Source organism: Gossypium raimondii, chromosome 6 (assembly GCF_025698545.1).
Source record: "Gossypium raimondii isolate GPD5lz chromosome 6, ASM2569854v1, whole genome shotgun sequence".
NCBI classification, from domain to species: Eukaryota; Viridiplantae; Streptophyta; class Magnoliopsida; order Malvales; family Malvaceae; genus Gossypium; species Gossypium raimondii.
Window position 1 is genome coordinate 3060417 of NC_068570.1, and position 69144 is coordinate 3129560.

At 31.9% G+C, this 69144-nt stretch overlaps 4 protein-coding genes across 9 annotated transcripts; 1 reads left to right on the forward strand and 3 right to left on the reverse strand.

The window, feature by feature from the left end:
• Positions 1 to 3862: 3862 nt before the first annotated feature.
• LOC105774017 (GATA transcription factor 25) lies at positions 3863 to 7999 on the reverse strand. Its single transcript, XM_012596310.2, has 7 exons — positions 7544 to 7999; positions 7282 to 7365; positions 7075 to 7205; positions 5468 to 5563; positions 5159 to 5264; positions 4287 to 4346; positions 3863 to 4212 (listed from the first exon to the last, which is right to left on the reverse strand). The coding sequence occupies exons 1-7, from the start codon at positions 7841 to 7843 to the stop codon at positions 4099 to 4101; spliced, it is 891 nt and encodes a 296-aa protein (XP_012451764.1). The 5' UTR covers positions 7844 to 7999; the 3' UTR covers positions 3863 to 4098.
• Positions 8000 to 11618: 3619 nt separating this feature from the next.
• On the forward strand, positions 11619 to 13375 carry LOC105774756 (UDP-glycosyltransferase 91C1). The gene has a single exon (XM_052632227.1). The coding sequence runs from the start codon at positions 11814 to 11816 to the stop codon at positions 13263 to 13265; it is 1452 nt and encodes a 483-aa protein (XP_052488187.1). The 5' UTR covers positions 11619 to 11813; the 3' UTR covers positions 13266 to 13375.
• A 1039-nt stretch (positions 13376 to 14414) lies between these two features.
• LOC105773530 (BEACH domain-containing protein B) lies at positions 14415 to 28364 on the reverse strand. Of its 6 annotated transcripts, none has more exons than XM_052632348.1 (28): positions 28260 to 28364; positions 28101 to 28142; positions 27617 to 27961; positions 27316 to 27489; positions 26933 to 27093; positions 26501 to 26813; positions 25961 to 26393; positions 25523 to 25859; positions 25227 to 25415; positions 24586 to 24847; positions 24309 to 24500; positions 24006 to 24224; positions 23722 to 23898; positions 23486 to 23601; positions 22619 to 23083; positions 22286 to 22499; positions 21957 to 22178; positions 21347 to 21799; positions 20929 to 21249; positions 20390 to 20842; positions 20262 to 20308; positions 20065 to 20158; positions 19190 to 19396; positions 18084 to 18209; positions 17626 to 17997; positions 17302 to 17533; positions 15621 to 16357; positions 14415 to 14832 (listed from the first exon to the last, which is right to left on the reverse strand). In XM_052632348.1, exons 3-27 carry the CDS (start codon positions 27866 to 27868, stop codon positions 15681 to 15683), a joined length of 6708 nt encoding a protein of 2235 aa, XP_052488308.1. In that variant the 5' UTR covers positions 27869 to 27961; positions 28101 to 28142; positions 28260 to 28364; the 3' UTR covers positions 14415 to 14832; positions 15621 to 15680. The 6 variants fall into 6 exon arrangements, with proteins under 6 accessions (XP_052488308.1, XP_052488309.1, XP_052488307.1 ...); XM_052632349.1 differs by having other exon boundaries at positions 27617 to 27956; positions 28260 to 28323; XM_052632347.1 differs by lacking the exon at positions 28260 to 28364 and having other exon boundaries at positions 28101 to 28238.
• A 10200-nt stretch (positions 28365 to 38564) lies between these two features.
• LOC128041849 (uncharacterized) lies at positions 38565 to 49496 on the reverse strand. The gene is made up of 7 exons (XM_052632353.1): positions 49336 to 49496; positions 48678 to 48891; positions 42392 to 42455; positions 41519 to 41750; positions 40730 to 40906; positions 40006 to 40329; positions 38565 to 39120 (listed from the first exon to the last, which is right to left on the reverse strand). Exons 2-7 carry the CDS (start codon positions 48794 to 48796, stop codon positions 38846 to 38848), a joined length of 1191 nt encoding a protein of 396 aa, XP_052488313.1. The 5' UTR covers positions 48797 to 48891; positions 49336 to 49496; the 3' UTR covers positions 38565 to 38845.
• Between the last annotated feature and the right edge of the window lie 19648 nt (positions 49497 to 69144).

The following is a 69144-nucleotide window of genomic DNA, read 5'->3' on the forward strand; positions in this document are numbered from 1 at the left end:
GCGGTCAAATTTTTGACCGTTAGAAGTCTTATTCACGCGCGGAGGACATTGCGCGTGATTTCCTTCCACGTCAGCAGGTCGCGGTGACGTGGACGCGATGTCCTGACACGTACCCTGACATCGCGCTGACGTGGACGCGATTTCCCGGAAAATGGACCATTCCGGTAAATAATAAAAAAATCGGCCCATTTCGGTAAATTTTGAAAAAACGGCTTTTCTTGGTAATTTCCCCGATAATTTGTTTTATGTGATTAAGGGGTTTTTTTTTTATCATTTAGTGTTTTGCTTAAGTTACTATAGTTACTCAATTTATAGTATTTTGTTTATTGATAAATTATAACATTACTTATAATATGGTCACTGAATTATGCAAAAGTTTTTATTTAAGTTACCGGACTGTTAACATCGATATTATATGGCTTTCTCTGTTCACATTGTCTACACCAATCGAAAGCTCTTTTTTCCCTTCATTTCTACAGTTCAGTTTTTTTCATGAAATGGCTTTGGACGTTTCAAATCTGCAAACCAAAATTCAAACTATTTTTTCTTTGATGTCCAACATTAATCGTCAGATTAACCTGGATCTAAGGTATGTTCTTCTACTCATTGATGGGTACTGATCTACCATCCGATCGTCAAATTGTTGATTGGAGCTCACTATCGGAACTTAAAAAAAAAAAAACAGCCTAGTGACTTAAATAAAAACATTTGAATAGTTTAGTGACCAAATTGTAATTTTTTTAGTTAACTGATGAAAACGAAAATTTACCCATATTATTTCACGTTGTTCTCACATGATTATTAATTTTATATTTGCATAATTTATTATAATAATTTTACTTTAATTACGAATTTATCTGGTTAAAATTAAATAATTGCATGTGTGATGAGTAATGTAAATACTAATGTTTTTTAAATCGAATTGGTGTCAAATTGACCAGGCCACTAATTTGTTAGTCTAATTGGTTTAATTGGTTTGATTTAAAAAATATTAAAAATTTAAAAATATTCAAAAAAAGAGTTAAAAAATTGATACGAAAATTTTTTACTCGGTTTATATCGATTCTCTATTTAACCAGTTCAAAAGCACTTTTCAAACTGATATCTCAACCCATTCAAACCACACTAGTCATTAGTCTCATTGGTTTAACAAAAAAGTAAATTGATTTAATTACCTGTCATAAAAAAGAAAAGAAAAGAAAAGAAGAAGCCATTGCTTTGTTATCTTGTAGTTAAGGTTAACTCTAAGTCGTGGCCTATTAATCGGATATTCATCTGTCTCATAAATAGTTTAGATTCGAATCATTGTTGCACCACAAAAATTATTGTTGTTAAGGTAGTAACTATAATGTTAAGAACCAAAATAATTTCACCATTTTTAAGCAATATATTTATAAATAGATAAAATATTTGGTAAATTGTGAATGAAGTTTTAAACTCTACAAGTAGGGTTGGGGGTTGATAAATGTCTTATATGAACTCCCAACCATTTATGCGCTGGAGAGACCGTTTCTTATTTTGTGTCGAAGCAATTTATAAATCACAGGATGAAACAGGTGAAATCAAAGGGCATTACTTGAATGCTACTGCAGATACAATGAAGAAATGATCAAAAGGGCAGTGTGTGCTAGAGAATTGAGAGTTCCTATCATAATGCATGGGATATAGTAAATTATTAAAAATACATATTAAAAAAAAGACAAATGTAAAAAATTTGAGATTATTTGTAGAATAAAAAAGTGCACCGTCAATCTATCAAATACTTACCCTTGTAAATATCATCAAATAAATAGTAAACAACAATATTTTTACACTAGGAAGAGTAAAAAATGTGTTGCAACTTACTTTTTTTTTTTTGTTTGAAAGCAAATATTTGAATTAATTTAAAATTAAAAGCAACAATTTCATATAAATAAATAAAGGTATAAGCACCTAAATTATACATGAACTTTTATCTAATGTACAATGTTATACATGAATTTTAATTTTATATAATTTTATACATGAAAATTTTGATTTGATTCAATTTTCATAAATCACGACAATATTATCAAATTAACACCATTTTACGTTTGATATATTGTATACACAAACAATTATATTTATCTAATATAGAAATAAATATATGTATTCATTTATTTAAATGTGCACATGTGAATTAAAATCAAAGTTTCATGTATATATATGAACCATAATTCAAGTTTCATGCATATAATTGCACGAATCAAAGTTCATATTATCAAATTACACATTGGACCAAATTTCATGTATAATTTAGAATAATTTGTATAACATTTGACAAGCTTAGGTACCAAATTAGAAAAAAAAGTGCTAAATTCAAATATCCAAATTTGTACAACCCCATGACTCAAATTTTATTATTATTATTTTTAAATTATGACTTAATCTAATTGAGTTATTTGATTTATTCAACTTTATTAAAAAATTAATTTTTGAGTTCAAGTTAATTTGAATTTTACAACTCAAATAATAAGTGGGCGTAAGCACTTAGACAAGTTAAATTTGAAAATAAGAAAATTGATCTCTTTCGGTAAAAAGATATAAAAATAAAAAATCATAAAAGAATTAAAAAGAACAATTAAAAGTTAGATATAACATTATATAAAACTCTAAAAATATATAAAATGAAAATTTTAAAAAAATTAAAATGATAAATAATTATCAAATTAAGTTTATGATACTAAAGTATCTTGTTTTTCTTTTCTCTTATTTTGCCTTGAAACAGCTTTGCAAATATATATGATTTCAAATTTATGTGCTCTAAATTAAAGTTAACCATATTGTTAACAAAATTTTAATTTGACATGTTTAATTTTTTAAAAATTAAACTGAAACAATTTCACTCGACTCAATTTAAAAATAAATTAAAATTAAATTAAAATAATAAAATAAAACTCATCAACTCATCTAACTCAAAAATTTTCACTTAATTCGAATAATCTTTCTAACCTTACTTTGAATGTGAATAGCTAAATGGAGGTTAGACACGCTCCCCATGTAATTAGCGCGAATAAAATAGACTGAAGTTGCAGCAAAGTCAACTCATAGGAGAACGAGGAAATTCGATAAGTAAAAAGGTAGGTCGGTCGGTCATGACAAGGACACTACTAGGCCTACTACTAATCCTACAAATGGAAGCTAATGGTCAACGAATAATAATCAAAATAATAAAAATGGAATAAAACAACTGCCATGCTATTGCTACCACATTCACATCAAGACATTCCATAGTTGATATTCTTTTGTATTTTCAGCTTGGCTCAAATGACCATAAAGAAAACGATGGATCACGACAAGGATCTGACAAAGAAGGAATACTATATATAAGAACTCCAATTGACTCTTCATATAAGTGATTATTCATACTTTACGTGAACTAAATACGCATTTGATTATTTATTATATATATTCAGGGAGAGTATCTAACTTACAAATCTCTCAATATCTCTCCCTCAATGGTGAAGATATGGATCTTAAGATGCATTTGATTATTTATTATATATATTCAGGGAGAGTATCTGCTTTACAATCTTTCTCCCTCAATGGTGAAGATATGCTCAATTTTAACCTTGGATTTTATCTCCAAAGCCAAAAAGGAATTCACGAAATTTCAACAAGAGGCCTAGATTCACCAAGAAAATATTTCATCATTTGAGCTCTCCTTGGACTAGAGAAACAAAAGCATAACTACAACCGAATATAAACATCCCAAAAACAATATCTCCACCGTTAGGGAGTGAAAAACTCCAAAGCAGATCCTCGCCCTCAACAATATATATATATATATGTATTCATATATGAAAAGAGGCTTAGATAGTCGAGGGGTAAAGATGCTGGAAGCTTATGGCATATGAAAAAGGATAGTTGTTGAAGCTTCAAGTGATACATCTCAAGTAGCTTTTCTCTTAAAAAAGAGTTTTAATTAATGCAAAAGGTACTCACTCAAGGAATAGGAGGAGAAACCTCGTATATTTGATCAAGGCAACTATGATATCTGTACACGTAGGACAAGTTTTAAAGAAATTACTAATGAAAGATCTAGCTGACTGACACATTGGCAAATATTGGCATGGATGATTAGTGCTCGGCAATGCCGATTAGAGCCGAGTCATCCCCGTTTGAGAAAGGTACTACGTTGCTTTCTGTAGGAATAGCAGTTGCAGAATCCGAGTCATTTGGTTCGCTTTCTCCCTATGTCAGAAAAAAAAGTTTATGTTAGCAGGGGGTCCAGACGTTGAACAACTTCACAATCTTATGAATCATACCTGCTCAACTGGAGTCGGGGAATGTTCATGAGTTTTCTTGGGAATATCTCTCAAAGTACCCTGCATGAAGTTACAATAGTTAAGAACTCAAAGCACGTTGAATATTATGAAGAGGGGAAAACATTAATCTACATGCAAAACTAGAAGTAAATTTAAAACAATGTCCGTAAAGAGACGGTGGATAACACTTGTAAGCAAAAAAAAAATCAATATCGAAAAGGTAAAAATGGGGAGGGAATACAAATGTCCGTAAAAGTACATTTCCTTTCCTTGATGTAGAATCTTGTGGGCTAGCGCACATGCAAGGAGAGAAATATGGGGGATGGGTGTTGGGATAAAGAAGGCAGAGAAAAGTGTAGAAGAAAAATCTTGGAAACTTAAAATATAGCTACAAACAAAATCTTCAACTTCTATGCACACAAAAAGAGATAAATATTACATACTAAATAATTGCATAATGTACAGTCGGCAAGGACACAAATCACATTCCCCGTCCCCATCACTCTGGATATTTGTTTTTTCATGTAGAACAGAGATAGGGAGAAGTGCGGGAGTTACTTGGCTCATACTGAAGGCTAAAGCAACTATGTAAATCTTATTCCTTGACAATAGCTTTATAGAGTGAGTCAATGAGATGTCACTGAAAATTTTTAATTGGAATCTTAATTATAACCAATCCAATTTAATAAATCTTCAACAAGCAGTTAAAAACTTAAAAGTGACTTAAATACATCTAAAACTACCCAATATATGAGCAGAACTACAGTGACAATGCTGCAAAGAATCATGGAACAGCAACATTCTCAATTGTAAATGAGAAACGTGGAGAAAGTGAAGAAATATGAACTATCAATCACAGTAGAGACACCAACCTTGTTTGCCCAGAAAAGTCCACAAGCATTGCATAGGGACCTTGGACCAGATGGGCCACGTCGCATCATAGGGGTGGCCTTTGAGCTAATGCCACAGTGCGTGCAACTGGAAAGATTGAGAAAATGACATTATATAGTAACTTCAATTATTGGATCTTATCTTGAGATTTCACCTGGAAATCTTATAAATGAGAGAAATGATAAATATATTGGCAGTATGCCTGAAGGTAAAACAGAAAATACATTAGCCAGATCTTCATTGAAAGAAAATGCAAAGAACAGCACAGTTGAAGATGGTATAAAACTCACACAGTATCTGCTAGGTTATCATCATCCTGACTACAACTGCCATAATCACCATCAGATTTTCTGGAAGATGTAAATTGACCCTTATTACGCTGCATCCTGATGCAATCACAGAGATAAGAAATTACCAAATATCGAACAATAAAAGTTGCCAATAAGTACAGACAGTCCCTAATGAGCTTTCTAGACTCCTGTTCAGTAAATAAAACATCCAAGATATTAAGATTTCAGTTTCCAAGAACTCAATAGTGTGTGTATATATATTTTCTTTCTAAATTATTCTGTTACTTAATCATTAATAGAGATGAAAATTCCCTAAAAGATTAAAAGGGTATGCTCTCCCATTTGTTTGTGTGGTTCTTCTATTGCTCCTAGAGCAGACAATTAAACATTGAAGGAAAATACTTTTTGCCATTGTTTGAATTCTTTAAATTCCTTTCCCGTTTGTGAGACCATTTATTTATCACACTTGACCTATATAAGACACATGTCAGACTGAAAACAATTTAAAGAGACAACATCGATCATGAAATTAGGTGTTTTCAGTGAATATAAATCCCCTAAATCATCAATATTAGGTGTTTTCAGTGAATTCAAATTGAATTTTTACACAACATTGATCATGGAATTAGAAATATGAGCTTATAGTGATTCTTAAATGAAACTTTTATTGAAAAGCAGTTCTTTTCAGTAATGACTTCTTCATTAAATAAGCACTGTATTAACTTATAATAAGTTTTAAGGACATGAATAGATATGCCAGATCCCAGCTTATTCCCAGTAGATATCCTGCTCTAAAATTTTGTTGATTGAGTTTGATAATTTTGTAGCAAAATGAACAATGCTGAGGTCAGTGAAAAGCAACAAGAGCATCCATGAATTAATAATTAAATTTGATGATAGTGAAACTAAACAGGTGGAAAAATGTTATCCTAGTACAGTCTGATGTTCTAAGAAATATTACCTTGTAACTCCTGATTTGTTAATCTATCAGCACTACATATACTCCCTAGATCCTAATAATTTTGTTAAATTCTAACTGTTTTACAGAAAATTAGACCCATAGAAGACTAGACGACACTGCAATATCTTGTTAACAAGATTCCTCAACATAGAACACAACTTTAATAAAAGCTTATCTATCTGGGCTACATGAGCCTGCGAAAATGATTATTTATTGCTCTTTAGAATTGGACGGTAATTTATTAAACACATATTTATAAAGATCGTCAGATTCTAACATTAATGAATAGCATGCATAAAAACAGTGAACTAATCTTAACATTATTGATGCATGTGATGATCATGCTCATATAATGTATGAAAAGGAGAAACATAATTTGCATAAATATAAAATTTGCAATAAAGATAATTTACATTGGCAATCCGGTAACACCAAACATATCTCCTGTCGTATATAAACCATAACCTCCTTTAAGTATTAATGCTCATGTAATTCCTCAAACCTCAAAAGGGCCATTGTTACTAAAACTATACTAGTTCCCAGGCAAATTTGTTAGCATCAACTGCAAGATCAATAAAAACAACTTTCCTAGTTCAAAATTTGATGAAAACGTTCACAAGGCACTTCAGGGAAGGAAAATGCAAACCTAAGAGCAACTTCCTGGCGAACACCATATCTAACTTTCTTATCAAAGCATCGTTCTTTTCTCTTCTTGCGAAACCTGTCTAGCGACGCTGCTCTGTGCGGTTGATTAGATCTCGGAAAGTCCATTCCAACCTAAGCAAAAAGGGGGAAAAGGTAATTAAAAATCATAGCAAGAAAAGAGAAAACAAAACAAATTTAAGAGTACTACCCTTAGGTTCTGAGATGACATTTCAACACCATGGGGGCCTGAAGTCAGTTCACATCCACCCAACAGTAACAACACTGCATGAAACTGCAAAAATTCGATTCAAAAGGAAAATCTTTACAATGTGCAATTTTATTTTATAACTTAAAATAAGTTGTAACTAAGTCACATCACTCTCCAGTTTAAGGTATCTATTTGGTACTTCAAAAACAAAAAATCTAAGCAAACCCTAACTGGGCATAATTGAAACAAAAAAAAAACAGACCTTCTCAGGAGTAATAGCATCAAACACATAGACCTGACCACGAAACGATAGAGTGAGTTGGCTGGCACAATCGCCTCGTGGAACAACATCCAAGCCAGAGGCGGAAGTAGCGGCGGCAGTGGCGTAGAAAGGATTGGTGGCTACGTCGTCTACTCCACCACCGTCGTCGAGGGAGGGAGCCTCGTAAGTAACGATGTGGTGGTTATCGACGGATACGGAGGCTGAAACATCGTCGTCGACGTCAGCGCCGGAGCCGGCGATCTGAGGTGGAATGTTCATAGGCTGAGATTGTCCGTACATTGAGGAAGCATTTACAGGCAACGAAATCGAAAGCGCAAAAAACCCTAAAGAATGAATCGAATAGGGAAAAAAAAAGTTAAAAAGACGCGAGGAATGTGTGTGGAATAGTATAGAGCGCTACACTTTCAATTTTAGTTGCAGTGAAGTGAACAGAGTTCTGTTAAGTGTTAACCTTAATGAATAATAATAATAATAATAATAATATAATTAAAATTAAATTAAATTAAAAGAGAGAGGAGAGAGAGTAAAATACAGCTAAGCTGTGGTGGAGACGATATGGGTGAGATTATATTAATACTTTTTAAAAAAATTTTGAAATCATTTCATTTTTAATTTTAAGATAATGTACAATACTATTTTTTATATAATAAATTATCGAAAATCAATCCGATCAACCTAATTGAAATTATTTGGAATTGGACTGGTGGCTAATTTGGTGCAAATCACCAATTTTAATTCCATCTGATTGATTTCAACGGTTAAAAGTAAATAAATTATTAAATTTTAAAAATAAAATTATTTTAAAAATTTTAAAATTAATTCAATTAATATTTATCGATTTGTGAGTTAACTAATTTTATACTTCTCACCAAATTGATATCTTATTAATTTTTGAGACCCTCATCTCATTAAGGCGTTATTGCGATTTTGTACTTAATAATATTGTGATTGAGTATCATTGCTTTGACTCAATCAAAAATTGATGTGTTTAAATTTAGTATTCTTGTTTAGGACCGTATTTATCTCTGATTTATCTTTCCATTGGACTAGAAGGGAGACTAATAAGATGGCTCATAACTTGACTAGGGTGGTCATTATGTTACACCTCTTTTAATGAGTTTTAAAATTCCTTTAAATACTCTTTTACCTTTCCTTAAAGCAACATTGTATTGAGTGCTTATGAGGACGAGACACATACGAGATAAGTTTATTGGCTTAGGTTTTAGTTGTGTCTCTTATGTGTGTTTTTCTTGTTCTCATTTTTATTATATGAAATGAGTTTCACCTTCAAAAAAGAAAAGAAAAAACTCGCCTCTCAACTAAGGACGATAATGAAATGGTGCGAGACAAATGTTATTGAATCCATCATCTCCCTCATGGTGTGCTTTGCCACACTTCCTGTCCCACTTCACTATAAATGTATAATTTTAAAAATCATTATGATTGCCATCTTCATAAATATTGGATACGTCTATCCCTTTCTCATCATGCACATAAATTACATTTTTTTCTTTTTTAATAATTCTATTCAATGATAATAAAATAATAAATTTATATAGTAAAATAAGATCGAGCAAGCAATTACTACAACCGCTTTATATTCATCTTTTCCCCTAAAGATTCGCTCAACCCAATTCCTCTTTGCCTCAATTTGATATTTAGTTAGTTACTACTAATATTTTTTTTCTTTCTTTTTAAAGGTAACCAAATATTTAAATATAATTATTTAAAATATTTAAATATAAAATATAAATAATCCTTCATATTTGTCTAACTATAGAACATCATATAAACTAAAACACATATTTAAATAATAAAAAATCTCATATAATTAATAAGGTTTTAGTTTGTTGGTTAAGGTAAGGGCCTTAAATTTTTTAGACTTGAGTTTTACTGTACACAATTGTGATTGTGAGTTTTTGTCTATGTGTAGGTTTTATCCGGTTATTTTAAACATTAGAGAATAATCTACATCCTCGAACTTTGGAGATATTCTAAGAGGTTTATCGAAAATTTCAACACTGTTATGAGTTTTATTAAGGTGAGATGGTTAAAGTTTTGATGACGGAAGCGCCGATTCTTACACTTCCAAATTTTGAAAAGTTGTTTGTCATTGAATGTGTGCATCTCAAGTAGGAGTTGGGGCTATTCTCAGCCAAGAAGGAAAGCCTGTTGATTTTTTTAGTGAGAAGCTATCCGATGCTAAACGACGCTATTCCATTTACAACATTGAGTTTTATGCTTTGTCAAGGACCGTTCAACATTGAGAGCACTACTTGTCTTATTGAGAGTTTGTGGTTTATTCAGATCATCGATCATTAGAGTTTTTGAGTTCAAGAAAGAAACTTAAGGATCGACATGCTAAGTGCCTACCTTAATGAGTTCAATTTTTCAGTGAAGTACAAAACCGATGAGACGAATGTCGTGGCACTCACTTAGTAGATGTTCTTCACTACTAGAGACAATGAGTGCGGAGGTGATGAGTTTTGAAGAACTGAGGAATCAATACAAAAGTGACCCATATTTTGGCCCCATAATTTCTAAATTGGAAGAATCAAATAAACACGAACATTTGCCTATCGATTACATGATGTATATTTATTTAGAGGAAATCGTTTGTGCATTTCAGAAAGTTCTTTACGAGAAAAGGTTATGAGGGAACTACATGGAAATTGCTTGGGAGGTCACTTTGGAAAAGACAAGACCATGCAATTAGTGGCGGATCAATATTTTTGGCTAAGAAAGTACAAAGATGTGGACAGGTTGGTGAAAATGTGTCTTATCAATTTGGCAAAGGTAATTCGCAAAATACAATGTTATACACTCCGTTACCTATGTTGGAGGTGCCATGGACTCATTTAAGAATGAATTTTGTCTTTGGATTACCAAAGACAACAAAGGGTTATGATTCAATCTTAGTTGCTGTGGATTGTTTCTCGAAGATGACACATTTCATTCATTGTTTGAAAACTTCTGATGCTACTCATATTGCTGAATTTTTTTTTCAAGGAAGTGGTAAGACTACATGGCATTCCTACATCTGTAATTTCAGAAAGAGATGTTAAGTTTGTAGGACACTTTTGGAGGACTTTGTGGAAGAAAATGGGAACCCAATTGAATTTTTCCAGCATTTGTCATCCACAAACAGATGGGCAAACAACGGTTGTTAATTGAAGTTTAGGAAATTTGCTTAGGTGTCTTGCTGGGAATCATTTGAAGAGCTGGGATTTGGTTATTCCTCAACAATTTTGTGAATAGAACAACTAGAAAGACACCTTCTGCCTATGGAGTCAAACCTCAACATGTTCTTGATTTAGTTCCTTCGCCACTAGGAACTAGAGTGAGTAACGATGGAGAAGCTTTTGCTGATCATATAAGACAAGTTCATCAAGAGGTGATGGCTGCCTTAAAAACAAGCAATGAGGGTTACGCTAATGAAGCTAATCTACATCGTCGGATTAAGGAGTTGAAGAGGGAGACTTAATTCCGGTACATTTGAGGCGACAAGGTTTCTAAAGGGTACTTATCACAAGTTGAAATAAAAAAAGTTTGGGCCATGTAAGGTGTTGAAGAAAATAGAATTCTAATGCTAATGTGATTGAGCTGCCACCAGATTTGCACATCCAGTTTGTAATGTGTCTTAACTTATACTCTTTGGAGGGTTTTGATGGAAATGCCGCTGAAATTTCAAACCAAGTGCAGAAGATGTGTTGGATGTGAAAGAAGTGAGGTCTAGAAGGGGTAACAAATATAGGAGGTTTCTGGTGAAATGGTTAGGGAAACCAGCTAGCGAGAGTGCATGGATTGGTTTTCTCAAGCCCTTTATTTGCAAGGAAGTCCCTTATATATATTCTGTATGGAATTTACAGCAGCAGATTTTTATTTGCAAGAAAGTCCCCTGCATGTGCATTTTATTGCAAATTATTAGCTTCAATTTTAAATTATAAGAGGTAGCAAATTCCAACTTGACATCTTATACCACAGTTGGCATTATATTATTAGTAAAAAAAATGATTATAATATCATGAAAACCCTACATTACATTTCATGCCAAGAAAGATTTCAAATGGTTTGAAGTTAAAAACAACCCACCTTTGCCTTGTTGACTTATTCTTAGCCTCTATCCATATAGCCCTTCTTCATCATCAAAAAAATCTCAAATCTATAACATCATGTTTTTCCTTTCAAATCATTAATTTGGTGTAAGTAACTAGTGCTAGTTCAAGTTTTATATCCAGTGCTCAATTCAATGGAGAAGAGCAAATCTCTGCACATAGTGATCAATTCAATGGAGAAGAGCAAATCTCTGCACATAGTGATGTTCCCATGGCTTGCAATGGGCCATTTCATCCCATTCTTTCGTCTCTCCAAGCTTTTAGCTCTAAAGGGTCATAAAATCTCTTTCATTTCAACCCCAAGAAACCTCTCTAAACTTCCCAAAATCCCACCAAATCTATCTTCTCAAATTACCCTAATCTCTTTCTCTTTGCCTACGGTTCCCAACTTACCATCCCTCGCAGAGTCTTCCATGGACATTACTCATAACCAGCAACAACCACTTAAACACGCCCTTGATCTGCTACAGCCACAACTAGCTTCCTTCCTTCAATCCTCGAAACCTGATTGGATCATTTACGACTACGCTTCTCATTGGCTTCCCTCGGTTGCAGCTCAGCTAGGTATCTCACGGGCTTTCTTTGCTGTTTTTACAGCTGCTTGCTTATCTTTCATGGGTTCACCGTCGACCTTGATCGGCGGTGGTGATGACGGTGATAATGCAAGATCAACGGCTGAGGATTTCACGAAAATCCCCAACTGGGTTCCTTTTGAATCTAACTTAGCTTATCGTTTGCATGAAATCACTAAATATATTGAACGAACGGACGAGGATAACTTTGGACCGCCCGACACGGTCCGGTTCGGTGTTACTATTCAACAGAGTGATGTTGTTATCGTTAGAAGTTCTACCGAGTTTGAACCGGACTGGTTCAATCTTTTAGGCGAGTTATATGAAAAACCGGTGATACCGGTCGGGTTTTTACCGCCAATACTGGAAGAATCCGATGAAATCCAAGATGATGAAAAATGGGTTGCTGTTAAAACGTGGTTAAATAAACAGAGAGTCAACTCAGTGGTTTACGTAGCGATGGGGACTGAAGTTCATTTAAGTAAAGAAGAACTCAGTGAGTTGGCTATTGGGTTAGAGAAATCAGGTTTACCTTTCATTTGGGTATTGAAGAACTCACCGGGGACAGGTGAGTCAGAGTTGGAGATGTTACCTAATGGGTTTAAGGAGCGAGTCAAAGGACGTGGGTTTCTTTACTTGGGATGGGTTCCACAAGTGAAGATACTGAGTCAAGAATCAATAGGGGGATTCTTGACTCACTGTGGTTGGAACTCAGTTATAGAGGCATTAGGCTTAGGGCGAGTTTTGATAATGCTTCCAATGTTGAATGACCAAGGATTGAATGCAAGGCTGTTGAATGAAAAAAAAGTGGGGTTAGAGATACCGAGAAACGAGTTGGATGGGTGGTTTACGAGCGAGGCGGTGGCTGAGTCGGTTAGGTTGGCGGTGGTGGAGGAATCGGGGAAGGTGTTGAGAGAAACAGCAAAAGCCATGGAGGGGTATTTTGGGGATTTTGGGAAGAACGATGGGTATGTGGATAAATTTGTTAGTCAACTTGTGGATTATAGGAAATGAGCAGGTGACAGCAACTGCTAGCTTTTTATATTTGAAAAAATATGAGAATATGTACCAAATTAATAAAATCTAAAAAAAAAAGGGGATTTCCGTCTTGATTGCCTTCTTAAGACTTGTAAATTCTGAAACTCACAGCATTCTAATTTTCAGGAGATTGGCTGCTGAAAAACAATCATTTTGCAGTCGAATCTGGTGAAATTAATTATATTTCAACCTATTTAAATTAAATAAATTATTAAAATTTTTATAAAATAAAAATATTAAAAAATTATAAATTTCAATTCAATAAAAATTTCAATCACATTCAATTGATCCATATCTATACGCAATGTGAACTAATATATTGACCGATTTTTAATTTAATCGACCGCTAGAATTTTAAAACTTTTATAACACTTTATAAAATATTTTTTCTATAACTTTTAATTAATTTTTAAAACTTTCTTTTATAATTTATAATTTATTTAATCTTGTAAAAATTAGTATAGTATAAAAATCATGTAATGTTTTACTTCAAAAAGAATTGAAGTCACATCATCTTTCTTTTTCTGGAGTTGAATTCAAATGTTAAAAATTTCAAATAAATCAAATTTAAAGAAGGGTTAAAAGTCAAGTCGAGTTTCGGACAAGTAAAAATCGACCTATTTTACCCATTGTCATCCCTAGCAAGGAGAGACTATAAAAAATAGATTTAGACTTTGTTTACCATTGAGGTTGAAAAACATTTTTCAATTCAACCCGTGATTTCAAATAAAAAATATAGTAAACATGTAGCTTTTTAAATTAAATCTTGATTTTAAATTGGTTTCAAAATTTTTTGGTTTTGGAAAAGTGTTTATCAATGAAATTATTTTTTTCATTCCTTCATTAATTTTCTACTCTATATCATGTCTAAAATAGACATTTTATATTTCAAAAATAATGGTATACACTGTCAAATTTTCGAAAACACTTTGTAACATTTTTCAACATCAATGTAAACTAACCTTACTTAATAGACTCCAAGTAAACCTGATGGGGAAAGCGAAAAATCAATGTTTTCCTTAAAAGAACTGGTATTTACTTGCTCAATTACCAGTAGTGAAGATCAGCCAATGTGAATCAACTTGCCAGCACAATCAGAGCACTTGAATATCTTGCCAATGGTGATGCTTGAAAAGAATAGGGTATTTTTTTTTCATTCAATTTAGAATCAGGCATGGTAAGCCCATCTATACAATGCTAGGGGGTTGATAGTTCTTGACATTTTGTTGTTTTTGAGAAAACAAAAACAATGAGCTGAGAAAGATGCTGGTATTGATAATACAAATGAATTGAAAACCTAGGCTTGTAGAACCAAAAATTATTTTACATTATGTGTTAAATATCCCAATTTCTGTCTCAGCTCATCATGTTATAAACTAAAAGTAAACCTACCTGCCTATCTCTGTAGTGTTACAAAAATGGTTATAAGAAGGCTGTATGTATGTTGGATGGATCATGCAGAAAGAATCATCAGAAGTATTCATCTTCATGCACTATAAAATATATGGTTGAAACTATGAGCCTATAGTTTTCATAGCATTTCCTGTCAAAAAGTGAAAAAAGAAAATGATGAAAACGGAATACAAAATGCAAGATATTTGTTGAAATAAAGTTGAGCAAATCCCTTCTTCTATTTCCTAAATTTTTGCTAAGCACAACTAACTCTTTCGAAAAAATCCTACATGCTTTAAAATTCCTTGAAATATTTTCAGAAAACTGGGTCTTGAATGCATGGAATGATATGGCTAAAATATGTCATAAGTTAAAATAGGTTAAAATATGTCATAAGTCTCTGTATTCTTCGTAAATTTAAAATTTGGTCCCTATACTTTTATTTTTAGGATTTTAGTAGTCCCTCTACTTTTTAAATTTTAAAATTCAGGTCTAACAGTTAACACTGGTAAAATTATTTTGTTAAATTCTTACAGTGTTAACAACTTGAATTTATCAAAATAATTTTAACAATGTTAACAATTAGACCTGAATTTTGAAATCCGAAAAGTAGAGAGAGAGGCTAAATTCCAAATTTGTTAATTGTACAGGGACCTATGACATATATTTAACCTTTGACATATTATATGTATAAAACCGAGTTAAACCAACGTGATATTTTATATGCCAAAAAAAATGGCAGTAGAGACCTTTCAAACAGCTATGCAACATACTTGATCAACATAGGCCACAACAACCACATTAAGCAGGCTTTTATTTTACATGCTGGAGATCAGCTTAACTAAATGCATGCAGTGGAAATAGAAGTTATGAACTGAATTAACTTAATTAAGTTAAATGAATGAAATGATTAAAAATAAACACCAGTGAGCATAATACCTGAGATCATTTTCACCAAGCAGAGCCTAATTGTCAGCCATTGCCATCCTGAATCATAGCTTAACTTGGTATCATAACTCTGGTTCTTGGATTCCGAAGAACAATTGCTTTGCGTTGAGGATTTTCTATAGAATATACAAGAAGGTTTCCATCTTTTGTCCCAGCCAAGAAGCATTCTTCTGGAGTCACTGTTAGGGATGTTATTACCTTTCCAACCCCATTATATCTTTTCACAACCTCGAGTGCGTTCATAGAGCGAACCACAACCTGTCCTTGGTCACCAGCACAAACCAAAAACTCACCACATCCACTGAGTTCAACACAGTTAAGGCGCCCATAGGATTCAGAAGAGGCAAGGTGTTTTCCATTAATAGAATAGAGGTTTAAACTGAGATCACCATCGGCATAAAGTACGATCCGTCCATGCTGAGAAGCTGCAAGTTTTGACAATGCACTGCCAGATGGGTGTTTTAAAGATCTTACATATCTTCCATCTCTCAGGGTATGGAAAACACAAGTTCCGTCTTTTGACCCACTAATAACTATGTCAAGCTCCACACTGACATACAAGCATGTAATTATATCATCATGACCACAAAGAATATGAAAGGGAGTTTCAGCAATGATACAGTCCTTACGAGGAGCTCTCTTTTCTGGGGATCTGACACGAAGAACCTCCCGCACCATCACCGTAGTGTCATAACTTCCAGTAGCAAGAATGCTTCCATCAGCTGTAACTGCAGCAGATTATCAATTTTCATTAAGACAAGAAAGACTACAAGAAGCACCACTTATAACACAGGCAGATAATTTCTAACAAAAGTTACAAAACATTTATTAAATACAGATTGCTACATCCCAACCACTCGAACAGAGCAATAGGCTCACGAACGGTAAGAACAAACCCCTCGGAGGAACCCTACAAGTCAACAGCCGAGCAAGCCCCACTCATTATCTGCCATGCCAGACTTCTATCACTACATCATACATCCTGTCCGAAGTGACACAAAGCACATTATAGTGCCACCCTACCTAGACCTATGCCATCATACCACTTGGCCACTTGACTCTAACCCACCAATAATGGTAGGACACATAACACCTCGGGACAAGTAGCTAATGGTATATAAGGCCCAGAACGCATAGATAGAAGAGATATCCCTTTCGACTCCCACTCTCTTACCCTCCTTCACCTATCATCTCCAGCCACCCAATCCGATGGCTCTCCGCCCTATATTAAACAGGGTGAACTGTACATCTCTGCTACAATCTCTGCCTTGCACCAATCCATCATCAACACAGATCATCTTTAATCAGACTCAAGACAAGATACAATTCATATCCAAGTATATTCTCTTCCTTTCCTACTTTGAAGTACAACACTCCTTACCATCAGTACTTGAATTTATTCATTTCTCGTATTGCTAACACGAACCACTTCTATGAAGAAAGGTTGACAGTGAAAGAAGAAACTGGCAAGTTTGAGCAGATTATAACTACCATTAGGAAGTTGAGGTCATATTTTCAAAGAACTTTAACATAAGTTATTCACGTAAAATGCAACTTCAGAAAAAGGTTCCAGATGACTAGGGATACTAGCTGAGATTTGTATAAAACTAAAATCAAGCTTCACATTTCTTTTTTTCGGCAAATTCAGAGTGTTCCCTAAAAGAAAAATTACCTGCAACACAGCTGACAACATCTTTGTGCTGTCGAATGCTTTGAACCATTCTTCCATCACTCAAAGATATGACCTGGAAGCTGTTTTCCCAATTACCACATGAAATTAAAAAGTTCTCGGATGGTGTTTGCATTGTTGCAAAGCATTGTGCACCAAGTTCAACATTTTCTGCTAGAGGACTCCCAATTTTACGAGGAGAAAGAATATCAGAACCAACTCCAAAGAAAGGATCCTGAGAAGTTTGAACAAAAATATATCTAAGGCAAGTTCAAGACATCCTAAAGATTCAACTTAAAAAAAGAAACAATATGGTAAAGATCTAACCTGAGAACCTGAGAAGGTGAAATTTCCACCGAATTGGAGTTGGGTTGTCAACCACATCTTAACAGATAAAGTAAGCCCCTGGTTCACAATGACAATGTTCGAGTCCAGTAATCCAACGTACAAAACAGCTGATGGTGGATTACTCATACAAGAAAGAATAGATGTCAAACTAATAGAAGCAGGTGCAAAAGATAGAGGATGAGCAATTGGAATTGGAGGCCCTCTTCTAGGGTGTCTTTTACAGAAAATCTGGATAGGCGTCTGACCAAAATTTGCAATCTGATCTTCAATTGCTGATCTCTGGAGATCATCATCCATGGTGTCCAGATCTACAGCACCTTCATAAGTTAAATAATAGAAGATATTTGCAGCCTGCAAAATCCATTAATTTTAACTGAGATCAGTTTGGATACAAAAGATAAAAGAAGAAAATTAAGATATAGTTGTTCACAGGATACCTCTACTGCTGGTTTACCACGCTGCTTGTAACCAAATATCAAATCAATCCAGTGGTGGAGATTTGAGCTAACATACTCACTTTCTAGGGCTTCTCTATTTTTACTTACGAACAATTCAGGTGAACCCTACAACAAAGCGAAAATAAGTTTTTCATCAGGACAAATTTACCTCAAATTAACAAGGATTCTTTAGCTCAACAAGTGAAGGACTCAAGGGGAGCTTAATTTGCAGAGAAAGCAAGTCTTAAACAATACAATTATGTACTTGCAGAGAATCAGATTGAGGATAAAACAAATTTGCTATGATAAGAACTATCATACAAAGCATGTAAATATATTATAAACAGAAACTGTTAGGAATAGGTTATAGAAGTCTCTATCACCTTGCCACAATTTAGATACATTATATACCTTGTAGCACAACCATCATATTTATTCCTCGGTTAAAATATGCCATAGGTCCCTCTACTCTTAACAAATTTGGAATCTAGTTTCTATAATTTTATTTTAAGGAATTTAGTCCATTTACTTTTCAGATTTCAAAATTCAGGTTCAATTGTTAACACTGCTAAAATTATTTTGTTAAATTGTTTATGTGACAATTTGAAAAAAAAACAAAAAAACTCACTTGCTAAAAATGTAACTACAAATATGACGTAATGAACTTGGATTTAACAAAATAATTTTAACAGTGTTAACATTTAGACCTGAATTTTGAAATTTGAAAAGTAGAGAGACTAAATTCCTAGAAATAAAAGTATAGGGACTAAACTTCAAATTTATGAAGAGTATAGGGACTTATGGCATGTTTTAACTTTATTCCTCCTATACAAATCCAACAACATTTCTGGCTACAAGATGATTCGCAGATTGACCAAGTAGTTTCATAAGGAAGGTCCCAACAACATAACACAATACAAAATTTCTGACTACCAGATAATCCTCAGGTTGAACAATTAGTTTCTGAAGGAGGATCCCATCATCATATAAACAATAGGACAACCATAAACTCTGAAATGTTCTTGAATCAGAAACAACCTTTTGAGAAATCAAACAGACGCTTGACAATGTCTGAAACGTGACATTCTCGAGGGGAATTCACATACCTTAGCCCAGGAAGGAAGAGAAACATCACTTATGAGTTCACCATCTTGTTTCACCCCAAGATGATAAGAGTTTGAATTGATCAGAAACTCAGGCATGTAAAAGAACTCGGGAATCAACTCCTTCACGTCACTTGTATTAGAAAGGCAATTCTTATATGTTCCTTCGATGCATTGAAAAAGACGATCTGCATGGTCAAATTTACCACCCTGATGAAAAATTGATGAATTAGTGAGGCTTGCATGCTATGAATTGACACACCAGTTAACTGATAAACAAGAAAAGGTTAGAAAACCAAATTGCATACAAGACATAATAAATGAAAATGAATATTCTTCATATGTCAGTATTTGAACCATATTTAAAGCAATCATACCTATGAAAAATACATAATCATCAGACTTTGTATGACTACTGCAATCACTTTTACTCCCTACATTTTTTGTTGGTAGAATATAGGTGAAAGAATTAATTACTGGGTTCACACAAAACTCCAGCATTTACATGCCCTTTACAAGCTAAATGCTAATAACCATTTCATAACCTTTATTCATAAATGCAATTGTTATATATATATTGAAAAACCTAAGTATGAAGTTCCATTAGCAATGGACTTTTCAAGTAATAATTTCAGATGTACTTGACTTTCCTCCATATGGAGGGAGTACTTTTCTGCTTGCTACCAGTAAAAAAAAAGGCGCATTTTACAAAGATCAAACCAAAATAAGTGCTTTTAAAACTGTTTTAGTGAGTACTCAGAACATCACTGCAACAAAGAAACAACAGATCACCGCATACTTTTGTTACCCTTTTATATTATTACTATTAGATTAGACAAGGTGCTGCTTACAGGCTTTGCATGATTAAAAAAAGATACCTGAAAATTACGGTGAAGAGATGAGAAAGGTTCCATTCGAAGGAGGTAATAAAGCACAATCCCAATGCTTGAGTAATGAGACCCATAATGGAAACTGCATTAGGAAGTAGATGCAGAGCAACACATTAGACAAATTACCTAAAGCAAAATCTATAGAAAGAAATGACAAATGTCCTCAAACTATGATTGGAGGTTACCTGGGTATATCGGGATCACAGAAGTTTTGATATCTGTCTTCAAACACCTGAATCATGAAGCAACATGTTGAGATATGTGGAATGAGAAGAGAAAGGTGATATAGAGGAATGAGCCAGAGAGAAGTGACCTCAAACCGTTTTGAGTCCAGTGCTCCAACAGGCTTGGAGAGATCCCGAAAAGTTGCTGACTTGTTAAAATCAAGAACCTCAGATGAGTAATCAGCCAAAACCCAAGGAAAGACAGGATACTGACTCAAATCATTATAAGATCTTCCTGAAAGTGTGTTGAGAATCATCAAATAGTCAAAGTTCGTTATATCCCTTCTCTTCCATCTCTCTCTAGCAGTTTCTGCCATTTCCACTGCCACACGTCTATCAACAAATGAAATAATGCCACTCTTGTCCCTACTACTTCCTCTGGGAAACAACAGCTCATTTCTGGTAGAAACTATCAGGGTTCCAATCTCTTTTGCATTCTTTTGTGAAGCAAAGTTTATAAATATGGGAGCCATAGAATCACTGAAGAAAATCTCAACTGCATTGTATCTAAGCAAATACCGAGTCCAATGAACAGCTTTTATCTATGGCCAGCAAAGCAAACAAGAAGATATCAAAATGGAGTAAGCATACAAACAATACAGCTAAAGAAAAATTAATGGTTCCCTACCTTGCTAATATTCCATCTCCGATGACGCTTAACTGTTCGTAATTCCTTCTTATGCAAATCTTCTGCCTCCATATTGTCAGGAGAAGTCCCCTTCTCAGAAAACATACCAAGATGGAAGGACCAATGAAAAGACTTTGGCTTGTGATCAGCCCTTGCGGACTCGGAAAGGCTTGACTCATTCAAGTTCTTGAAAACTGAAGACCCCACAGTACCTTCAACCAAAAATTCACCAAAGAAATGCAAAACATCTTTCATGACTGCCAATCGACCTGCCAGTTTTCTTTTTGGGGCTACAAGCACACATGGAACTGACCTAAGAACCTGCACATCAAACCACAAATTACCAATGAAGTAACTTCAGATGTTTTAATGAGAAGAAACATAGCTTGCTTGTTCCGGTGATACAGATAACATATACCTCACTAGTTTCTGTTTCTTGAGAAGGTGATGAAAGCTCTTTTCTATCTGGCACAATGTCAATCTGATCACTACTGCTTTTAATAATTTCTGCACTGTGAATGTCAGAAGGATCATCAGGTCCAGCACCACTCTCAGCAGGTTCTGAGCTGCCGTCATCAGTTATCCTGTGTACTCCTTTGAGCAGAAACTTCTTCATTTGTTCAGGAATATGCCCCACAAAACTTGGCTTGCTCTCGCTATTTGGCAGAGTAGCTTCATTACAAGGAGAAGTGGAAGGAGGATGACACAACTTTTCATCAAAATGATAATTCCGCCTTAACTTTGGTCTACGCCGCCGTATATCTTCGGTCTTATCAAGTTTCCAATGTATCACAGCACCATTAGGAAATGGATTAGCAGACCACGGGCCCCTTTCATCGATTAAAGTACGAAACATGTGCATCCATTTTTCCTGTCCAAAAAAAAAATATTATTTACATACATATGAGCACAAAATCCAATATAATTAATTCATGGAAGAACAGCAAAAGAAACAAAGACAGAGACAATTAAAGAAGTGAAGGACCAAAAGAAAGGCAAGTTCTACAACAGAAAAACTTTTAGCATACAGCAACATTTTGCTGCTCCTCCTCATGGGCAAGAAGGAATGCAGCCCTTCTGCTCTCATCTGAAGCAAGAATACTGCGTAAGCTACTTTGTATCTCGTCTTCAAATGTCTTCTGGGTATTAATTTCTAAAGAGGAATTTTCATCCATTTTAGCACGAAGCTCCTGCAAGTGTCTGCTGCGGTCAGATTCCAACATCTTCACATACTTGGACTCATCAGTAACCTGAAATGAGAAAGTAGAGGACTGAATGGTGGATAACCAGCAAAACATTCATGGAAGTTCCTAAGCCCTAAGCCCAGGAGATGACAAGTTTGAAATTTAGAACAAACCGCAGAAAGCACTCGATCCTTCTGAATTAGATTGTGCAAGGAGCCCGTTTCTCTTGAGAGGCTGCTTGTATTGAATAAGTCATCCCTACCAATCATGCTAGTAGCAAGCATTGACTTCCCAGAGTTTACAGTTTCTCGAATCACATGTGCTATAACATGAAAACGAGCACCATCATCCAACTTTCCATACCGGGATCGTACAAGAAGCAAAGACCTGAGCACAATGTTATAAGGCAAGAAAAAATTACTAATCTATATCCTTCCCCAAAACTAATATAACCAGTTGTATAACAAAAAATTTGGAGACTTGGGGCATATGGTAAACACTAATACCAGATGAAGAGTTGCAGTCTACTCTTGCTTTGCTCATCATCAGTGCCCAAAAAGGAAGGCAGAAGTGAGATGAACTGTTGGACACAGCGTGATGCTCTTTCTAGGGAAGCTCTGCAGAGATATATGATTAATAGTCGAAATACAATTCTTGGACACCTTTCCCCCCTCAAAGCCATGGCTTTATCAGCAACTTTGTTTTGTTTTCCACTCAATGCATTGCCAAAGCCCCCGGATATAACAACAGCAGCCATTTCTGTGGCAGGGATATTAAGAGATTCTACCAAGTCACGTGCTCTTTGGCCAAAAGATGGACCAACTGATACTGTAATTCTAGGCAGCATCTTGCTTGGACCCTTCCCATTCATCTCACTAATAACAATCCATAAGTTGTCAAATAAGTTCCACCACTTATCATTAATTATATCATCTTCACTTGTTATTGATTCCTCAGAAGCCAATGCGTTTCTGACAATGAAAAAGATTCACACAAAATACTAAGTTATTTATCACTGGACATCTTATATACCCACATGATGATGTATTCAATTCTCAGGCTCACAGAAAAAAATAATTCAAACACAATTTTTTGATGGTGCAACTTAAAGATAAGCAGCAACTGCTTTGCCAATAATCGATACATGTGAAATCATGAATTCTACATCTTAGCATGAAATATGAATATTCAACTTTAATGAAACTGAGGCCAACTTGATATTCCTTATTCTGTTTGAGATATTGTAGATGCCATTTGTGCAAAAGAACAAAATGCCAAGTGATAGCACCCTAGATCATCTCAACTAAAGCACAAACAAATGATATAAAATATATCAGTTCCAGGGGCAAAGAATGAAACCAAGCTAGCAGTACCCAGACACTTTGTCATCAAATTCTCCTCGCAAGACCTCATGCAACAAAGTGGTATAATCTTTCTGGCCTTCTACCATTAAAGAATCCAGAAAAGACTCCGAACTAATAGCTGGAAACTGTAAGAAATAGAGATATCAAATTAACGTCATACTTAAGTGGACTAGCAAACTTCTCTAGCCTAAAATATTTATATAAGAATAGATGTAATGCAGTCAAATTCTTGAGTAAAATAATACCAGAAGTTTAATTCCAGCTTCAGATATAAGCATCTCATCAACCAGTCGCAGAAAGTATAATGTGTTGTCACGACAAGGCTGTGAACTAAAAATATTCTCCTCAGAAGATAAATCTACTAGCCTTTGAATCAAGTTGTCATATATGTCATAAAGCAAGTCTTGGCATGATATGCCACCCTAACAATGACAGAAATCAAAGTAAATTATCCATCAATGGCTAAAAAAAATCATTAAGTAGATTAAAAGAAATACACTTTGTAGCATGGCAAGAAAATTTGACATACTTGCTCACAATGAACAAGAAGAAAATTTACAGTTTCCTCTAATCTTTGCCAGCCACTTTTTACAAATTGTATGTAATGACAAAGCACAACAGAGAAAACCTTCATCACAAGATTTTTCTCATTTGCCTCATAGTCACCACAATATCTTGAATCAGGCCTATAGGGTTTTACAATGTCAAGTGTCACAGAAGCTGTTAACCAAGCATTCCAACCATATTCCTATCGCGAAGTTTGAATAATTAGAAACACTTTTAAAAGAAGATACTGAACAGAAAAGTATGAATAATTAATTGTATGCAGTACCATTAATGCCTCTATATTCAAAGTATTTGAATCAAGAAGTTCAAGTAGATCACTAATTATTTTCATTCTTGCAGAAGCATCTTTGCAACCAGATAGGAATCTGAAAATCAGAACCAACATCTGAGGAAGGAAAAAATGAGAATTTTTGCCTCTGCTTCTCTGCTTGTCCGTTGTACTATTTTTCTGTAACACCTGTAAACAAACAATTTCAAGGAATAGCTAGAACATACTCAACTAATAGAAAAATGAGGAGAAATTTCCATGATTGGTCTATCACCTCTTTGAGGCTAGCACCACCTAGAAGAACATCAAACAAGGTTGCACACAAATTATCCGTCTGTGGGAATTTAAACAACCTGTCAGATATAACTGAGAAGAGTGGTTGCAACCTTGAGCTGACTTTCTTGTTGTTTTCTGAAAGAGGTTTTGTTCTTCCAACTGCAAGATTGAAAAACCTTGTCGCCTTTTTCTCCGATGGGAAACCAACCAAAAGTCTTCCTATAAATTGCAAGCTGAGCAACCTGATAGGTTCATATTCCCTATATGAAACAAAATTGGAGGGTCACTATAAGACTTTAATTCTTAGCCATTGATTTAAAACAGACCATGTTTACTGTTTCACATCAAAGCAATTCCAGCCATTCAGAAGAAGGAAACACGTTAATTAATGAAACTATAAGCTTAGCTATCAGAATACAAAATACTTAATCAAGCACTTGCCCAGAAACTTGAACATTTTCTGCAACTGCATACTCTTCTAATCAGCAGTAGGAACAAACAAAAATAGTTAAAATTTTTCAACAAAATTGCAGTACACAATAGCGTCACCACATAGTGGAAAAACAGAAACATATCAAACAGGACATTGTCTCTCATGCCAAAAGTTTGCACATTTAACTCTTAATGCTGAAGGCATACCTCTGTAGCAGATTGACAAAAATGCGACAGCCACCTATCAGATTTACTTGTTCAAGGAAGGACATAAGTAATGGTTTTTGAGAAACAGCACGTATAACCATATTTAAAATATCCTCAATGCACGTCATATCATGGCTTGTTTCAAAAAAAGCTATAAGAGCTTTTATATCAGCTGGTGCAATGCTTTGCCTGCATACAACAGTTTTGTACCCAGTAAAAATAATGTCTTATATGTGTCGATTAAATTACCGTACATCAGGCAACACCAGATGCTCTCACCCAGTTGAGACATATACCTGAGGCTCATTTCACCAAGACTTAATAAAAGAAGACGAATTTTTTGTATTTCTTCTCTACTAGGTCTTTCTCCAATAACTTGTTTAGTAATAGGATGTAAAAGAGGTTGGCCTCCAATTGCAAACCGAGATTTCACATTATCCCAATAGCACTGCCGTATTATGTCAATAACACGAGGGAACTGGCACAAACTTTTAAGCAGCCTCGGATCATTATCAAACTGTTCAATGAGAAACATGTACAGTTCACGTTGCACCTTGTAAACTGTGTACATCCAGGTAAGGGGATTAAGAAAAATAGAAGATATGATTTCTTCTATGAGCAGCTCTGCCAATCCTAAAGAGGAAACTGGAAACATCAAAAGATGTATGATACATTCTTAAATGGTTGTGAAAAGAACTACAAAATCATAAAACTATAGGGTTCATCATGCATACCACAGGAAGATAAAACATTAAACAAATTCTTCAATGCAGAGAGAGTTTCCATATTGAGTTGCTGAGGTGGAACTGATTGCAATAAAAATCCCAGTATTGAAAATCCAGAAAGAAGATGCATCTGTTGTTGATTTGCTAAGTTCTCATCTAAGACAGAAGCAACAAGCTCAATAACTTCAGCGGTCAAACGCTCTTTTGCAACTGGGAGGACTAGAGTGCTTTCTAAAACTTGAATTTCATCATTTTCATATCTATCAGACTGAGATATAAGAGGGAAAAACACAGAAACACCTCCAACACAGTAAATTATCTCTTTGAACAAGCGCCGGGAACATAACTGTGTACCAACCTTTATAGTTGCTTCAAATAAATTCTTATCCAATGCATGATCCAATACAGGTGAAACATTAAACAATTTCTTGCCATCACTTGCCTGAAAACAGAAGTCGATATTTAGGGTTCTGCTATATACAAAAGCAGATTACCTTTAAGACAAATGTGTGTATGCATGCATGTGCCCAAAAGGTAGAGATAAAGAACCTGTGCATTGAGCCCAAACACAATTTTTGATGCAAGACCATCTTTTGCTTCAAGAATTCCACTAGGCAATGGGTTACCCCCAAATGCAGTAGCTTCATTATCCAGGAAGGAATACATGTAGCTCGGTCCAAGGGAATGTACAGCCTTAACTTGCTCAGAGGAAATGACATCAGCAAACAAATAAAGTGGACCGATCTGACCAAAAAAAGGCAAAAAATCCGGGTTGGAGTTCCGTGTATTATCTTCACTTTGAGGCCATACCATTTTTGTACCAATGGAGCAGTTAGTCAATAATTCACTGACTTTTGCATATCTGAGGCATGAATATGATGGTCAGGGAACTTACCGGGTTGACTAACTATGTACACTTGAAAAATGTTTTAATGATAAAAAAAGAATACGAACTGAGAATGATTAAAGGTGGCATGTTACCTGCATCTTTCAGAAGATACAAGATTGCCATCAAGATAACATCTAAATAGGCTACCCCCAGAAAATGCTCTTCCAATGGTATGAGTAATACAAAGAAAGTGCCATTTCCTCTTGACTAGATTAACATGTGTCTGAATAGAATATTGTTTCAGATTGATAGACTGTGAAGGACATGAGAAGTACATCAGTAATAATAATAATAATACTCACTTGATAACCATGTAACTAAAAAAATGATGTAGTAATGAACTTGAATTTAACAAAAATAATTTTAACAGTGTTAACAGTTAGGCCTAGAGGGACATATGGCATATTTCAACCGAGAATATGAATTAAGCTTTGGAAGAACCTTTCTAGAAACAAACATATAACACATCTTTTACCTTATATATAAGCTTATCTTTTGCTACTGCTGCTAAGAACCCTCTTCTATTTTCAGTGAAGAACTTGAAAAGCCCCATTGTTCCATTCTTGGGTAAGTCCTCCACCCTAAGCCAACATGAAAAAGAAAAACCCTTGTACAGAGGCCAATGCACAGGTGTTTTAATTATGATTCCCTACAAATATATATATAGGAATGTAAATATCAGTTACAAATTAGTCAAGTGACACAATAATTGAATGCAAAAGGTTCCAAAAGGACTTGTAACAATATGAATATCAGAAGAAATCGTAAGGGCTTACAGAGTCATTTCCATTGAGATCAAAGAAGCTAGTTGGTCCTTTCTCATTTAACATTGATAAAACAGTAGTCAACAATAATGAGCAGTATTGCAGTTGAGTCCCCACTTTCTCACTTCGAAGGAGAGCGAAAATCTTGCGAATATCCTTCCCGGATATGCTATAACCACCGATAACCTGAATCAATTGCGCAATTTTCAAAATGATACTGTCATCACCTTCTTGGACAAACCAGTCAAGAAGAAAATTAAGCATTCCTGCCACGACACACGAAGCTCGATTGGAAAGGGAATCCCTAACCAGCTGTTGAAACACACCGAGACCATAATGCCGCAAAGATTCACTGCTCTGGGCAATCACAAAATAGCAAGTAATGACATCAAATTTAAACAAACTACAGCTTATATATAGTAAGAATCATCTATAAATAGGAAATTTAGTAACTATCACATACAGAAGAAACAAGCAAGAAAAATGAGTTACTAACCTTCTGTAGGACACTCAAATACAGTATGATCACATCTTCATTCTGAATTGAAGGACCAAAGAAACACATGTGAGAAGAAAAAACAGTGGCACCATGAGGAAAATGACAAAAAAGACTACAAAATTAGTTCACATGGTCAGACAATAGGGATGTAACTACCTGTTAATGCTATGAGCTATCTGCTAAAGCCAAAAGACCAGCAGGAGGATTGGACAAAAATATTAAATTCAAAAAATAGATGAGTCCGAACTTGAACATCCAAGACCTGAACTTGGTACGGTGCTTTTAATAAAATTTATAGTGTTTTATATTATATTATTTAATTTATAATATATATAAAAATAAAATTTATAGTAATATATAATACTACTTCAAATTAAACACTAAAAATGTTCAAGATGATTATATATAAAAATTTAATAAATATATCTTTATTAAACATTAAATTAAAAATAATTTAATTTTTTTTAAAAAATAATGAGTGGGCTTAAAAAATTTAGGTTGAGTCGGACTTGAACAAATATAAAATGTGTTAATATTATGCTGAAGCTTGACGTGAAACTAGCTCGACCCATAAACATCTTTAGATCTAAGAATGTATCAAAGAAACATTCCAGACAAATAAAATCACACCTTTATATGAGGGTTGTCTTTTATATCAAAATTTCCATCAACTAGCATATCAAGAAGTGCATTCAAAAGTGCTTCACTTGGATGCCATTGACAAAAGTCTAATAGCAAACTTTGCAATGTCTGATAACCCTTGCCAACAAGAGCTCTAAAAGCTTCCTGTAAAGATAAATAAATATAAAAATGCACCATAAAATGAGAATAATAGAAGAATTCCAAATGCATCATTACATATGGTAAAGCAAACTAGACCTTGTGAATGGATAAGCATAAATAAAAGTCCTTTACCAAGAAAGATCACTTTCTTTGCACCCTTAAGGAAAAGCATAGATAAAGGATTGGTTAAATTTTGCTATTAGTCCTTGTATTTTGCAAAAATTCTGGATTTAGCTCATGTACTTTAATTTAGTCATTTTACTCTTTAAATTTTAAAATTTCACTTCTCACCAAATTATAACTATCAAATTTATAAAATTAAGTTCTACTATTTTCAAAATCGATGCAATAAATATATTATTATACATGAAATGTCATGCCCGCTTATAATTTCCATATATTACTCATTACTAATCTAGTTAATGGATCAACGATTGTCATTTGTGTCAAGATTGGAATTTCAAATTTTGAAAAGTATAAGGACTTAGAATGATCCAATTGAAAATATGAACTAAATCTACAAGCATATACATAGTACATAACTAATAATTAAATAACGAATTTAACTACTACTATTTAGGTCATGACTAAAATTTCAAAATTCAAAAGGTACATACACTAAAATTGATCACTTCAAAAGTACAAAGACTAAATCTGCAACTTTCACTAAGTACAATGACTAATAACAGAATTTAACCTAAAGCATTCAATTATTCCAAAAAAAAAAAAACTAACCAACACGGAAACAAATAAAACAAAAAAATGAAAAGAAAATTACCTTTGAGACATCATTCCTTGCAAGCAAAGAGGTAAGAGTTTGTAAGACAACCAAAACCAACATCTCTCCACGTGCTTCATCAAGAGTGCCATTCAATAAAGAGACAACATGCAAAAAGCATCCTCCATCTCTAAATAAAGCTTGGTAATGCTGATACAAACATCAAATTTGTAAGACAAATTCAATTGCCAAGATGCCAAAGGGACACGCGACTTTTAGGGTATGCTTGGTTGGATGAAAAAGTGAAGTTATGGAAAGAAAAAATGAAAAAGCGAAAAGGAACTAAATCTTAAAGTATGTTTGATAGGGAAGAAAAGTAAGAGGAAAGAAAATAGGAAAAATTATCATTTTTCATCCTAATGCATAAAAACCAATCATTCCAAATTAGAATGATGAGAAGGGGGAAAATGAAAGAACTGTATCTTAGTTCAAAATTATATATTTTTCAAATGTTTTATTTTTTTCTTTTATTTTTTAACCCTACCAAGCAATGAATGAAAAGAAAATTAGTTTCTTTCAAATTACCAAGTACTATAGAAAGAAAAATTATATTTTTCATTTTTCTATTTTTCTACCCTTTCAATTTTCCACTAAACTTTACCAAACAAATCCTAATAGTAAAGTGAAAAGAAAATGGAAAACTGAAATATGAGCATCACGAAAGTGAGCACAGGGAATATACCACTAGATCAGTCTGGAGTATATCCATCATTCCATTCAACAGATTAATAGACAGTTCAGCAAATCTTTTCTCCTTTTCCTTTATAAGATTGAAGGTCTCTAAATATTTTGAGCATACATATAACATTGCTTTACGATCTTCTCCTGCTAGTGATACAACCTAAACAAATGGGAAAAAAAGAGGAACAAGTCTATTTATTAAGGAGTTAATAAGATAAAAGTACCGGGTAAACCCCTGTATTAGGAGTTAGATTGCAGTTTACTATTTTTATTCAAAAAATGAGCAAATTAATTCCTGTATGTAAGATGAAAGAGCAGATTGACCATTCTGTTAAAAATTCCATCCATTTTTACTATTAAGTACCAATTTAGTTGATGGAACAGCCAGATAATGACACTTGACATGTCACATGTACCTCATGCTGACATAAAAGAATTGATTCAAGCAAAATGGATGGAACTTTTACCAGAAGAAATGGATGAAATTTTTGACATGGAGGGACTAATTTAAGCAATCGGATAGTAATACATCACTCAACAGTAGAAGTAGATGAAACTTTTAACAAGACCAATTTGCTTTTTGATCTAAAGTACAAGGATCAAGTTGCCCATTTTTCTAGTAGAGAAAGAAAAATGTAATTTGACCCCTAGGGGCCTCTATGGTACTTGATAATGATAATAATAACCAAAAAAATAAAATATTTACAACAGCATCGAAAACATACCTTCAAGAGGTCAAGAATGTATTTAAGAACATGATTTTTATAGCCTTCTTCCCAAAACAATTCAAACAAACAGTCAATGCAGGTAGAATCATGCAAAATTAAACTCTTAGCATCATCTGCTACTGAGAAAAATTCCTTAAAGATTTCCATGCATGTTTCCGTGCCTTCAATTATGAATATCTCACGTGAATCAAATCTTTGGAGACCATTAGACGGAAACCCTTCCAAATAATTATTATCAGTCACAAGGCTAATGTTGGTTGACTGTTTTGATTCTTGGGCCAAAATGCAAGCAACTTTAAGAACCCTGGAAACTGCATTGAGTGAGTTAAAGGAAGCAATAGTTTTCTCAACTGATTGCTGTAATATCTGAAGCAGACTTTTTGCGAGAACACTGGCAATCTCAGGGTTACAAGCACATTGTTCAAGAGCCTTTATTAAAGCAGACAATTCAGGCTGTCACAACATATAGTGAGGAAGTTAACAGTTAAACAAACTCAGAAGCACAAAAATACAACCTTTAGGTAAAAGTATTATGGAGGCTCTTTCACTAAGAGTCAGATTGCATTTTGCCCCATTTATTCAGAAAAATAGACAAATTAGTCGTTATATGTTAGATCCAAGGGTAAATTGGATGTTAGATCTAAGAGTAAATTGATCTTTTCTATTAAAAATTTCATCCATCTCTATTGTTGAAAACGGGTTTGGCTCACAAAATAACTATACAGTTATGCATGACGTGCCAAGTGTACCTCATTCTGACATACATGAGTCAATTTTTAATAGTAGAAAGGGATCGAATTTTAATAGAATAACCAGTTTGTTTTTTTATTTAACATACAGGGACTGATTTGTCTATTCTTTTAGTAGAGGGAGCAAAATGTAATCTGGCTCCTAATACAACGACCTCCATGGTACTTTTACCGACCCTTTACAACCTAATCAAGAATAAATCATTTATATGTTACTGCTAGAAGTGTAAAACAAACTGGAACATTCATAGCATAACACATACAAGCACATATATGCAATGAAATTAAAGGGTAAATAAACATTTTGGTACCTGAACTTGGCTTTGAGATTCTAATTGGTACTATAAAGGGATTTTTTTTGTCCAGTAAAGCACTTGAACTTGGCTTTAAGGTTCAATTTGGTACCTAAAATTTAATTTTGTCCGACTAGGTACCTGAACTTGTTTCTTGGTTCAAATTTGTACCTGAACTTATTTGAATCAATTTAAACTATGAACTCAAGTTCAGGTACTAATTCGAATCAAAAAGCCAAGTTTGGGTACTTAATTGGACCAAAAAAACCTTAGGAACCAATTTAAACATTGAAGCCAAGTTAAAGTACCAAAATGTATATTTACCCAAAATTAAACAATGAGTCAAACATCCAAATCATACTTCAATTAATACATAACCATATGATAGGTATAAATTTAAATATTTACAATTTATATAACAAGGGCTAACTAGTAACTAGCTAAGAAATTATTTTTTTCATGAATGAAGTGCAATGAAGATCAATTGTTTCATAAATAATACCTTAGATATGACAACGACTTACCAAGTTATTGAGACTCCCATTAGATGTTGCTGCTAACTCCACAAAAGTTATCACTTCTCTTTGAATAGTTCCAACCCCATTATCCTTTAATTGAACAACATTGCTCCAACAAGAAGAGTACTTTTCAAGCTTTTCTAGAGACCCTTCATTGTATGTACTAATCTCTTTAAAAGGTTCCTCGGAAGCTGATCCTAAATAGAAAAAATTCTCAGAGAAGATAAGGTCCCATATTCCGGCTTTGCGAAACACTTCAAGCAATGTAGGTGAAGAAGTAAGAATCTTTTTGAAGGCCTTGAGAACACAATGTTGCAAGGTATTGATGAAGACCCTTCAAGAAAAAGAAACAATGTGAAAGGTTATAGACTAGGAGATGAAAATAATGCTAAAAGAAGAATAGAAGGTTAAAATATGCTATAAGTCCTTGTACTCTTTGTTTCTAGAAATCTAGTCTCCATACTTTTCAGATTTCAAAATTCAAGTCCAACTTTAGTACTGTTAATTTTTTTATTGAAGTCAAGTTCATTACAATGTCAACAAATTTAACAAAACAGTACTAATGATTGAACCTAAATTTTGAAATTTGAAATTTGAAAAAGTACAATAACTAAATTCTAAAATTTTGAAAAGTATAAGAACTTATGACGTATTTTAACGAAAACAAAATCATCGCTCGCAAGAGTCTGCATGTTGCTTAATACCCAGGGACGAAGCCAGAAATTTTACTTTAGGGGAGGGGGGGCTAAGATAAAATTAAAAAAAATTGGAAGAGCCAAAACTAAAAATTTTGTGTTAAAATGACTTAAATTGATTAATTAATTTCTTCAAGGGGGCGTAAATGCAAATTTTTCATTTATTTAAAGAGTCAAAAGAGATTAATTAAAATATCCAATTCACGAAAGCCTGAAAAGGCAATCATACCATTCAACCAAGGATCTGCCCGCCCCTTTGGCTACGCCCCTGTTAATACCGCAATAGAACTACAATAGAAAAAAAAAACACAGAGAAACCTTACCATAAATGTCTTGGAAGTTCATTTTTATATGCACACGTCTTGATGGATGGGAAAACTACAAGCAAAACCTTTATGACCCATTTAATTGAAAGTTCACCATAAATTGAAGAAATTTGTTCATGATGAGATTTAACATCTTCTGGAGCAAGAAGGAATGAGCAAAGGGCTTTGCTTAGCTTCACAATACAGTCATTCCAAAGCTGAATACAAGAAGCCTTGTCAATTAAAGGAATAGAAGGCTCCATCAATGAACTATTAGCATTATCCTCATTTGTTAAGTATAAAATGGCTGCTTGGTTGCCGTCTTGTTGCATAAAAGAATCCTTCATTTGTTGCTTGTACTCTTGAAGCATGAAAGCAGGTGAACAAAAGCCATTTGCAAATTTATGGACTCTTTCATTTTCACATAGGAATTGTAGGTTACTCACATTCTCAAAGCTGATTACTTGTTAAGGTCATTAATATGCGTTTCATGCACAACTGATAACACAAAAAGGTGAAAGTACCTAAGAGATACTATATCAAATTAGTCTTTGTTATTAAATGGATTAACTTAATCCCTATACTATTAAAAAATAAAATAAGTCTAAATTATAACAAAGTTAACATTTGTTGTATAAAAAAAATCTTGATTTTTTTTTCCAGTTCTAGTTCAATTCCAGATAAAAGACATCATTTGTTGAACCAAAAAATTTAAAATATTAACTTTATTAAAAATAAATGATATTTTTAAACAGTAAATGTTAACTCTATTCTAATTTGGTCTTATTCGATACTTTTAAATAGTACAGGATTACACATTTAATAATACTGAAGCTAATTTGATACAATTTCTATAATACAAGAATCTCCTAGATACTTTCACCATAAGATACTCTTTACAAAACTTTGGAGGAATCACAAAAACAAAATAGGTGTGCTGTATATTACTGCACTAAACATAAGATTTAAGATAGTATAGCATGGTAGCAAATATGCACTTACCTAAGATATAATTGTATCTTCAAGAAGTGATATTATTCCAATTAGCATTCAAAAGATTAAGAAATTTCATTTTTCACACAGAAACAAGTAAAGCATTAACTTGCAAACAACAAAACCACACAAGATTTTGAATACAAGAGAAATGGTATATAGGATACACGGCTTCCCTAAGAACTTCTAATGAAAGAACATGGAGCTCAAAAATTTTCAACAATGTACTTTTTTCTCTGCATATAAGTTAACCGCCAGAATAAAAGATCAAGAAAGAGAAGTAGAAATAAAATATTCCGCTAAAATTCCAAGATTTAAATGCAGAGTGCTTTAAATAATGGTTAAAATCCACTCCATTATTTTCTCATCCATTGTTATTCAATACAATAATCATCACCATTTAAATGTGTAGGACCCATGTGAGATCCATCTATAAAATGTAAAAATCAACTTGTGAATGGCGATTAAACACGTATTGAACATTTATGAATGAAAAAAAGTAATGGAATGGAGCAAAACCCTTTAATAGAGAGTAGAAATCTAATGCAAAATAAACTAATTGTACAATATAAATATGTGGAAATTTGGGGTTCTTATTCCAAGATTATTGGGATTTTGATAGACTAAACTGAAGGGATTTGGTTGACTAAATTGGAGAACTGTGTACAGCTAAATAGGAGGTGCACAGCTATTACATTCTTATGATTTTTCTTAATGGTATCAAAGCCATTTGGCTTTTTTAATTTAAGATTTTACCCATGTTTTGCCTTTGTTTGTTCAATTTGAAACAATTGACTGATACAATCCATTGCCCAAAAAAGTGTTGTTATGTTGAGCATTGGCAAGATTATCTGTTTTGAAGCCTCATACCACATGGCAGGTAATGCATCATTTTTACAAGAATGCAACCCTTGTCACGAGAATTATAAAGTCAAAATTGTCAATTGGTCACTTTCATAAGTCATTGGCAATGGGAATATGATCATGTCCAACACATTAGTACTTCAATCTATCCTTTTGTTTCCAAAGTTAACATGCAACTTGCTGTGAATTAGTAAACATACTAAAGATTAAAAGTGGGGTTTTTTTATTAAAATATTATAAAATAATAAATAAAAAAATCAAAATAATATACAAAAAAGTTTATTTACCAAAATAATACAAAAAAAAGACAGCTGAATGGAGGGTCTGCCACAGGCGGCACCAATGGTGCACAATGGCGAAGCTGCACTAACATGTTAAATATTTAAACCATTTGTTCATATTTTTTTCTCGAATTTTATTACTTTAAAAAATATACTATTTTATAATTTTATTATTTTACATTATTTTAGTAGATTATGTTTGAAATGTATTCATTTAGTGTGTTTTTTATTTAAATTTAAAAAAAAACCCTTATTTCGGCCCTTTGTTCGTATTTTTCTCGGATTTTATTATTTTAAAAATATACTATTTTATAATTTTATTATTTTAAATTATTTTAGTACATTATGTTTTTGAAATTAAAAAATTAATTTATTGTGTATTTTTTAAATAAATTAAAAAAATTTTCTTATTTTATTACCCTTTGTTAGTTCATTATATTTTTTTGTATTCATTTAATTTTATTATTTTAAAAATATACTATTTTTTCTAATTTTATTATTTTACATTATTTTAGTATATTATATTTGAAATGTATTCATTTAGTGTGTTTTTTTTGAAAGTAATAAAATCCGGAAAAAATACTTAACAAAGGGTTAAATAAGTATTTTTTCCCGATTTATTTAAAAAAACACTAAATGAATTTATTTCAAACATAATGTACTAAAATAATGTAAAATAATAAAATTAGAAAATATTATGTGTTTTTTTTAAAAGTAATAAAATCAAGGAAAAAAATAATAACAAAGGCCAAAATAAGAGTTTTTTCAAATTTATTTAAAAACACAGTAAATTAATACATTTCAAACATAATGTACTAAAATAGTGTAAAATAATAAAATATAAAAATAATATATTTTATTGAAAGTAATAAAATCTGGAAAAAATACTAACAAAGGGTCAAATAAGGATTTTAAAAATTTATTTAAAAACACACTAAATGAATACATTTCAAACATAATGTACTAAAATAATGTAAAATTAGAAAATTAGAAAATAATATATTTTATTGAAAGTAATAAAACTGGAAAAAAATATGAAAAAGGACCGAAATAAGGATTTTTTAAAATTTATTTAAAAATACACTAAATGAATACATTTCAAACATAATGTACTAAAATAATATAAAATAATAAAATTAGAAAATAGTATATTTTTTAAAGTAATAAAATTCGGGAAAAAATACGAACAAATAGTCAAATAAGGGTTTTTTAATTTATTTAAAAAAGTAAATTAATACATTTCAAGCATAATGTACTAAAATAATGTAAAATAATAAAATTAGAAAATAGTATTTTTTTAAAGTAATAAAATCCCGGAAAAAAATACGAACAAAGGGCCGAAATAAGAGTTTTTTTAATTTAAATAAAAAAACACACTAAATGAATACATTTTAAACATAATCTATTAAAATAATGTAAAATAATAAAATTAGAAAAAAAGTGTACTGCTAGGTTTTCCTCCCATTGCTTATTTTAGGATTTGGATTCGAGGAAGGCGATTGGCATTACTAAGGAAGTTGGAGATCTCTACCAAATTAGGGGTAACGATCCTTAGAATGCTTAGACTCGTTATGTTGCCTCCTCAACTGTCAATGTTTCGAGTTTATCTTCATTTCCTGATAAAGATGGTACGATAATTCTATGGCATTTTTATCTAGGACACCCAAATTTCATGTACTTGTCTAAGTTGTTTCTATCACTGTTCATCAATAAAATTCCAAAATCTTTCCCATGTGAGGTTTGTTATTTGGCAAATTGTAACACCTATCTTCTTCAATAATACAAACCATCTCAACCTTTCTCAATCATCCATAGTCAAACTTATGGACCATTTCGGATTCCAAATATTATTGATGCAAGATGGTTTGCATTCTTTGTTGATAAAAACACCCAAATCACCTAGTTATTACTTATGGAAGATAAATCTGAGGATGGGCCTTGTTCAAATTCCATGCTTCAAAATCAATTTCAAGGTAGTATTTATATATTCAGGACTGATAATGCATAAGAGTACTTCAATTCAATTCCAGGAAGTTATCTCCTAGAAAATGGGATTATTCATTAGAGTTCATGTGTAGATACTCCTAAACAAAATCAGATAGCTAAAAAGAAAAACAAACGCCTTCTTAAGGTACCTGGATCCATTATGCTCACTGGTAATGTTCCTAAACATTTTGGGGGGCGGGGGAACAATATTAACTGCTACATATTTGATCTATGGACTGTCATCACGAACCTTGAAATTTGATACCCCTTTCCACCAAACAGAGTCGTGACTAATATTCCACCCAAAGTCTTTGAATTTTAATCTATGTCCATGTTTCCTCTCATCAACAATGTGCACTTGATCTAAAGTTAATCAAATGCATCTTTCTAGGGCACTCATCTCATCAAAAGGGTTACAAGTGTTGTTGTCCCTTAACTAGGAAAATGTATAACACTATGGTTGTAACCTTTGTGAAAAATGTGTCTTATTATCCCAAAACTTCTATTTAGAGGGACAAATTACAAGGCCAAGAGAAATATCAATTTTGGTAAGGTTGAAATTGTGTATATATAAGATACCATAAAAGCTGTATTTTTTAAAATTTAATTAAAATTTTAATAGATAAATTCACTACAGAAAGGCTAAAATAAAGGGATTTTGAGTGTGATTTTTCTTTCTTATTACACTCTACCTTTCTCTATATACAAGGCTGGAATTTCTTCATCTTAATTTCTCTTAGATATCTTCATGAATTCTTAAAGTTTCTCTAAGAATTCTTCATGAATTCTTCATAATTTCTCTTAGAATTTCTAATACACCTTTTCCCATTGCATGTATCTATGTTCGTTCACTAAATAACTAAAAGGTTCAGGTTTTAAACAACAAATAGAAGCGGACAAAAAAGAAAGAAAATTTAACCAGAACAAAAAAACACATGATAAGCTTAGTTATGTCATCAAGCGGCCAAAAATAAGGTGAGGAGGAGATGCAGCTGATGGAAACTTAAAAGGAGGTGACTAGGAAACATTCTAGTTTTACCTCCTCAACAACAAAACCAAATGGAACTTACTGATTCTAACTAGTAAGTTCAATAGAATATCAAGACACAAGTGAAAACCCTGAATAGTTTCACAAAGTACCTTGGCCCATCAGCATTTGAGTCACTCTTTAAAAGTAGCATATTAATTGGTGGAAGTGCAAGTCCATCCAATAGAACTTCAAGCCCTCCAATGCTTTTGAAATGATTTTGACCACGAGAATTATTAGAAAGCGCAACACAAAGGGTTCTCAAAGTCAAGCACTGCAGTGGCATATCTGTCCACTGTTCTTTCATGCTCAACCTTCTCATGACACGCATCAACTCTGAAAAACAAACAGTTTTGATGAACAAAAATAAATGCAAAGAATATATTGAGTTAGTTTCAAATTGAGAAACATTTCAACTAAAAACACAACTAAGATTATAATCACGGTTTAAGTTAGTTTCAAATTGAGAAGCATTTCAACTGAAAACACAACTAAGATTATAATCATGGTGTAAGGTGGTAATCAAATAGTCGTTGAATCTTCAAGGCCCTAGGTTTCCGAATGCTGCCATCCTTTTAATACAGTGAGAGGGTTCCTTGAGGTTTAAGGATGGAGTCAACGTCAGAAAGCAATAAATAAAGTACACAACTCAATAACCCTCAGCAAATTCTAATTTAGGAAATTGAAAAAGAAATGAGAGATGACAACATAATCACACATGCCAACCAAGTTAGTCTTACACTCCCAAAATGAAGGTTAATTTGGGATGGCCAAGGGATTAATTAAATTAATATGAATGCAACCAAACAAATTGAAATAATGGGAATCTAACTTTTTTTTATAAGCAAGTTATAGCAAGCACACAAAATGTTTAAACAAGATAGAAATAATCAATGCTAGCAAGATAACAACTAATGATGGAGAATATTGGAGAGGAGGTCATACTAAGTCTAAAAGAACCCAAAAAAATCAGTCTTGAAGATATAAGCAAGCATAATCTAACAAATAATGAGAGTATGAGATGTATAAAAAGAAGAGTATCAATTACCAATTATAAGGATATTATTTTTCAATTTTTAGCATAACAAATAAACATATTACAGCCTCATGGTATCTTCTATTCTGTTGCTGTTCAAAGTAATATAGTTTTTGCAGCCATAGCAAATGGTTCACGCATGTTACCAAGTTGCATGAGATGATAAACAGAACTGCCTAACTTACCTACTAACCAATTAAGGCCACCGGCTTCCATCACTGAGACAATAGCCTTCTGATGCCAGTGTAGCCTTGTTTCAGAAAGAGAACCCTTTAAACTATTAGAAGAGTTAATTGAAGATGAAGCACCAATTTCATAAGAACCTTCAGTAATATTGTACATCTGAGCTTTCTCATATATATATGAATCTAAATCAATTAAGCTACACATGATTGACACCACATATACAAGTAGTCGCTGTAAGAACCCTATTTTCTCTGTAAGAAAATTAGAAATATTCTCATCGACAGAAAGTGAACCAGTCATTGTTTTGAGTTGGATAACTGCCCCTGGAATTACAAAAAAGAAAGAAAAAGAAAAAAAAAAGGAATTCAGCAATAAAATTCAAACTCCCATTTAAGTTTAATTAGAAGTACAAATAAAAAAGACAAGTTCGTGTCAGAATTAATGGGGAAAATCAGAATACAAAGAAGAATCAAATTGAAGAATTACTAATTAGAATAAGACCCTGTTGAAAAAGATACATAATTAATACCAGTTAAGCCTCAAACAATCCAAGACCTGATCGACAAGTTTTTACAAAATAGCAACATCACAAGAAATTTGACCACTACAGAAAACATTAGACCTCTAATGACATGCAAATTGAATTTCAGTAAAAGTACACTACAAACAAAAACTGACAGTATCTCAAGTAACAATTCATAGGCCATTAATAAATTAATCAACCTTTCATTAGTGCTGTAAGTTTCTGGATTCCATCATAGTAGCCAAAAACTCTGCAATTATGCAGTGAACGAGCAATAATTTTTAAAGCATACAAAACAGGTAACCCTTCGGAAGTGATTATGAAGCTTATGGTTGCAGCAGGAAGGTCTGTTGTTGTTCGTCCCGCACTAGTATTTACTGGATTCATAATGAAAAGAACAAAGAAAATAAAATTACCTATTAGACATTTATACTAGATAATCAATCAAAATATAAGAAAAGAGAATCATAAAAATGAGAGAATTAAGAGAGCATACTACCGTTTCCACCCATAATAATCTCCAGTAACAATCTCTTTTGATTGATAGTTTCAAATAAACAGTCAATGTTTTCCAATAAAGGACATAACAATAATGTAATAACATAAATAGGAGTTCTAGCAATTACAAGGGATATCTTATAAAACTACAAAGAGCAAACAAAATTTTAATCAATTATCACAGTAAAAATGATTATCAGAAAATTTATCACATTAAAAATAAAACTTTAAACTGAACTAGTTTTTTTTTTTAACTGAACTAGTTCTTAACAAAGTTTAGGTTGCATATAAAATTTTATATTTTTAAGCATAGCTAACTTTTTTTCTTCCTCAAAGAACAAAGGTTTTAAAATGTAGAAGTTTTTCCCCATTCTAATTCAATTTCCAATTTTTGTCTTTTTCCTATAAATGTGATAAAAGTAAGTCCTTCCTACCAACAAATAATCTGCCCAAATGAAAGCAACTTCCTCAAAAGATAAACATCAACTTACACTCAGAGACCAAAGTGGTTAATTGCATAATCTCTTCAGTCAAAGTCAAAATTATCTCAGAAGGATGCCCAGCAAAACAACCAACAATATCATTACCACCTGTAGAATTCTCTCCAGGTTGAATAGCCGTTGGGGCAGCCTCTGGCAACTGGCCATAATTAACAGGCTCCCAATTCTTGAATACTATCAGAAACTGCTTGAGGAAAACATGAAACAACCTTTTCTTTTCCTCCTAAAGTCATGCAAATTGGGGAGGCAAGACATGAATATAGAAAACTGAAGATAATTTCATCAATAAATATAAACCTTAAAGATGAACGTTAATATGTTGGCATAAATATTTCAATAATAAGATACTATTTTTATAAATATGAGCATACATGTAAAAGACCTAAATTCCAGGAGGGAAAAAGAATAAACCAGAAAAGCAATTGCTCAAAACTGATGAGAGGCCACCTAATGTGAGAAAACACCTAAAAGACCTAGTAAAATTATTTCCAAGCATCACCTAAGAGCCTTTAAAATTGTGAATTTTATACTCTGTGAGTAGTTAAGAATACTACAATAATACTAAACAATCAAGAATGAACTTCCCATGCTTGAAGGTTCAAGACAGGTTTCCTCTCTAAATCTTTTACCTTTAGCATAATGACCACACTCCATTTAGAGGTAGTCTAATAACGGCTTATATTATATGTCATTTTCACCTCCTACCAAGTTGTTAATAAATCATTCCTTTTCTTGGACCAAATCTAGGAAAAAGAACACATGAAACTCATTAACTAAAATGAGTAGGTAAAAGAAAACTCTACAAATGCAGTGAAACTAGAACTACTTAAAAAGGATTCAGAAATGTTTTAACGCACGACATACCTTATCAGCAGTATTCTCGTATCTCTCCCACAGTGAACTCAAAACTGCCTCATCATCTACTTCGCTGGAAGAAAAATGCCAACATGAATGAAGAACTAAATGAAATGTAATGGAACTTCAGGAACAAGAAATTAAGGTAAATCAAGTGCATGCAGCATCACCAACAGATAAATCACACCTCTAAGTTAGCTAGACCCTCACCAAATAAGGAACTAATTGTTGAGGGTGCATTTGTCAGTCAAACCTACAATATAAGACAAGCAACAAAAAATCTGCCAAGGGCATAATGGCAGCAAGAATAAGTGATTAACCAAGCCCAACTTACACAAATCTGAATTACTTTGCTAGTAATTTATCTCCTATAATTCTGTAATTTATTAATGTTTTCCTTTTTAAATAATATAATGCCTACTACATAGAGGTCATCGAGAAGAAAAAATGGAATAAGCATAAAAGTTTATTTCTATTATTCTTTTGAGGTCTGAAGGTTCTCTCTAAAGATCCTTTATTATCCTTTCCACCGTAGGTTTGTCCAAGAAGGAACATAGCACCAACTAGGGAAAATCCACCCTCATCTTTTGGTTCATCACCCTGTGACTTGGGCCTATTCTCATGCACACGATAATTTGGTATCAAAGCAGCTGATAGTCCTAGGAAATGTATAATATGAGGAAATGGAGAACACAAATATACAAAAGAAAAGGTCGTCTAGAAGAGTTGTCCAATCAAATGTCACAAATCCTATGTTTATTCAACCAGCAACAACCTGGGGGTGTGGCAGTAAGCTCTAGATGCCAAGGACACCATCTTGACCAAGATGATAGACCCATTAGGATTCAAACAACAAACTTCATTCCCAAGCACACCAAACTTGATTTTCCCACCTGTGACGGTACTAATGATCTTTGGGCTGGTTAAATATGTCAGTAGCTTTCTAATAACCAGTGCGCTAATGATATTCATAAGTTTCCATTAGCATCCTTCCACGTGACAGGAGAGGCCCAACCTTACCTTGGGTGTTGTTCAAAGAATACTGACGGTTTGAGGCTTGGTCCACTATTAAGGAGCAAATGATTAGGAGAACTCATCAACCTTTGCCAAATCAGCATTGTTGATGATTATTTGAGGAAATTTTCATGGCATTATTAGCTCAAGCCATTTCAATCCAACCAGAACAGTAAGAATTTTACCACAAGCCTGTCAAAGTAATTATAAGAGTGGAAGTCAAACTTCAGTGTCCCCAAAATCTAGTTGCAATCATGAGTTCGGCTTGTGCCTTCGAAAGAAAACAAAATTTGGCTCAGCCCAAGAAGAAACCATAACTAGCCAAGAGTTAGACATCATCAAAGGCCTTCTCACACCATCTATATTCCTGCAATGCGGGCTACAAATTTAGCTCAAGCAAAATTAGCCTCAATCTCAAGCACAGGCAGCACCAAGGAACCTATCTTTAAGTGTTTGACACGAGTTGAAATGGAAAAATGCAAGTCTAAGGGTGGTGCTTCAATTGCAACAAACCCTACACTTTTGAGCATCAGTGCAAAAAACCTTTTTTGGCTAGAAGTAGAAGACTGGACCCAGATGAAATAATCCATTCATGCAATCATAGGAGTTCAACATTCAAAAACCATGCAATTGTTAGCACAAGTTTAGAACTACCCTCTCACAAATTCTGGTTTATTTAGGCAACATATATAATTTTCTAAGTGAAAATGCGGCCAAGAAATTGGGACTTCCAATCAACAAAGCAACTTGTATGATCATGAAAGTGGCAAATGGTGCAAAAATACCTAGCTTCAAGTTTGTAAGTCCCAACACTCTTTTATTACCATTTTTTTGTCATTTCACTATATTGGTTTGATGTTGTTTTAGGGTAAAATGGTTGGATTTAGGACTAATATCATGCGATTTCTCTTTTCTAACCATGGGTTTTGAGTTAAATGAAGAACATGTGAGTTTGCATTGATTGTCAACAAACAGCCAGCCTAGAATTTGCACAATAAGAGCCACAGATAAAACCCATGAATTAGAAGACTTGCTGGCAGAACTTTCAGATTATTCCAAGAGCTCACTAGGCTTTGTCCAACTTGGGCATGTAACCACAAGATAGGTATGCTTCTAGATCAGGCATTGTGGTGGCTTACCCTTATTAGTATTAGCATATGTAGAAGGATGAATTTAAAAGACAGTGTACCAAAATGTTGAGCCAAGGAATTATCCAACTCAATACATCTCCCTTCTCGTCACCAACCCTATTGGTTAAAAAGCAAGATGGCACATGGACATTTTGCATAGACCACAAAGAATTGAATGCTTCAACTATCAAGGATAAATTTTTAATTATAGTGGTAGAACTACTAGATGAATTACATGGAGCTCTACTTTGCACTAAACTGAACCTCAAATCAAGTTAGCATCAAACTAGAATGAACTGAACAAACATTGAAAAGACTATCTTTCACATCAACCATGGTCACTTTGAATTCTTAATCGTATAATTTGGATTGACGAATACCCCCTCAACCTTTCGTGCTTTGATGAATGAGATATTTCAACCCTAACTAAGAGAACTTATTCCCGTTTTCTTTGATGATATTTTAATATACAAGTCTAGGGAGAAACATCTTCAACGCATCAAGAAAGTCTTGGAACACTTAGGTGCTCATCACTTATTCTTGAAAAAGACTAAATGCACATTTGGAGCTAAACAAGTGACATACTTGGGGCACATTATTCAGCTAGTCAATGATGTTGAAAACAAAAAAGATCGGACAGTTTAAAAGATTCAACTAGGAACCGACAGGTTCAGCAATTAATTACATACATTCAAACTAACATGGGAAACCAATTTAAAAAAGGGAAATTATTTGGTACCCTGCCAATGGAGTTTTTAGACTCCAGAAGCAGGGTCAAAGGGTTGACAAGTGTCCTATAGGAGTACGATAAAATATTAAAGATAAATAAATATTTAAAAAAAAAGAGACACATGTCAAGTTTTCAAGGCTGCTTATGGAAAAAATGCTAAACCCATTAAGTATATCTCGAGCCCACTAACCATGGATAATGTTATCATTAACCTCTAATTTGAGTCTCCACCTTCAAATTAAGGCATTTAACTCATCTCTATCCCCTACCCAAAAGATTAGGGTTTAAAATATCTCCCAAATCGACTAATCTTTCTAGCTATTGTCAAACCTATTAGTTCTTACTTATCAAAAAACTATTACAAATTCGTCAATCATTTTTGTGTAAATTGGTTGAAAATTGAATTGAAAAAAGAGAAAAGGAATAAGGAAAGAAGATAGGAGATGGGAGTTAGAGGTTCCTCACAAGAATAAGGATTAAAGCTAGGAAATTGATAGAAGCTCGGAACTAGAGAAACAGGGGAATAAAAAACCAAGAAAAAAGTAGAAGAATTGAGGTAGGGAGATCAAAAAGATATTGATGAATTTATCTTTATTAGTTTCTTCGTGCTTTAAACATGGTTAAATGGAAAATTTAGCAACAAGTGTATCTCACAATTCCCATAATTTGTTGATATTGTTGCCATTTTGATAAAGGCAAAATAATTTGCAATAAAACCTAATTCCCATTATTTTGATAGTTGCCATTCTCACAAAGTCCAAGCAAAGTAAAAAGGCGGTATAGCTCAACCCACTAAAATTGTCCAATTGAACCGAAAACCAACAATTCCACTATTTCGACTATCAACTCAGTTTTTAAATCATTGCAGCCAGTGGAGTTTCAGCATATCCTAGAAAAATCAAGACAGTAAGAGATTGGCCCAAACCACATTCCACCAAAGCTCTTAAAGGATTCCTTATATTTGCTGGATATTATAGAAATTCATTCAAGATTATAGATGATTAGTAGCACCCTAAACCAATTTACTAAAGAAGAATTCTTTCCATTTGAGTACCGAAGCTATAGAATCATTCCCTCAACTCAAGGCTACCTTTTCTGTTGCCCTGTCCTTAAGCTGTCAAATTTCACAAACACCCTTTTGGTAGAGTGTGACACTTCAGGAAGAGGAATTGAAGCTGTCCTACAGCAACAAAGGCACACCACAGCTGTTTTTAGTCGCAAATTGACAAACCATCATTTCAAGTTACCTAATTATGAGAGAGAATTAACAGGACTCAGCCAAGGCAGTCCAAAACTGAAGACCTTAATTGTGGTGTCTTGCCTTTCTCATACAAACATATCACTACAGCCTCAAATACTTGTTAGAGCAACAGTTAACTACTTTCCCACAACATTGGCCCAATTCCCAAAGTTGAGTACAAGCCAGTAAAACTCAACAAAGTAACCAATGCCTTATCTCACAGAGATGAAGAAGAGTCATACTTGATGCAGTATCCGATCCTTCAATTTGAGAAGAGATAAATGCCTTGGACACTCTCAAAGAGATGCTTACCGAAATTGAGCAAGAGGCTCTTAATACTTGTTAGACCATTAGAGAGAGGTTAATGATGTAAAAAAGGAAGGTATGTGTCTTACTCACTTCCCTTCTTGTTACTATTATAATATTAGTTGGCAGCATAGAGGAAGGGGTGCAAAGAACTCTCTAACAAATTCGTGGAGACCTTTATTGGAAAGTCATGAAGATGGATACTCAAGCTTTTGTGGCATCCGGCCCCACCTACCAAATGAACAAAGTAAAACAATTACATCCCAATGCACTTCATTGATGGCTTGCCAAAACCAGAGGGAAGTCGTTACTATTTGTCATGTTTGATAAATTTTCCAAACATGCACATTTCATATTTATGACCTATACATACATTGTCGTTACTGTTGCTCACCTTTTCTTTTTGCAGATTTTTCATTTACACAATTTACCTTAATCAATTGTTTGTGACAAAGATGTTTTCAGCAGCACTTTTTGGAAAAAAAAATTTCAATTATGCAATGCTCAACTTTATTTCTCTTCTGCTTATCATCCATAAATATATGCTCAGATGAAAGTTTCCAACCGCACATTTGAAATATATCTTCTTTGTTTTGTAAGAGATAATCCACGAAGTGGGATCAACTAGATTTCTTAGTTGAATATTGCTATAGCACATCTTTTCACACAACCCTCAAAACTTCACCTTTTCAAGTAGTCTATGGTCACAACCCTCCTCGCTTACTTCCTTACAATCATAGGCTTTTGCAAGTGGATGCAGTTGACCAAATATTAATAAAAAAAAAGATGAAATGTTGACTATAATTTGATATTGCTTATTGCAAGCACTGAATCACATGAAGACCACTTATGACTCAGGCCACCGTGATCTTGAATTTCTCCTGAAGAATAGATTTGGTTGTGCCTACAACCCAACGGTAAACTTCATTGAAAGGTCAAGTACACTCCAAATTCTCACCTAATATTTATACACCTTTCCAAATCATACAACGAGTCGGCCCTTTGGCCCATCAATTGGACCCTTCGCCTACCAGCAAGCTCCATAACGTGTTTCATGTCTTTCTCCTCAAAGTTTTTAAAGAAGACCCCCCCAACTTCCATTCCTAGTTTGACCCCACTACTGGATGGTAAAATAATTCCCCAACCTTAGCATGTTTTGTGATCATACCTCAATCGTGGAACATGGGAAATTCTGGTGCAATGGCAAGCCATGATCACAGTTGATGCTACATGGAAACTATTCCAGAATTCCAAAATGCTTACCCTCAATTCGAGCTTGACAACAATCTCTTTCTCTAGGGAGGGAGTTTAGGATACATTTGTTGGTCAAGTCTATAATAGAAGACAAACAACAAAGAATCTGAAGGGCCTAATGGAAACAAGAATAAAGGGATTAAGAAGATAAAATTTGACCAAGTCCAGTCAAAGCAAATATGAAATTATTTTGCTGGCAATTTTTCTCCTATAATTCTACAATTTATTAATGTTTTCCCTTTTAAACAATATCATGCCTACTATATTAAGGCCGTCAAAAAGGAAAAAATATGAAATAAGCAGAAAAGTTTGGTTTTTTTTTCTATTCTTTTAAGGTTTGAAGGTTCCCTCTAAAGAGCCTTCACTATCCTTTTTACCTAGGTTCATCCAAGAAAGGACACGATCCAACAAGGGTAAATCCATGCTCTTAGGAGAATTTTTTGGTTCACCGCCCTTGTGACTTGTTCTTATTCTCTTGCACACAACACTAATCAACTTGTTCAACAATAAGTTTACACAAAAGTGCTCAAACATTTTTCAAATTTTACTCACTCAGAAACTCCATTGTAGTAAACATTACTGAATCATGTGTGATAATAGAAATCAGCTAGCATCATGTACCTGAAGCGAATCCTTGGAGTGGGAGGAGACAGCCTCTCCCCTTGTGACCCTGGCGATTCTCCAGTGTGACCACTAGATGACCGACGAATAAGGTCGGCAACACCTTTCACAATGTTCATGCTTCCCGCCAATGCAACAACTGCAGCTTCATAATCCAACAATCAATAAACAAATGGCCATTCCAGACCATTACTTTCCGCCAATATCAACCCAGCTGTTCAATTAAACCACATTCAAATGCTTCAATATAGTAAACTAGACAGTTTTAAATTCAGTATACAAATAATTAGCAACATTTTTTTTTCTTTTCTTTGTTCTTTTTTAAACAATTGTTATCATCAAGTTCTAATTTCTTCTTCTTCACAGAAAATTTTATGCCAATATATATAAGAGCTAAATTCATCTTAATCAACTAATATCAACCCCAGCTATTACATTTTTCACGAAGAAAATTAAATTACAGAGAATGATCAAGTGGAAGCCAATGCACATTCTTTAAAATGACGAACATTCAAAAAACACGCTATAAGAGATTAAAAATATGACAGGAAAAAGAAATATTGAAGCGAATCTCATCAATATTTGCCAAAAATTCAATCAACTTAAATTAAATACGAAAAAAATAAAGCAATTGTTAATTATGAAAAGATGGCTATACCAAACCGAATCAAACGGCTCAAGTCATGCCTTGAATTCTAGGGTTTATCATTCTCGATCTGAGTTTGTTTCCTTAGCTTTTTTTTCAATGTAGTGAGGAATGAAAAAATAATAATGAGCGAATAAAAGAAAATAGAGAGAAAAATTGGGGGGGGGGGGGAATAGAAACAAAGGTGGAATAAGAATATCTTCAAGTTCGTTTAACGATATAGAAAATAAAATAAAATAAAACAAAATAGAACGCCTAACAGAACTTCATCTGGCCTTAGACGATGTCGTTTTAAAACACTTGAATTATACGGCGTCGTTGTCCTCAGTTAATTGGTCTTATCTTCTTGATGGATGCATTAGAGATTCGGATTTTTTAGTTTGCGACTAAATGTTGCTTTCTTCATGTTTGATGTAGGCTATCTGTATCATTTTCAAATAATAAATAAAGGATTAATTCACCAGAAATCCTCAACTTATTGCTTATATTTTAAATTGCTTTTTGAAGTTCAAAATATTTTAATTGAATCCTCAATGTATTAAATATTGTATCAATCGCGTCCTTCCACCGGTCTAGCCCCTTAGCTTGAATGCTAAATGACATCTCAAATATGGCGTGGAGTATATTAAAAACTTGCAAATCAAATTGTAAATATATGTGTACCTATTACATACATACATAGTACAAAGGAAATAGCATTACAGGTTGGCTTTTTCTACGTTAGTTCTAAGTTGTTTATGCAATGGGTAAGGGTTAGTGGGAGCCCTAGTCCTCCCTAAAACAGAAATTTATATACTTTGGATTCCTCTAAAAGTTGTAATTGAATATATTAATACATGATAAAGTTACATTTCGGGACTAAATCAGGAACTCCGTAAATTTTTCACAAAATTTCAAAATTTTTTCAAGGTGCAGGGGTCACACGCCCTATGTGGTTAGGCCGTGTGGCTCACACGGCCAAGTGACACACCCGTGTTTTAGGCCGTGTGGTATTTGAAGTAGGGCACATAATGTGTCCCCAGCCCGTGTAACTCTCTGACTTGCAATACATTTAAGTGCAAGGGTCACACGGCCAAGCCACACGCCCGTGTGTCAGGTTGTGTGATCAATTTTTAGCATTTTGTTTTAAAATTTTAAGATGCAGGGGACACACGGCCAGAACACACGCCTATGAGCTAGGCCGTGTGTCACACACGATTGAGACACACGCCCGTGCCTCTGCTCGTGTGGACAAAATAAAGTCATTTCCAAACCTTATTTATCACCCAATTGATCATTCGCCTACACAAATATTTTAACACATCCAAAAGCCAATCCATAACATTTAAAATCATGCAAAACTCAAGTCTCATACATACCATATCATTTCATAAATCCATGTTTGTGAATTTATCTACTTGACCATATTTACTTAATATCATACTAATGTTCATAAACCAAATTAAGCACTTATACCAAACATGAAATTAACTCATATGTTAATATACCAAAACACATTCATCACAAGTCATTCCAATGGCTATTTACAACCAAATTATTTGTATGCCAACTTTGGCTAACCAAACCTATACATGTCATTATATCGAAAAATAATGTCATAATTATACCAAAGTGAGTCGGTGGATAGTGTCAGTGATATCCGTCAAGCTTCCAACCCAACGAGCTTCCGAGTACTATAAAGCAAAGGAAATAAAACCGAGTAAGCACTTTGTGCTTAGTAAGTCCGTATAACGGGAAATAAACTTACCATTCATTTGTAAATTAAGTAAACATACACATGCATTCCAAACAACTTGGTCATAGCCTAAGCACACAATCTCATCAAATATGTTAATTATTCATTTCATATAAATATCAATAACAAAATGAGCTCATCAAATACCAAGTTCCATGCATTTTATGTATTTTTCATATATTAATTTCATTTTGATTTTCACTTGTCTTCGTGTCAGAATTTCACCCATTGAATCATTTGAAATCTCGATGGATATGAAGGTAGTACACATAAAGTGTACAAATCAGAAATCCGTCAATTCATGTCTGAGAGTACTTATTAGAGCACTTAACCAGAAAGCTTTCTCTCAAGCACTATAACGGGAAGCTAATTGAGCTATGTAAAGGGAAGCTTATCTGGGCTTAATAACGGGAAGCTCGCAAAGAGCCTGTATCGGGTAGCTCCGAAGAGCATTTAACAGGAAGCTCCGAAGAGTACTTAATCAGAAAGCACCGGATAACCATATAACGGGAAGTTCAAGTAAGCACTAACAGGAAGCTCCGAGGAGCCTTTAACGGGAAGCTCACAAAGAGCCTATAAACAAAACACTCATAAAAGCATGGGTGTGTCTACAACATATGCAGATCACAACCAGTCGGGATGCTCTGAAGAGCATTAATGAGAAGCGCGCAAGAACATTATAACGGGAAGCTTGAGAGGGCCTATATCAGGATGACCTTTTGAGCTATGGTATGTCCGCAACAAATGCATGACCACTCCCGTTTCGGGAAACAGAACCCTGTAACCAATTGAATTTCATTCATTCAAACGAGATTTAACATTTATCAAGTATTTTTCGGATATGTGATCAAATTTCATATACATGGCCAATACACAATTCACATACAATTCATTCAAATCATTTCAAACATATAATGATAAAATTAAGTTACACGAACTTACCTCAACTAATTGTTCGTGACTTGTAATCTACTAATCTGATACTTTTTCTTTACCACGATCTACTTTCGTACTTCGTCTATCCGGATCTATATGAGTAAATTTAACATCAATTTAATACTATTTACATTCAATTCTATCCAAGTCACATCTTAGGCAAAATTACTATTTTGCCCCTATACTTTTACTAAATGACAATTTCATCCCTAGGCTCGAAAAATGAAATTCATGTAATTTATTCCTTATTCCAAGCCTAAATACTTTCATATATATCAATAGCAACCCATAAATTCCATGAAATTTTAGAATTTCACATAAATTCAACAACTTTACAAATTAATCTCTAAAACATGATTTCATCCAAAATTCCTTAACAAAATACCTTTAAATACCCATAAACATCTCAATTTCATCATCTAATAACTAAAATCATATGAACTTATCAATGGTATCTTCCAAAACTTTCAACAAAACCAAAAACTAATGAAATAGTAAGTTGGACCTAATTGTAAAAGTCCCAAAACATAAAAATTTCAAGGAAAAGAAAGAATTAAACTTACATGAAGCTAAAATATGAAATACCAGCTTAAACTCTCTTCAATGGTTGTTTTTTACAGAAAAATGAGGAAGAAAATGTCTAGAAACTATTAAAATAACATTTGGCCATATAAACTTTGTTTTAATTCCAATTTTGCCCTTAATCACATAATATCCTTGATTTTTTTTTCATGTTACACCGCCTCAACCATCTCATGTGGGTCTATTTTCCCTTTTAGTCTTCCCTTGGTCTAGTGCCATGAGTATTATGTTGAGCAACCAAAAATATGAAGAAAAAAAAAGTGAATAATCTCTTGGTCTAGTGCCACGAGTATTATGTTGTAAACATGAGATCTTGAATTTGATCCAAAAAAATCTCATTCCCCATCCCTAATTATAATTTTTTTTTAAATAATCAATTAAATTTACTTCCATTACTATATAAATCTATTTGGTTTAGTTTTTATATTTTGTAATATAAATATAAATATTATATATAAATAAGTGAAAATAACTTGAAAATTATAAAAAGTATTTTAATTTTTGAAAATGATGAACCAAACTAGATATATTATATTTAAAAAATATTTATACATGGTAACCTCGCTTTTAAAAAAAAAATTAACCGTTCCAAACCGTTATCATCTTTAAATTTTATCACTAATGTCATGTTAGGTTACTAATGTAATAACATAAATAAAAAAATTTATTGAATACATATATTCTAAAATAGTTACACATAAAATAAAGAATAATTAGTATAAGTTTAAATATGTAATTAAAAATGAATAAAAATTCTTATAAAAAACAAGGCATTTTAAAAATAAGCAAAAAAAATTATTTCTTTTGCCACATATATAAGTGTTGTGGGTGACTAAAAATTATCAATTGTGATTAATTTATAGCTAACCAATGACTAAAATATACGAAAAAAACAATACTCCAACCAAAGGTAGTACAAAATATATAATTAAGAAAAACATATTTTTTTTTCTAATTAACGAGGGTGATGGGTTTTGGTTGAATGGTGACGAGGCCTGGCTGTACCTACACCAATCCTAAAACGTATAGTAACCCAATAACAATGGGGCTTTCTTTTAAGGACGAACATCTAAATGAATAAAAATATATTGGATAAATTATGTCTCAAGTCACTTAATTATCGTCGATATTTTTTTAATCATCTAATTATTAAAAATTTTAAATTCATCATCGAATTAATTGGATTTTTCTTTCACTTTCCATTAATTGCTGCTAGATGTTTAATGACAGGGTGGCAATTCAAAATTTGGAAAAATAATAAATTTATCCTTATATTTATATGTAGTGTATCATTTAATTATAAATTTAAAAATTCAACTCTCAATATTTACATATTACTTTAATTATGTCATAATTCTAAAAAAATCAAAGAAATATATAAAAATACATAAATATTTTTGAAATATATATAATTTTTTATTGAATATATAAAATTCTTAAAAATGTATACAATTTTTTAGTTCCTTTATTTTTCTCTTCAAGAAAAGGTTCAAGTGCTTACTGCTTTTATGGGCATCATGATTTACCCTTTTTCTGCCTGTTAATCCTGAATCAGTTGAAGCTGATAGAGAAGAAGAAGAAGAAGAAGACTCCCTTAAGAAGAATGGCAAGGGAGTTAACAGAGCCTCTATTAGGCTCAAATACTGAGATCAAGGAGGGTTAATAGAAGCATGGAGAATCCCTAGGGTTCATAAAAACAAAGGGAGATAAATAAGATGAGAAAAGAGGCAGCAATGAAAAAGTAAAAACCAAGTTTTCTTTTCTTAGTTTATTTTATTTAGAAGTTTGGTCCTAAGTTTTATTTTAAGTTTTTTTAATAATAATATTATTTTATATTATTAAATAGTAAACTGGTTGGATTGATAATAAAATTGATTGAATCAGTCATATTGAGAATCGATGGTTTGACCGGTTCGACTACCAATTCGATTCTAAAAATATTGACAACAATAAAAGTCATAGATAGAACCAGTCCAACTGGTTCATTATGCATGCAAAATAAAAAGTATATTGTTGTTTGAATTATATTGTTGACGATTATTTTTTAAATTATATTGTTGCTTTTGAAATTATAAAAACATTCAAAATGAACTTGGATAAATGATTGTCTAGTTTATTATGCATGCAAAATAAAATATATCCAAATAAAATAAAAATATCTTATTGACAAAATAAATACAGTGGCAAAATAAGGAGATCTGTAGGAGTGAAGGGCCGAAGGGCCGAAGGTCACCACAGATCTCAATTAAGCACAAAATTGGACTGGTGCTGCGGGGGTGGAGTCCCCGTTGTACGGACCATACAACACAAGTTGAATCCATATAGAACTATTCTTCTTCTATTTGACTTTAATAAGAACATGGTTTTTCAACTCTTTAATAGATGTAGTTGAACCTCCTCTTGTATCATGCATTAGTGAATTTCTTTTACTCTGTCAATGGTTTTTCCTAAAAGGGTTTTCCACATAAAATCTATGTGTTCTTATTTTTCTTATCTTATTGCTTTGTGATCGTTCTACTGTCATTATCGACATTTATTATCACAATACCCAAGCTAAGGATAATTTCTCTCTTAAAACTAGTTTATTGCACAATGTCCATACTTTTTTTTAATTGGGGCTTTCTAATGGTTTAAAATAGTGTAAAATTAATAACTTTTACATTGGTAGGATCCACTTATATAGTGTAAAAATTAAAGTAGTTTTACATATTTCGTAATTATTTATATGATTAATATTTTAATTATCTAACTGTTGATTTTTCCAATATATTCATACATGTCATGCATGTAACTTTTCAAACCAATCCAATATATTTATCATATCAATCTAAAATTCCTCTCTCTCTATTATATATTATAACAATCGAGTTTTTTACATAAAAGAAATAGTTAAAATTTTAAATTTATATCAAATTTAACATGTATGATCTACCAGGGGCGAAGCCAGAACAATCTTTTAGGGGGGCTGAATGAAATTTTAATTTTTTACAGTTTATATCTTTATAATTTTTAAAAGATTAAATCGAATTTTTATAATTTTAGGGGAGCCAAAGTGCAATTTTACATTTATTAATTTAAATTTTTAAAAAAATTTTAAGGGATTAGATAATAATTTTACATTTTAGGAGAAGTCAGAGCCCATGCCAGTGCTCCTCTAGATTCACCACTATGAAGTATGATCTACATAAATAGACTAAAAATATAATAATTAGATCGTCAAAATATTAATAATATAAATAATTACAAAACTATATAAAACTATTTTAATTTTTACTCTCTATAAATGAATACACCTCATATCTTATAAATTATTTCTCCATTATCAAAAGTATGCATTGCACATAGTCCATTTCAATGAAACTTCAAGATTTTATAATCAGGATACCAAAGCATAAATTAAAAAAATACTAAATCTTTAATTTGTTCTGTGAAATTAAAAAAAGTCTCAATAATAGAAACAAACCCTTTCTCTTATAATATATTAGTCTTTCCCTCACATGTGCTACACGTAGCATACACATTTATTAATTAAATAAAAGATGATAATTTATAACATTTAATGCAAATAATATTTTATGAAAATATTTATCCAAATATACTCAATAGATTCTTTTTCTTACTTTGCATAATGATAGTAAAATTACTCTGGAATTGTAAATTACCTAAAACATTTATAAAAACATAATTATAATAAATATTTATAATTATAATTTACAAAGTAATTAAAATATCATAAAAGAATAAATATTTACCGACAATTTCTTAGGTGCTACTCGATTGATTATGTCAAACTACCATATTCTATTTATAGAACTAAATTTAAATTTTAATTAGTATTTTACTTTAATATTAATTAATATAATTCCGAATAATCTCATTTTAGGTTTTAATCATATCTGTTCTTTTTTTTGAAACAAAACCTAGAACTACCCATAGCCCCTCCCTAATCCATAAATAGGAGGATAATGCGCTTCAGCGTACTCGAACTCATGTCCTCCTGCATTGACAACAAAATCCATGCCAATCAAATTATGGCTCAAATGACTATACTATATTTAATTTTAAATTGTAATTATTACATATACTATAATTAGTTTTAAATGTGAATTAATAATTTTAAATTAAATCATAATTACATTTAAGTGTCAATTTAATAATATGATAAAATAAAATAATATTTTCATCAATTTAAAATTTTATATATTATAAATTATAGATAAATATACAATTTATCACTTAGAGGATGCCTTTAGATATTTTGTGGAGAATCAACTCTTTTTTTTAAGATACATTGTTAAATATTAATGCACCATTATATATATATATATATATATATAAATTGATATAGTGGAAAGTGGATTTTGCAACCATAATAAATTATTTAAAATATTGTTACCAATGCTAGTTGCTTTGCATTTAGATGCTCTCTCCAATTCTCATATCTCTTTGTCTGGATTTTACATTAATAAAACTCCTCCACTAATGCCTTTATATTGTTTTTCCCCTTAGTGGGTGACTAGGCCCATAAGAGTATCCACATCAATAGCTTTTTTATTTTTTCTTTCATTATTCTTAACCCTTTAGATTCATTCATGAAAATCATGTGAGCTTGTGGAGATTTTTTTTTCTTTTCTTTTTTGCTTTATATGATAGAGATAATTTTGTTTAAATTTGGCTGAATTAAATTTTGATTTTTTTTTCTATATTTTATTTTTACTAAATGCTCAAATTGGATTAAACCGACTGTTAAGCTTAAGAATTATTATTTTTAAATGGTGATATAAAGATATCACCTTAATAAAAAGTTTTGAAATTAAGAGCAAACTTTTCAAAATAGTCAAATAAGAGTCAGACCCGTTCTTGATATTTTTGGAGCCTTAAGCGAAATTATAAATTGGGCTCCTTTTTTTAAAAAAAAATTATAAAATATAATACAATAAAAGTTGAAAATTTGAGGCCCTAAGAGATGAAGCATTTATGGTGAAATTTTAAAAGTCTTAGGCATTTAATTAATTTATTTTAGTCTGAATTTTTTTCCTCACATTAAAAGCTGAAAAATACTTTTTTTGAGCCTCTTCCAGCCCTGGGTCTTGGGCGGTTGCACTCTCAAACAACCCCATGGTTAAGCCTGATAAGAGTAAATATTTTTAAAGTGCTTGAATAAGGGTTTCTCAAATTATGTTTTGATTACTTTCTTTTCTTTTCAAGCAATATTTGATTCAGTTATTACGTGTTTTATTCTAAACACATCAACATTCCCTTAATCTTTATTACAAAATTAGTTAAAATGTGTAAAAAACCTTTATTTAAGTACTTTTATAAATGTTAAATCTTTATACAACCATTTTAAAAGTTTCACATTTCACACTTATGTAAACAATCTCTTTCCTAATTTAAGCATTTAGCTTTTATTTAAATTAAAATTAAAAGTTATATCTTTTGTAATATAAGGAAAATACAATAGGAGAGGTTCTGTTGTGAGCTTCTTAAAAAAAAGTTTATTATAAGCTTTTACCTATTGAATTTAAGGTTATAAGTTAATAATTGGTATAATTTTTTTTTGTATTTTCTCATAATAATTGGTATATGCTTATAATTTTTATATCCATTCAGATTTTTTGATACTTTCTCATAATTGTTGGTATTATTTTGAAAAGAAAATTTGGTACGATATATAATTTTGAAGTAAATAAAATTATTTTTAAATATTAAGAAATTTCAATGAGATTTTGTAACTAAATTTTTTTAACTGTTAAATTGTAATTTTAATGCTAAAATTGGTTAAAAATTTATATTTCATGATAATTTTAAAAATATGAAAATTAAATAAATAAAAAATTTATTGAGATGAACCAAAAATTAGTATCCTCGTAAATTTTATATCCTCTCATAATTTTGGTACTTCCTCATTTTTTTATATTCCTCATAATTTTCCGTACATTCTCGTGTTTTTAGTATTCCATCATAAATTTTGATACTTCCTCAAGTTTTATAGTATTCTCTCGTCATTTTTGTATTCCCTCATAATTTTTCGTACTTCATCATATGTTTTGTGGCACATCTTTAAAATTTTGGTACATCCTCATTTTTTTTGTATTCCTTCATATTTTCTGGTACTTCCTCATATGTTTTATGGTACATCTTTAAAATTTTGGTACATCCTCATTTTTTATACTTCCATAGGTATTATGATATTCTCTCATAATTTTGATATTTTCTCGTATTTTTAGTATTCTCTCATAATTTTTGTGCTTCCTCATATTTTTTGGTAATTTCTAATTTTATATATCCCTCGTGTTAACTCTATTCCAAATTGGTCTTATTTGAAATTTTCAATAATACAAGGACTATATTGATCTATTTAATAATAGCGGATAAATTTAATCCAATTCTTATAATAGAGAGATCTCACAAATACATTCACCAAAGAAAAACATACTTAAACATACTCGAATCCTTTAATAAATTAGTTTTATATATGAATGGGATATAAAATTACTAAAATAGAAGGTTGAAGAGTAACCATTGGTGAGCTTTGTCCATTTACAGTCCCTGGAAAGATCATTTTCATTTCCTTTTGGAGAAGTCCTACATTTGACAATCACGAATTCATTGGTTTCCATTTTAATATTTTTTACTTTTTTTATTATCTCAAACTATTGGCTCTTTTATGTTAAAAATACAAAAAGTGGATCAATTTCCCGTGCAATAATCGTCGTTAAATTTTATGAGAACGTGACTATACATTATAAATATAATATAATATATTTGAGTGTTTCCCACTTCTTGCTTATCGTTTCATGGGAAGAGATTGGCCTATCCTCTGCAAGATTAATTGGCACCGGCAATAATTTCAATATAATATGGTTTAATGATTATTAAAAATAATATGACAAATTCAAAATTACTTATAACATTTTAATAATTCTTATAATAATTGTGGATTGAGTTTTAGTTCGATTAGTATTAGTATTGTTGTTAGTGCAGGAGGACGTGGATTCGAGTGCGTTGAGACGCATTATCCTCCTATTTAAGGGTTGGGGAGGGACATTATATTAAAAATAATAGATATTATAAAAACTTATAATGAGATTAATATTAAAAAATAATATAATAATTATATTGGTTGATACATTATATGGTTTATGGCAGTGAAGAAGTCTAAAGATTTTGTTTTTGTGAAAAAATAAATTTTAAAATTTTAAAAAGGATAAAGCACGATTTTATTTTTGTATATGCTTTTTATTTTAGTATATACTTTTATTTTAGAATTTTAAAGGAATTGAATTGAATCGAATTGAATCTTATTTATTTTTAGGTGACAAAGTGTATTTTTACCAATAAACTAACTTATAATTTTAATAAACTTAAAAGGATAAAAATGATAATTTGGCTTGGTCCCTGGTTTTTACGAGGATGGTGGTGAATCATACAAAGTGGCAAGAGTAGTCAGTGGTAGTTCTGATGTGTAAGGGGAGATTTGGCCTTCTCGAGTATTCATGGTGCCTTTCTTCTTGAACTTCTAATGCTTAATGCCTTTAGAAAGTTGTATAGGCTCGCCTTTAGTAATACCGATCAGACTTTAAGATCTGTTACTTTATGCCACAAGTGTGCATGCCTCCTCCCTTGGACTCAACTTGGCAAGTGTAGATATATACATAGAAAATTTTGAGGGATAGGTTTACTTTTTCATTTATTGATTTTTAATACATTAATTATGGCTATTTAAATGTGTAAAATTTATCCATGAATTATAAAAGTCATACTTATACATGATTAAAACTTATATATAAGCAAAAATAATGGAACCAAACCAATTAAATATACTATATATGCTCAAATAAATAAACAATATAAAATTTGAATCTGGGTGAGTTGTTTTCTTCCCACTTTTATTGTTTTGCTCTTTGACACCAACCAAGTTCTAACCATGTTAAGCAAAACATATATATTTACATAAATCTATTTATTATTTTAATAATTTAGTTATTGAGCTGATTGAGTCTTAATTCAGTTGGTATTGTTGTTATTGCAATAATGAAGAGGTCTTCTAATTTAAGGGTTTACAAGGGGTTATGGGTAGAAGTAGACTATAAAAAAATAATTTAGTCGTTGAATTTATTAATATAATTATATTTGTCTTAAACGTAAAGTTTCAAATCGATCTAATATTTGTATCATATTGGCAAGAGCAAATCCCAAAAATTAATTGTTAATTTTTGGAAGGGTCGTAGTGCAATTTTATCATTATATTAAATTGTAATTTTATAAAATTTGAAGGACTAAATGGTAGGTTTGCCATTTGAGGGAAGGAAAAGAGAGGATAAAAATCATGGGAAAAGCAAGCTTCTCTAATCGACAAACCAACGAAGATGGAAAAAAAAACCCTTAAAAAGAGCAACCCAAAAGGTCAAATACAAAACTTACTCAAAAACTCTTCATCAAATCTCACACAAGAGATATTCTATCAACTCCCCAAAACAGGGTTACAAAGTCCCTTTAAATAGGCTAATATTAAAGTCCTAATATGACTAAAATATTCCTAGATTAATATTAAAGTTCCCACACTCCTTGTCGTGATGTCGGGCCTATTTTGAGCCTTCTTTGATCAATCGTCTTTCTAAATACTTGCAAAGAATCCAACAAATACGAAACACATCCCACAAACATACATAACCTATAAATAAAAATATTTACAATATTAATACTTAAAACATTAACTTTACAAAAATTACAAAAGTGTTTAAAATAACTTTACTTTATGTGAAATTCATTAAGAATGTGAGTTTTCTAGCCCTATCCCTTTGACATTGTCTTATTGTTGAACAATTTTTTATTAAATTACTTTTTAATAGACAAATTGTGTTATTCTAATGTGATATGAATGACAAAGAAGCATTATAGATTGCTTGTGACCACTCCATAATATTGGAATTAGGTGGTGTTGATTGGTGAGATTAGGTCTAATCACTCATTATTAATTGAAATAAATAATATTATTTTCGAAGGTTAGAAACTAAGCATGGAATAATAAACCCCAATGTACTCATATTGTATTCTAATGCAACTTGCATGTTTGAGATACACAAAATACCAATTTCCACATTAAAATAAAAGGAAAATGAAAAAGTAGGGCCAATCTCATAAATTTTTGTTTAAAATTTGTCATAAGTCCCTGTATTTTTCATAGATTTGAATTTAATCTTTATACTTTTATTTTAAGAATTTAGTCCATTTACTTTTAATTTTCAAAATTCAGGTCCAATTGTTAACACTGTTAAAATTTTCTTGTTAAATTTGTTGGTGCGACATTTTAAAATAAAGAAAATCACTTAGTAGCCATGTAATTAACTTGAATTCCACAAAATAAATTTTAACAATGTTAATAATTGGACCTAAATTTTGATATCTGAAAAGTAAAAGACTAAAATTTTAAATATAAAAATATAGAGACTAAATTTCAAATTTACAAAGAGTATAAGGAATTATGATATATTTTAACCTATATTTTTAATTATATAAATATTGTTAAAAATAACCACTTTGTTGATAAAAATATCATGGAGGCTCTTGTACTAATAGTCGAATTGCATTTTACCTTCTCTACTCAAAAAACGAGTAAATTAGTTTATGTACGTTAGATCAAAGAGTAAACTGATTCTTCTACTAAAAATTTCACCCATTTATACTATTAAAAACTAGTCCCTATATACTAGAATGAGGTACACGTGGCTGGTTATTCTGTCAACCATATCAATTTTTAACAATAAAAATAGATGAAATTTTCAACAAAAAATAACCAGTTTGCTTTCTAATCTGATGTATAGGGACTAATTTATCCAATTTTTAGTAGAGGAAGTAAAATACAATCTAACTCTTAATGCAGGAGCCTCTATGATAATTTTACCTCACTTTGTTATGTCAATTCTTAATAAGATTCACAAAATCTAATGCTCTTAATAAGATTCACAAATTTACGAAACATAATAAAGAAGCGAAGGTTAGCAAAAGCATTGTTTGTCACAAGTAAAGATTGTTTTAATTCACGTGTAATTTGGGAGTTAGTCAACCTAACTTTATTTGTCTCACATTAATTTATCACTTCTATCTAACACTCTTTTTTCAAAGTCAGACCGGGTTCACCGGTCAACAAAAAGTCAGACCGGGTTCAATGGTACCAATGTGATTGATATTTTCTTTTTGGTGAAAAATGTGATTCCCAATTTGATTATATTAAGATAAAATTCACACACAATCTCACTAGATTCTAAATAAATTTGGAAAAATCTCTATATAGTGAGATGAATGTTATTTACATTAAATTGAATTGATTAGTTGAATCGAAAGCAAGTTGGTATATCGATCCAAACATAGGGGTTGAAAGTTCTCTAAGTGAATTGCTCAAAACCAGTAAATAATTGAAAATTGAGACAAAAAATCAGTTGTTAGATCAGTTATATATATAATTTGTTATTGGATGCTGGCAACCTCTTAATTTAGTGATTAAACCACTATGTTGTAGGCATGAAAGTTTGGGTTCAATATTAAATAACTACATTCCCTCCCTTAATTATTAAAAAGATTATTATTGGACCGTCGATCAAATTAGTAGTCAAACAATTCGATATCTACTTGGTTATTAAAAAACATGGGGTGAGACTCGAATTTGAGACATTATAGGATTTGTGCCAACTTTTTTTAGTCATAAATTAATTAATTTATATTTGATATATTCAAGGGTGAAGTCATAAAAATTTCTAGGGTAGAACCCAATTGTATATTTTTATAAGAGTTAAAATGTAATTTCATAATTTTATTAGTTTATATCTTTATAAATTTTAAAGAATCAAATTAAAATTTATTATTTTTGAAGGGCGAACATAATTTTACCATTTACTAAATTAAAATCTTATAAAATTTAAAATACCAAAAGTGCAACTTTTCATTTTAGAGGACTTGCCCCTAGATATATTGATTTTTATTTAATATTAATCACCAAATATTAATTCAAATAAATTTCAATTTTTCTTGGCAACTAAGGATTAAAAATAGGCTTAATATATAATTTGGTACTTGAGTTTGATACTTTTCTTAATGTGGTACTTATATTATTTTTGTCCAATGTGGTCCCTATATTTGACAAAAGTTATACATTTTGGTACTCAAAGATAATATTGTTAACTTTTAGTGTCTAATTTGGGTTTTAAAGTTAATTTGATGAAAATTCATAATTAGCTAATAATATTAACAATGGATTTCATTAAATCAACCCTAAAACTGAAATTAAATCACATCCATTGGATTGTGTTTGACAAATTAAAGTAAAATTAAACAAATTCACAATTAACACAAAATATATTCTATTAAAAGAGCATGAAAATTTAAATCTAATAATATTAGCAAGTAACTTTCATCAAATTAGTCCTAAAACCTTAATTAAACACTAAAAAGTTGCCACTATTACCTTTGGGTACTAAAATGTATCACGTTTATTAAATACAAATACCGAATTAGACCAAAAATAATATAAGTACCACATTTAAAAAAATATCAAATTTATGTACCAAATGATATATTAACCCTAAAATATATTAAGCGAATATTGTAATGGTTGATAGGAGCACTCACCAAGATCGTACGTAATTTTTTGGGGAATAATTGTATGAAAAAAGGGTAATGAAAATTGCTATGGAGAACCTTTTCTCTTAATATTTGTTTTTGGTCAAAAATATGCTGCTACCTTTATTAAAATTTTGAGATTTAATTTTTATATTTTAAAATTTAAAAATATTTTTTATTTTTAAATTAAACATTATAATCTAATCATTAAAATTTATCATTATGAAATGTTTAATTTCAATTAATTATATGTCACGTCAAACAAAATTAATCTAACCAATATGCCAAATTAGCAAAGTTTGATTGGGGTATGATTTTTAGATTAAAAAGTATGAAGACTTAATTGTTAACTTTGAAAGTATATAGACTAAATCGTAATTTTCACAAAATACAAAGACAGATTACAAATTTTAACCTTCCTTTTATCTTTTGGTTAAATAGTTGAAGTTATGCCTTAAGTAAAATTTGAAATCAACTTAATTAATTAAAATTTTTCCACTCTTACTCCTACTCAAGATAGGCTACGTTCTTATAGTATATTCTAAGAAAGCTACCATAATGTTTATATTTCATTGTCAAATATGGACCCACCGATGTGATTTTTGTCTCTGATGATCAGAACAAACTATATTAATCTATATTTCACTTTGTTTTTATTATTTATTGGAACTTGGAAATACAATATATAAATAAATATTAAAAATTATCTCAAATCAAAATGATTAAATGAAAAATATTTTTTATTGAGTCCTAGCTTAATTGATATCTTGTTATCAATATTAGAGAATGTGTGTTTGAGACTTTGAGTATAATGAAACGTATTATCCTCTTATTTATAGGCGGGTAAGAATTATGAATAATTTTAAATATTATATCAAAATAAAGAAATAAAATCAAAATTTATAATAAAATTATTTAAAAATAATAATTTTATTGCAAAAATTCATTCGACCAAATTCAACTGGACTGGTATTATCAATACCATTTGATATAACAAAGACAAATGCTTTTAGAAGGATACAGCTATGGGTCTGAAATTTCTTCATGTGCTGGGCAGTAAACGATGTCGCATCAGCAAATATGCCATTTATCAACTCGCGACGCCTTTTATTGTCAAAGCATGCAACCGAAACTCCGGAAAGAAGAAAAAGTATTTTCGTCTTTTCTTAAAAAAAATGAAATAAAAATATAAAAACATTACATAAATATATCAATTAATTTTTCTGAATTTATATAATCTTAATATGATAAAATATATAAAATTATTTAAAAAAGCACATACAAGCCAAAAATTTTATTTAGAAAGATTGAAAAATATTTTCGAGTATGCAGAATTAAAACTTTTGTATTAAAAATTTAAATTTCAAAGGAGTCATAATTCTTTTTCTTTTCATTTAAGTAAATGTTATAAGGATTTAAATTGAATGATTTTTATTTTGGAGGGTTTAAAAGTAATTCTACCTTTTGTCCTTCTATTGCTTTGAAACTTCTGTAGACGTTAAACTTAGGGTCCGAATCTCCACAACCTAATATTATCATCCACTAAATTTTTGTTTAAAAATATAAAATTTAATCTTTAATGTCTATATTTTTCGAGTGAAATTTGATCTTCAATCATTAAGAAGAGTCGAATTTAACTATCAACCTTTAAAATGAGTTGAATTGTTTTTAATGAAAATATTGATTGAAATGTCAAATTTCTAAAATGACATTCAGCATAACAATCCATGTGTACTTCTAATTTTTGTATTTTGTGAACTTATTTTTTGAATATTTTTATAATTTTTAAATTATTTGTTAACATGACATATAAGACAAATAGTGTCATTTTAGCTTGAAGTACATATGAATTGCCATGTTATTTGCAACGCCTATATCATTAAAAAAATTCAATTTTTAGTTAGCATTTCCATTATGGAAAAAAAAACAAATTGATTCTTTTTTAAATGTCAATGCTCAAATTTAGCTCAAAAAAATATGTGTCAAATTGACAAAATATGTAATGTTGATACAGTGTACAATAAGGGAGGAGTAGGAGGTGGTGCTAAGGAGGTCGAATCACATAAAGAGACAGAGAGTCGGTAAGGAACAAAAGGACAAACTGATTGCTAGAAGAGAGGATATTTGTTTAGAGTAGCTTTGGGGGCTCTAAGTGTAACACCCTATACCCAACCCGATCATCGGGTTCAAGCTGCGGTGTGCCACATTCGTTGTTAGAGCAACTACGATTAAAATAAATACAATTCAAACTATTAAACATACAATTTTGAACATTATAAGCAATTAATATGATAAATAATCATTCTCGAGTCTCATACAAGCTTACGAAAGCTCTAATGCTAATCCGAGATTGATTTAAGATTGAATTGTAAAGAAATTCAAATTTTAGAGTTGACGTTGTGACGTTAGGGAATTCCTCGTCGCAACGTGACATACTGTTTGGTCTCGTCAAGACGTCGGGGTTCCTTGTCTCGTCGCAACGTGGTACATTTGGCGTTGCTACATCACATACTGTTTCTACAAATCCAATATACACAAACTTGCAATTTTAAACATACCAAAGCATAATCAAGCCGCTAACTCATTTTAACCAAATATACAATACTTATAGGTTTAATATTGAGTCATAGCACTTCTATACATATAAGCATCATTTTCTATTCATCATTTACTTCCAATCATCCAATCATTCTCATTAACTAATCTAGCATTCATGATATAAGAGATGCAAACATATATATATATACATTCTTCTATCATATTTTATTACTCTATTAACCAACACAAACTCAGAATGGATACACAGATCCATCACCCTGGTTTGCCCGACAATAATGAAGCTATGGAAATATACTCTACTACCCCGGATTGCCCAACAATGATGGTTTTTAATCAATAACTTGACCCTATGGCATGCCAACTATATCCGACATGGTTCGAACAACTAATAGGGTATCCAATTCTAATTCATTATATATAGTTCAATTTACATTCAAATATTCACAATCCATCAACATTTCACAATTTCATAACATATATAACATGATTCAACATAGGTTTATATCAATTATCACATATTAAGTAACCCAAAAACTTTATACTTTATTCAATTTAGTCCCTATTTTGATATTTAACCTCAAGCACATCAATTTGATTCAAGTAAACTTCAATAACTTACATTGAATACCATACAATGCAAAATGACATACACATGCAGAAAATTAAGTGTTTCTAAATCATAGAAATACAAACTAAAAATTCCAAGCAACTCATTGACAGCTTTGGATTTTTCTTTCCCTCTCGACGAATCTGGTTCGACGTTAGCTAGAGATTGACATAAAACATATAGCACTATCAATAATCAATTTGTAAAAACTTTACAATTTATTCAATTTAGTCCCTAAAATTAGGACCAACCTAACTTTCAATTTAAAGCTCCAAATTGAAATCCGATTTCACTATTACTCATTAGGGACCTCTTATTTCTTATTCGTACTTTTAATTTTTAGTTTTATTCAATTTGGTTCCTAATGGACAAAATTATCGATTAAGTTTTAAAATTTAGTTATTTTCTCAAACTAAGCTTAATTTCTATCAATTTAACACTTAAAACTTCAAGAAATCAACAATGGAAACTTCCTGAAGCTTTAATAGTTTTACAAATTGGTACATGGGCTAGCTAAATCAAGTTCCTATGACCTCAAAAACATAAAAACATAAAAATTACAAGAAAATGGACTAAATTGCACTTACCAATTAGGGTCGAAAGTTTCAAAGCTTCCTTAGTTTTTCTTTCTTCTTATTTTTGGTGTTTAGATGAAGACAATGATGACATTCATCTCTTTCTTCCACTATCTCTAATATACATACCTTAATTAAGTTAATTAAACTTAATTTAATTAAATAAAACTTAAATTAATTAAGCAAATGCCCCTTAATTAGCCATCCACTAACACATAATTTTGACATGGTCTAATTGTTATTTTAGACCTTTGGTTAATTGCAAATTTATTTCTCAAGCCATTTTCTAATTAAAAATCTATAACAATTAGACTGTACAATTTAGTCCTTGGACCCTAAATAAACACAATTTCGACTAAATTTCTTATCCAGAATTCAATTCACCAATATAATAATTCTGTAAATATTTTTTATTAAATAATTATAGGCTCGATTTACGAAAATGGGATCTCAAATTTTCATTTTTCAACACCAGTAAAAAGTGGTTCATTACACAAAGGTCAATCCATTCTTCATCCTTAGGAGGATATTTATAGAAGAGGTCATATTGTCCACTAGCGTGACATGACAAGTTATTATGAAGAAGATTGTTATCATGCAATACGTGAAGGGTGTTCACCACGGGACCCATTCTGTTATGTCTTCAATCAATATGAGGTTGTTGCGCCCATGTGAGCCCCTATTGTCTTAAGGGTACGTTCACACTCGAAGAGCGTTCACACCTAAAAAGTGAGTGCTTTTGTCTCATCTTAAAAGAGTGGAAGGGTTTGTCAAAAGACCTATCAAGCGGAAGGTCATGAGAACGAAAGGTTGATACTCCTCGAACCAAGACGGATGATCAAATGGGATGCTTTCTCACGTGAAGTCACCGATGTCTCTGCCGCTAACACGTATCTAGATAGCGGATATATATAACATGTAAATATTGAGAATAAAATTTATCCTCATGTCTAAAAATTAATCTTGTTCTCCATTATATACAAGAAAAAATTAAGTGAATTTATTAAATTAAAGTTGATAAGGATTTTTAAAAAATTTGTCCTTGTGCTTTCCATTTTCAAAGAATGAAGGAAACCGTGATGGATCAACATCTACTCTCTCTAGTTGGAAAAAAAAACATATTTTATTTATTTTAATCACTTGGCTTTAAGTAATAAGAAGAAAGGAGATAAGTGTTGGGTCACACTTTCTTTTGTCTACGAAAGGCA

Bases quoted from the DNA above. Each gene is read 5' to 3' on its own strand.
- LOC105774756 (XM_052632227.1), top strand. From the start codon at position 11,814: ATGGAGAAGAGCAAATCTCTGCACATAGTGATCAATTCAATGGAGAAG.
- LOC105774017 (XM_012596310.2), bottom strand. From the start codon at position 7,843: ATGTACGGACAATCTCAGCCTATGAACATTCCACCTCAGATCGCCGGC. The intron at 7,206-7,281 runs GTAGTACTCTTA...CTTTTTGCTTAG, and splicing joins TGTCATCTCAGAACCTAAGG to GTTGGAATGGACTTTCCGAG. The intron at 5,265-5,467 runs GTGAGTTTTATA...CAATCTTTCCAG, and splicing joins GATAACCTAGCAGATACTGT to TTGCACGCACTGTGGCATTA.
- LOC105773530 (XM_052632347.1), bottom strand. From the start codon at position 28,169: ATGTGTTTCTTTGGTCCTTCAATTCAGAATGAAGATGTGATCATACTG. The intron at 27,962-28,100 runs GTTAGTAACTCA...GTGATTGCCCAG, and splicing joins ATTTGAGTGTCCTACAGAAG to AGCAGTGAATCTTTGCGGCA. The intron at 21,800-21,956 runs GTATGCTAAAAG...TTTTTTGGACAG, and splicing joins AGGAGCAGCAAAATGTTGCT to GAAAAATGGATGCACATGTT.
- LOC128041849 (XM_052632353.1), bottom strand. From the start codon at position 48,796: ATGAACATTGTGAAAGGTGTTGCCGACCTTATTCGTCGGTCATCTAGT. The intron at 40,907-41,518 runs GTAAGTTGATGT...TTATGAATCCAG, and splicing joins AACCACTTTGGTCTCTGAGT to TAAATACTAGTGCGGGACGA. The intron at 40,330-40,729 runs GTTGATTAATTT...TTGTAATTCCAG, and splicing joins ACTTACAGCACTAATGAAAG to GGGCAGTTATCCAACTCAAA.